Source organism: Salvia miltiorrhiza, chromosome 8 (assembly GCF_028751815.1).
Source record: "Salvia miltiorrhiza cultivar Shanhuang (shh) chromosome 8, IMPLAD_Smil_shh, whole genome shotgun sequence".
NCBI lineage: Eukaryota > Viridiplantae > Streptophyta > Magnoliopsida > Lamiales > Lamiaceae > Salvia > Salvia miltiorrhiza.
The window spans coordinates 46,177,600-46,249,688 of NC_080394.1; the positions used below are offsets into that span (position 1 = coordinate 46,177,600).

A 72,089-nucleotide genomic window follows, 5' to 3' on the forward strand; every position below is an offset into this window, starting at 1 on the left:
GCCCACTGCTCACTCTCATGGGATCTGAACCCTTGACATGAACGACACGGCTTATCTCGATTGCAACCTTCAAAATTTACCGAATAGCCGTGATTTGCTGAACTCACCCTCATACTCTGTTAAGAACAGAAAGACCCAAACAGAAAAGACCAAATCCTGGATAATTTCTACCCGTACGAAATCTGGAAACGCGGCCAACAAAACCCAACAGAACACCCTGAAAATTTTGAACAGAATCCAACAGAACACCCTAGAAAACGTCTACCCAAATTGATATTCGGAACATGACCCAACAGAACACCCTGAAATTAAGAACAGAACCCAACAAAACCAAAAGATAAAACCCTAGAAATTTCGCCCTTTCGAAACCTGGAAACTGATACCAACTGATATGAACTTGGCCGGTAATTATGGAGATTCACTGGAAAACACAAGCAATAACGTAAAAGATATGGAAATCACCGATCTATTCGATTTGTAAGTGGAAGACTGAAATTGATCGGACAAAATTAAAAAGACAGATAAAGGATGGAAAGTCCCAAAACCTCTGAATCTAACCTACGAAATGATTTAGGCGAACGAATCCCTAAACCCTAACGTGCAGTTGATGCAGCAACTCGGGGACGATGAATGACACACGACGAGGGATGATGAACCCGCCGATACGCCGATAGGTTGGATTTGCTTGAGCAAAATCCAGGAAGAACTCGAAGTTCTCACGAGAGAATAATCTCACAAATTTCATATATCATCAAAGTTAATTCTTTCGTTCCATACAGCCGCCATATAAATAGGCAAAATAAAACCCTAGTTTAAAGAAGGACATAATCGTAAAAACAAGGAAACTAATAAACTTGCTCAACAAGCTAAAATAACCCTAGCGAGAAAACCAGCTCCGTACGCTCTGCTCTTTACGTCCGCTTCCTCTACTCTGGGAATTCCGCTCTGCTCTGGTAATTCCGCTCCTCTGCTCTGGAAAGCCCGCTCTTTGATTTCTCTGCCATTTAGATTTCGCTGCTCTGGCATTTTGATTTCTCTGGCATTTGACTTCGCGGCTCTGGCATTTTGATTTCTCTGCTCGGGCAGACTCGACTTGATTTCTCTACTCGGGCAGACTCGACTCGATTTCTCTGTTCGGGCAGACTCGACTCGATTTCTCTGCTCGGGCAGACTCGACGTGATTTCTCTGCTCGGGTAGACTCGACGTGATTTCTCTGCTCAGTCGATTCCTCTGGCGGGACGAATTCCTCTGGCGGAAGGATTCCTCTGGCGGGACTCTGGCGCTTCGATTCCTCTGGCGCTTCGATTCCTCTGGCGTTTCGATTCCGCTGGCGTCCTTGGCTCTGATCTGGCGAGGGATTCAACTCTGCTTTGGCGCGAGCTTGGCTCTGTTCGGGCTGCATCACTCACCCAATAGTCACGGCCACAAAGCCGCGAATGAAAAATCCTAGGCACCAATCGCCGCCAATCGACCGCCACCGCAACGGCCCTCATTCCGACAAAGTCAAGGTCTGAACAGCGCCAGCCAAACGAGAATGAGACGGGAAGAGAGAGATATCTCCCCTCTTCTTCTTTTTGCACTAGATGAGATAGAAAGGGGATCTACCACTTTTCGTTTTCAAACGTGAAGTCAAATAAAATATTACAGCTGAAACAAAAGAAAGAATTCCATTTGAATAATATACCAGGCTGGACTTCACATTCACAATATACCAGCTTGGAAGACAAATTGTTTAAATATATATATATATATATATATATATATATATATATATATATAGTGTTAATATATAAGAGTAGCCACTTTTATATAGTAAAAATAAATTTTACCCACTCAAATAAAAACATAAAAAAATACCCATTTTTTGTGTTAAAGGACTAAATTACTCTTCTATATAAATGGGCAAACCCTAGCCTCCTCTCATTCTCTCATTTGTCTCTCTCTCTCTTCTCTCTCTCTACGTGCTCTCTCATCTCTCTCTCTCTCTCTTCTCTCTCTTTCTCTCTAACTCTCTCTTCTCTCTCCTTCTCTCTTCTCTCTCCTCCTCCAACCTCTCGCTCGCTCTTTCTCTCTCTCTTCTCTCTCCTCTCTCTCTTCTCTCTCTCCTCTTCCATCTGTCTTGTCGCCTTCGTCTCTTCGTCACGAATCCGAGCTCTTCACTCTGCCCTCTCCTCTCGGCCTCTCTTGGCTTGTCGCGCCGCCTTCTCCCATTCGATTCCGGCTTTGTGCAGCCCCACCGCTGGCGAAGATCTCTCCATTTCTCTATTTGGCGGACAGATCGGAGCTGTGTGGACAGATCTCTCTGTAAACATCAGATCGAAGCCCCTCACCTCTCCCCCTACTCTCTCACGGCTGTCCTCTCTCCCCGGCTCTCGGTCTTTTCCCACACCAAATTTCAACATGAACACGGTGGATCTGAGGGGGAGCGTGGCGTGCGGTGAGGGTACTGGCGGCGCGATCTGCAGAATTCAGATTTGAGATCTCTGTCATCGTCTACAACGATCTCAAATTATTTCTCCATCTTGGAATCATTGGGATGAGAATGAGAATGATTTAGAGATTCTAGATTTTGGGATTGTTCTTATTCAATTACTTTAAGAAAATATGCCATTTAGAAGAGAAATTTGAGGAAAAGTTGAATTCAATTTGAATTTAATCGAAAACAAATATAAGTAACGAAGAACTTGATGAAAATCGTGCAATTTTGTACAAATGCTCTTGAATTCACAACCAGGTTTATGAATTCACAACTGAATTATCGGCGTTGGTTGTGAATTCACAATTGAAATAGTGTTGATTGTGAATTCAAGTTTTATTGGTTGTGAATTCACAACTTGAAAAAGTGTTGTTTGTGAATCAAGTTTTATCGGTTGTGAATTCACAACTTGAAATAGTGTTGGTTGTGAATTCACAACTTGAAATAGTGCTGGTTGTGAATTCACGCGAATTCACAACCAACACTTGTTATTCACAACCAATACTTGAATTCAGTTGTGAATTCGAGTTGAATTCACAACCAGTGAACAGTGAGTATTTGTAAAAATTTTATATGTAAGGGTAAAATGGTAAATGTGGGTATTTTTTAAAGTTTTTATATTAGTGGCTAATTTTTAATTTTACTAAAGGAAAGTGGGTATTTTTAAAATCCACTCATATATATATATATATATATATATATATATACACACATATATACCAGCCTGACTTTAAAACATTTTTACAGGTTGTATCCCTATTTCAGTAATTCCATGCTGGCAACACTGCAAATTCCATACAGATTAATGAGTTCTCCTTGACTCACACATATACATGCTGGTATTAAGTTCTAAATCGCCTGAGTTATCAATTTGTGCGACAATTTTCAGGCTGACTGGTAGCCTTACTTTCAAAAATTCCAAGCAGCGAAACACCAAAACTCGTGTTGGCAAACGGATTCAACTTGGCTCACATTTCCATAAACAAGTCCAGCCTGACAGTAAAATTCGTATTGGTCCTGCCATCCACCATCGTAGTATTTTCCAAGCTGGCAAGTCAAGATATATACACGTATGTGTGTGTCAAGTCCATAAAAAAAAAAAAAAAAAAAAAAAAAAAAAAAAACATCTTGTGGACCTAACATCACTACAAAGTGTATTCAATCCTTCATTCTAAGCTGGCAAAATACCACGATCCATGTTGGCAAACGGTCATAAGCCGTATTATTTCTTTGAAATATCTCATGCTGGAAATGCACCAAACTCTAAAGTGACACACGGATTCAGCCTGACTCACATACACGGGCTGCCATTTAAGTCCATGTAAGATCACATCATCCATCGATTGACGTATGCTCAAACTGCAAGTATATTAGTTTCACGCAATACTAAAGAGAATTTGCCTCCGACTCGCAAGCTAATCTTGCAATCCGTTGCAGCTTGGCAAACATGATGGTTCGACATCCCAAAAAATCCACCTATACGGAATGGCTATAATCAATTAACTCTTCAATTAGAATTAAAATTCTAATTGTAGAGTGGGGGGCTAACTGTAGTGGGCAAAATTCGTCAACTTGGCTCAAGCTCAATTAACCTTCCAAGCTGGACCAATGAGCTAAACAGCCCGATCAGTCCAGCCCGACAAACTTCGAACCAACTTGGATCAATAACGAGACTGACCCATTTACTTAAGAAAACTTGTTCGCCCAGCCTGATAAGTGAAGTTATACTTATCTCGAGATGAACCTGGACCGACCCAGGATGACTATCCCACTTCAAGTCCAACTTGTCTCAACAGTCTGGTTGAATAATTCACACTTAGCCCAAACCCATCAAGTTAGTTCGTCAACCTGGCATGACCCTAAAAAGTCAAATTGGCCCAACAGTTTGGTCCATCTAGCCCGGAAAGCTATAGACCGACTTGAGTCCACAACCAAGCTAGATATATTGCATGCGGCCCAATGGTTATTGACAACCTAGAAAGACAAAGTTACAAGGCCCAGCTGTCAAACCCTAAAACACGTTTCTCACCAAGCTGACACGATCAGACGGGTAAATCTTTATGATCCCGCCCAAATCGCAACAACCCGGGAGATAAAGGCCTTGACGAGGCCAAACTGTAGAAACCCTAGTGGCTGGATGTCCACTATATAAACAGCTTGACTAGGCCATCAAAGACACACGAAATTCTACTTGCTCTCTACTTCTTGAACTCTCTCTACTCTGCCGCCAGGCTGATTACTTTTCCAAGTCAGATACAGCCAACTTGGCCACTTTCCATCTTTCATTATCACAACCGGCTGTCACCGTTTCCACCCTCCGACGCCGCCTACAGCCTGGAATAACCGCGCATTCCAGCCTGTCTTTCTCTCTTATTTCATCATGTTCTTTATTTCACTTCGCTATTCCGTTACTAACTTGAGCGTCGAAGGCTCTACGGTCGACACCCCTTCCCGGTGCTCAACCTAGGGCTCTTACATGTTCTTGTGTTGACAGGTTGCTAGTGCCCGATCGATCCGGACGTACAGACGTCATCCTCAATTGTAGATTTTAGCCTCTACAACTGGTACTAAACAATGACCACTGAAATTCACTTTTTTCTCGATTGAAAAGGGGTTTGAAATCTTCCAACTAAGACTACTGAGAACAGGCTCTCGATTGATCCATTCTAGGCTTATGATAAAACAAGAAGTGCCTAGTCTATTAAGAGAGTTTAGGTAATCAGCTAGACTGATTTTACAACAATGATTACTCTCTTCTTCGATTCGAAATCTATCTATCTATGGAAATGCTGGCTCTTTAATTCGACAGAGCTTCAGCGTATGTCTTCGAATCGGTGGTGATTGCAGTTGTTCCTCAAACTCTATTTATAGGTGAAGTCTTGAATAGATCTGTTGGAGAGATGGTCTTCGGGATTTCTGCCGTTGTGAGAGGATGTCGCTTCTTGGACTGAGGTGGCAATCTTCGGATACTCTTTTTGACAGATATTTGAATTGTCTTGTCCTCGAAGTATGGTGTTTCTGCATCTTTACACGCAAATGGAAGATCTGGTACTTGCAAGGACAATCTTTAAATCTTCGGCATTTAAAGTTATTGTACTTGAGCATTTAATGCGACGTGTCTGATACTCTTCACTTCAGTCAAATGCAAAATGTCGACTGGTACTTGACTTAGGCTTCAGTTCAAAGCTGATATTGTATTGTATGAACATCTTCGACTGATGACTGATGACTTCCAGTCATGGTGCGCCCTTCAGTTTGTTTAGCTAAATATGTTTTAGTTGTGATGTCTTCAACCTTCAATCTTTTGTTCTTTGACCTACTGATCTTCGGTCTTTACAGCTTCAGTCAAGGCAAATGAGGACCAACACACTTGGACCTGCAAGAGAAATAAAGACAAGCGAAGCAACCTGATGATTTTGGTATCATCAAAACTACGAGGTTGGATATCTTTTTGAGTCCCAACACTTTGGATCTGCAGCACATCTTTAAAACAAAAGCGATAACTCTGCAGGGGCTTATGCATTTTTAATATAACACATGATAGATTAGTTACACGATATAATACCTGACGATCATGCACAACACATTCAATAGATGATTGTTTCAGTCCATACTTGGTGCCATAGCGATGAATACATCTCACTTTTATCATTGACTTTGTGACAAAAGGATGCAAATCAACAATTTTCGTATATATAGGTGCCATTATGTCTTCCAATATCTGCAATCCTGCAAAAAACCATTCACTTAGTATTTGTAACCTTTGTTTGTAATAGTTAGCACTACAAATAGGATATTAATTAGATGTACAGGTTACAAATAGCAGTTTTTGTACTTAGAGCTGAAATGCAAAAAGTTTAAACAGGGGCTATAGCTTTCCAACGAATAGAACATGAGTAAAGGTATACAAACATGTGAACTTTAAATTCTTTTAAGTATTATATTTTCAGTGATAAAATTACTTGATTCAACAAACGGAAAGGTATAAACAAATAGTGATATTTATTTGGAACAGTACATGACAAACAAACAATGATCTATATTTCATTTTTGAATGATATACAAACTATGATCAAATTTATTCAATATTCATTGACAGATAACAATGATATACATAAAAACAGTAGTATCTATATAATGAAATCTAAAACAAGTGTATATAAACTTCTATCAAATATTGTTCAGAATCTTGTAATTTCAAAAACGAAAAACTTTTTCTGAAAGAGAAACAATTTGTTGAAAGGGAATAACAAAATTTGTCCAAAAAAATTACCAGCAAATATTTTTTGAAAACCCTTTTTGAAAATGAGCAGATGCCGCTTGTATTTATAGGCAAATTTCAGACACAATTTTGAAATTCAAATTTTTAATTTTAGCTCTATGTTTAGGCCCCAAGTTTACTACAAATTAGATATTTTTACCTCCCAAATCGTGATTATCAAGGCTATTAAGTGTAAACAAAAATGTGCCGAATATTTGCCACATTGCACTTGCACAATAGACAGAACAGAACTAAAAACATGTTGGTTAAAAAGATGCTGCAATTTCCCGTCAAAATATTCAAATTGGCTAAGGCTAAGCTTTTATATATATATATATATAGACTATGTAACTCATATAAAGATAATTGTTATCTTATAATAATATTATAATATTAATATAAACAATGCTATAATTCAATTATATTAAATTATATAAATTATATATTACATTTTGTTTATTTTTATATAATTTGATAATATTTATATTCTATCTCATACATGTATATTCATATACTACCTCCGTCCCACTTCAAGCGTCCTGTTTCTTTTCGACACGGTTATTTAGGAAAAAGTTAATTAGATTATTGAGTCGTGTAGTATAGAGTTGAAAAGGTGATGTGAGCCTAAAAAATTCTCACTTTTTAGACAATTTTTTTCATAAAGGGAAACAAGACATTTGAAGTGGGACAGCCAAAAAAATAAAATAAGACACTTGAAGTGGGAACGGAGGGAGTATTATATAATAAATAGATATATGCATATTCTCATACATGTATATTCATATATTATACTCTCTTCGTCCCATTACAAATGTCTCATTACTTTTGGACACATAGACTAAGAAATGTGTAATTAGTAGATAAAGTAGATTGGTGAAAATTATTTAAATATTAGGTATATAAAGAGAATATGTTGCCAAAAAAGGAAACCAGACATTTGTAATGGAACATCCCATTATGAAAAGTGGGACATTTGTAATGGGACGAAGGAAGTATTAAATGATACTCCCTTCGTCCACCAAAAATAGTCCTAAAGATGGACGACACGAGTTTTAATAAAAATGATTATTGTATTGTGAGTGGATAAAGGGTCTTACTTAAATAATAGTGTTTATAATGATAATTAATTGTATTGTGAGTGGAGAATAGGGCGCACCATGTGATAAATAGTTTCCAAAAATGAAAATTGACTAATTTTTGTGGACATCCCAAAATGCCAAAAATGGACTATTTTTTTTGGACAGAGTGAGTATAATAAACTACATATATTATATACATCATTCTACAATATTATTAATCAATACTTTTAAAAGTACATACATAAAAATATATAATATATATATTTTAAAAATATAGATTTTAATATGGTATATATCATAATTTTCGGTATACCAGACAAAGGTAACATACCGCATCAGACGGTATGTACCGGTATACCGGAAATAAGGTATCATACCTTGCTCCGGTATATACTTTTAATACGGTATTTATTGATTTTTTATATATATATCGCGGTATCGGTATACACCGGTATACTCCGGTATCTAGAAAATCCATATCTATACCTTACCAAAAATCTTCGATACGGTATCATACATCACCGAAAAAATTTGGTATACGTTAAGTTTGATATTTTACAGTATTTTTTGGTACGATATGGTCGGTATACTGAATACTTTTCAATATATTTCCCCAGCCGTAACTATGACAACATCCGGATAAAAAATTCTCATATATTTGAATGACACCACACTAAATTTTATTCTTTCTATTTTCTAACAATTTTTATTTATTACACGCACAAATCTCTTCACAAATAAAAAAGACTATATGCATTGATACATATATATACTTCATAAAATAAAGAGTTAAGATACAAATGTCTCCCTAAACAAGACGTCCCTAGAGCGTATCTCTCCATGTTCTCGATGTTGGCCCAAATAAACCCTCAGAGTCAATAAAAATGGTACATTTAAACCCAGGCTCTAAACGGCCGTCTAACGCCGTTCACTTAAATTTTTAAAATTTTTTTCTCAGGGTTCTCCTCTACGTTTTCCTCATCGGTAGCCTCCACTTCGACGACACCAATTTATCAAACATGTAACGGGCAATGCACCGCCGCGTCCTAGAGTTCCCCTATTGGGTCTCAGAATTGGCCAAAATTGTGATCTACAGATTACTCAATCCAAACCCTAGCACGAGGCTGAGCTTCAACGAATTAATCAAGCTCTCGTGGTTTAAGAAGTCGTTCTCGCAGGAGAATCTGAGGTCTCAAAGCGACAACAAGGTGGGATCGGAGTTTCTCGATCCTAAAGGGTTCAAATTCATAACTAGAGCGGATGTTTTCTACTTGATCTCGATGTCGTCGGGTTTGAATTTATCGGGGTTGTTCGAGGAGGAAGGGAGTAGTAAGGAGATGAGATTTACCAATGCAATGGCAGTGGTGGAGATTGAGGAGAAGGTGAGGAAGGCTGGGCTCGAATTTGGGTGCACAGTGGAGAGAAGGAAGGGCGGAGGTATCAGGCTGGTGAAGGGGATGGCGGTGGCGGTGGTGGTGGAGATATGGGAGGTCGCGGCAGAGCTGTGGTTGGTGGAGTTGAGATTGATCGACGGCGGCGCAGCGAAGTTCGGTGAAGAAGGTTCAACGCAACCTAGCAAGAACAACAACCAATTTCAAAATCAGATTTCCAATTTCATGATCTGGAAACGTCGATGGCAGTCGTAGTAATCGGCTTGGGTCGATGACAGTCGCAGTAACTGTCGATGGCAATCGCAGTAATCGGCGAGGAAGCGTGACGCCTGGAAACGTCACAATCCTTCTCCGGCGTGGCACCGAACGCGGTGGAGACGGGAATCGGAAGAAGGCGGCGGCTACTACTTAAAAGGTGGGCCCCATGAGAAAATAAAAATAAAAAAACAAAAATTTAAGTGAACGGCATTAGACGGTTGTTTAGAGCCTCGATTTAAATGTACCCTTTTTATTGACTCTGGGGGTTTATTTCGGCCAACATCGAGAATAGAGAGGGATACGCTCTAGAGGTGTCTTGTTTAGAGGGGCATTTGTACCTTAACCCTAAAATGAAATAAAAACTCTATTAGAAAATTCTAAGTAAAACTCGGGAAAGGATTTAGATTTTAGGACACGTAGGGCCGAATTCGATCAGATTTTCTGAGATTCGTTGTTGCAGGAAATCTTTAATATACCTATATTCTCACAGTTATTAAATTTAACAATAACAAAATCTTGTGTACACCCGGGTTGTACCCTGCCCAAATTCCCAAATCGTCTGACCCGGTTTGTTTTTATGGTGAGCGCAGATCTTGGGTCCGACCCAATCCGGATCCGGCTCCACCTTAAATATTAAAAAAAACAGAGTTAACGCATGCAATATAAATAAAAGCAGAATAGATTTTATGCCAAACAACCATCTAGTACAGTTGGTTGGGCGCATCATTATAAGTGAGTAAGGTCAATGGTTCGAAACCCATTAGTGTGTTTTAAAAAATAGTATCATTTGTTCCTATGTTAAAGGTTTTTAAAGTGTTTTTTACTAATAGAAATAGTGTCAATGTTTCATTCTTTTCCAAACCCACATTAAAGTGTGTTTAAAGTGTTTTTACTAACAAAAATAATGTCAATGTTATAGTGTCATTTTTTTACGACAAACAAATGACACTATAAATTTTCAAAAGACACTATAATATTTCAAAGGACACTACTCCAACAAACAAATGATATTATAAGATTTCAAATGACACTATTCCAACAAACAAATGACACTATAACATTTCAAATGACACTTGATTTATGCTTAATTGTTCTAATTTTAGGGGCTTGCATGAGCTTTATTTTAAGATAATCTTCTGGAAATTGGTGCGTTTTATGGTGTATTTTATGCTTTGTAGGAGATTTAGGTTTTCGAGATGAAGAGTGCAAATTTTGGAGAGTTTGGGCTAAGAATTACGTTTTTGTGCATACACTGGCACGTCAGAGAAATGCCAGAGCAGAGAAGAAATGCCAGAGCAGAGAAATGCCAGAGCAGAGAAATGCGCCAGAGCGGAATCCACTTCTCTGACGACATCCGTTCCTCTGGCGAGAGTTGCGAATTCGGCCAGAGTAGGTGTGTTTCCAGAGCGCGCGTCACAGCTGGAGAGTTGCCTTATCTTGCACGATTCTATTGCCTTTAGAATTCTACTTTGCATGGCAACTTCCATGGTGATCTAGAAGGGATTTGAAGTCTATAAATAGGGCCATACTTTTCATTGTAAAAATATACTTTGCCCTAGTTTTAGACGCCATCTTTGAGATCTGTTGGCATCCGAAGCTTAGGAATTTAATTGATTTCATAGTGTCGATTTTTAATTAGGTTTCAATTTAGTTTTGTTTAGTTTTAATTCTTGGATTGTGATTGCGTGACACAATTACACGTTCAAGACGTTTACGGTATTTCGTATTTCAATTCAATTTATTTTGTTTAATCATGTTTACGTTTTTCATTCATGTTCATGCTTCCTTTTTAATTATGCAATTTGAATTATGCACTTTAGTTTCACGCCTAGATTAGTTAGTTTTTAATTTACAAGTCTTTAAATTATTAAGTTGCTTTACTTTAATCGTTTGAATCATGCCTAGGGTTTATAGTTTCTTTATGCTTACGTTTTCAGCCTTGTTCTTTGCATGCCTAGTTAATTTTCTAGTTTAAACTCAAGTTAAGTTTAATTTCGAGTTCAAGTTTACTTTGCACGTTTAAGTTTAAGTTACGTTTTTAAATCAAACTCTTTATTGCTTTCTTTTATTGTTTTTTCCTACGATACTACTAAAAGCCCTTAAAGACTTTCCTTGAGAGATGACACTGGGTCAACTTACCATCACTAGGATGTCCTTGTTCTATTGCAAGTCAACTTAGAGGTGTTTCTAGTTGAGTCAAATTTTGGCGCCGTTGCCGGGGAAAGTTTTAGGCGTTTTAGTTGTGTCGTTTTTACTTGCTTTATTTAATTTCCAGTGTTTCTAGTTTTTGTTTTTACGTTTCTTCCACTCGGTGCGTTTAATCCGTTTGTTTAGTGTTGTGCATGCAGGGACGCCGTAGTCTTAAAGGCAAACTTGTGTTCCCGTTGCATAGTACGAGCGAAGGGATTTTCATGAAGTATAGCTGCAAAGGAGTGTTCGCTGAAGACAGCGCTTGCCAGCTCCGCCAATTCCAGCTCTGACTCTGAACCTGAAGTTCCAGAGCAGACCGTAGAAGAGGAGGAAGCCAGCTCTGCCAAGTCCAACTCTGATTCTGAACTACCAGAGCAGAGCGCAGGAGAGGAGGAACAAGATTCGCCAGCCAGCTCTGACTCTGAGCCTTCAGAGCAGCCAATGAAGGAGGACGCCAGCTCTGCCGATACAGAGCAGAATACAGACACGGCAGAGCACGAAGTAGAAAAGAAGGAAGAAGCCACTGGCTCTGAATCTGACCAAGCAGAGCAGAATACATACGAGGAGAAAGAAGTCATGGCGCAGAACATGGAATACATGGGAGACTTCACCAGGCCGGTGATTGGATATACCAACACGCCGGCAATCGTGCTCCCCACTGCTGTGAGAAACTACAATCTCAAACCCAATGACTCGAATTTGTTGCCGGTGTTCCACGGGATGCCAAGCGAGGATGCTCTGCAATTCATCCGAGATTTTTGCACACAAGTGCAAACAATTCCTTTGCTTACTCTCACGGAGGACCAACTCAAGCTCAAGTGCTTCCCCTATGCACTTAAAGACCGGGCAAGGACGTGGGTGCTTTCTCTGCCGCCCAACTCTATCACTACGTGGGGAGATGCTTGTGAAAAATTCATACTGAAATACTACCCAAGTCACAAGACACAGGAGCTGAGAACGAAAATAATGGAGTTCACCCAAGGAGCGGACGAGCCTTTGCATGAAGCCTGGGAGAGATATGAAGAACTCATCCGTCAATGCCCTCAACATCAATTCACTAATGTTATGTTGATGCAGTTCTTCTACAATGGGTTAGTGCAAACTGCTGCCCAATTTATGGTGGATAGCACGGCAGGAGGTAACATAGCTCGGAAAACTGTGGTAGATCTGAAAGAGATTTTCAAGACCTTGGTCGAGAGCTCCCAACAAAAGTCAGTCCGAGGACGGAGAGTAGAGGCTAGTGTCGTGACAAATCAGTTTGAGATGCAGCAAAAATTGGCCTCGATCATGCGAGAAGTCCAACAGCTCAAGATGGAAAATTCTCCAGTTCAGAGCTCAGCGCCGCCGATGACAACTCAGCCAAATCCAGCTCTGCCGATGTCAGCCCCACCGAACCCAGCCCTACAGTACGTTGAGCCCTGTGTTATTTGTGGAGATTTCAGCCATGGAGCTAATGAGTGCCATAGAATGGGAGAGTTTACTCTGGAATGACAAGCTGAGGTCTATGCGGCACAAGGATTTCAAGGCTACAATCAAGGGCCAAGCAGACCTTATGGGCAGAACATGAATCAAGGCCAACAAAATGTTATTGGAGGATGGAGAAATCAGCCGAACGCTGGATGGGGAAATCAAAACTTTGGGGGAGTCAATTCCTGCCGACCATCCCATATGGGATATCAACAGCAGCAACAATACTTCCCACCGCAGCCGAGCGTTCCACAACAATACCCACAGCAGTATCAACCGTCCCCAATGCAGCAAGGGAACTTTCAACCTCAACAATTGCAGAACGCGCAGCAGTTTCAAAAGCAAGTTCCACAGCAGAGGCCGTCTTTGGAGGAGACTATGCAGTCCTTCATGGAGATCAGCAAGCAGAACATGGAGATGACTAAGCAAAATTTTGAGTCTCAATCCGCCACAATAAAAAGACTTGAGACTACAGTGGGGCAATTATCGGGCATTTCAATAGCAGCAACAGCCCGGGAAATTTCATGGCCAACCCCTGCAAACTCACCAGGCTCAAGCTTGTCACTGTTCTTCGCAATGGTAAGATGGTGGATAACAAAGTGGATGTGCCAGCGCAGACCAATTCAGCTCTGGACAGCTCAGTTCAGTTCAGTCCGTACAGGAGGAGGGAACCGAGTTCAGCGCTGCCTGACCCAGCTATGCAGACTTCAGCTCTTCCACATTCTGCTACACAAATTCCAGCTCTGCCGACTTCCATTATGCCGAGCTCTGCCTTCACCAGACCAGAGCTGCCGAGTTCTGCCCAGTCCAAACCAGCTCTGTCAAGCTCAGCTCTGACCGGCCCGACTGATGGAGAGAAGGCAGACCAACAAAAAGATGGAGAGATGGAGGAAGGAAATGAGAATAAACTTCATAAGTCTTCCACACCTTATCGACCTCCGATCCCTTTTCCGAACAGATTGAAGAATGAAAAGCTTGATAAATAGTTCGCCGACTTCTACAACATGCTCGCCAAGGTGAACGTGAATCTTCCTCTCCTTGATGTGATCAGAAAAGTCCCGGCGTATGTGAAGTTTTTCAAGGATTTAGTCTCCAACAAGCGGAAGTTCGGGGACAATGAGAAGATTCTAGTCTCGAAAATTGCAAACTCTATCATTCAGCAACCCTTGCCACCAAAGCAACGCGATCCAGGTAGCTTTGTGATTAAAATTGCTTTAGGAAATGGTAAGGAAGCCTCTGGTATGTTAGATTTGGGTGCCGGAATTAACTTGATGCCTTACTTTATTTTTAAACAATTAGAGTTAGGTGATTTGAAACCCACCCGCATGTGTTTGCAGCTAGCCGATAGGTCCGTTAGATACCCCCGTGGGATAGTAGAGGATGTGTTGGTGAATGTTGGGGGCTTGATTATTCCCGTTGATTTTGTGGTTCTTGAAATTGGGGAGGTGCATGAAAATGGTGTAGAGCACACACTACTGTTAGGAAGACCGTTTATGGCAACCACTAACACCTTGATTGACGTTAAGGATGGAAATATTAAAATGACCGTGTTAGGGGAGTCAGTGTCTTTCTCTGTGCATGATAGTCGTGCAATGCCGTCTGCAAATTCGATCAACGAATGCTCATTTATAGATCCTATTGATGGCTTGGTCGAGACGGTATTTGTGTAGGAACAAGAGTGTGTGGATGTTTTTGCAGGATCGGCAGACATGGAAGAACTAGCTTGGAAAGCTGAAGAGTTCAGCGCTGCACTTGCCGGTTCTGCACCCCTCAGCCCTGCACTGCCCTGCAGCCCTGCACTTCTTTTCCCAGCTCGGACGCGCCCAGCGCTGCCCATCCAGCCTGTTATGATGAGCACTTGCCAAAATTTTACTAAGGAGAAATTGATGAGTAGATGCCCGGAAGAAGGAAAGGAAAAGTCGGTGTTTAGATCGGCAGAGCTGTCTCGAGAGCAAGAAGGTGCGGTGCTAACGGATGTGTTTGACCCTGGTGCAGTTGAGTTGTACATGGAGAATGCGAAGGAGAGTTTCAAAGTCAAAGGTCATCGCATGAAATCCTACTATGGGCGGAGTACTCCGATGGAGGTGGAGTCTCAAGCCCTGCACGATCCTCATTGATGAATCAAAACTGAAGTCGGGCTGGCGACTCTAAATCTAGCGCTTGGTGGGAGACAACCCACCGTTGGTTTGTTTATGTTTTTCTTGTTTTGTTTTTCTTGTTCTTTCCTTGTTTTTCGTTGTTTGTTTTAGTGTTTTTCCTAAGTTTCGGTTGCTTTGCGGATACTATGATTCTGGAGGTTTTCATGTTTTCAGCGCTGTCGTCTCTACTCTGCACAGACCGCAAACTCCACTTTTCACCGCCTCTCACGATGGTTCAGCTTCTTAATGCCGATAATCAGGGATGTTTTCTAACTCCTTTTCTTTTGCCCTGAGGACATGGCATGCTTTAAGTGTGGGGGTGTCTTGTTGTGCTTATGCTTTCAATTGGGCGAAATTGATCTTTCTATGCTTAGCTCATTCGTTGAAACTTGCGAATTTTTATGAATTTGTGGAAGAGAACATGGTTTTCGATGCGAATTTCGGGTTTGTGAATGAATGGTGGTTATTCTTGTTTTACTCTTGATATATGTTTCTTGTTTATGCAAAGAATTTGAGTTTTGTTGCAACATGATTGTAAGTTAGTAAAACGTGATTTGTCCGGTAGATGCTAGAAGGAGTGTTGTCATTGTGATTGCCTATGATCGTATCTTATCTGTGAAATGTGAAAAATGTTGGACGAATTGCCAACCCTGAAAATGCCAGCTCTGAAACATCTGGCCTGTTGTGAAAATGTGACAGCTCTGAGTCTCTGCTCCTCTAGTCTAACTATGAGCATGGGAAACCACGTGAAAAGACTTTGGAGTACATCCAAATGGTTTTTATTTCACGAATTATGGCTCAACTGTCGAAATCTCAAGCACACAAAGTGTGAAAAATGGTGATATTGATTATAAAGGCGATCACATTAGGAAATTCACTTCTAGCGGAGAATTGGGTCTGATCGAATTACTTGCATTACTCTTTTGTTGCTTCATAAACTTTGAGTTACTTGCATGATCGAGAGATGTGTGTTGATTGTAAAAATTTTGAATTGACTTTGTGAATGTTTGGATGGAAATTAGCATTGTTGAAATCAATCTCTTCCTAGGATTCATACGGATTTTGCTTGAGGACAAGCAAAAGGCTAAGTGTGGGGGGGTTGATTTATGCTTAATTGTTCTAATTTTAGGGGCTTGCATGAGCTTTATTTTAAGATAATCTTCTGGAAATTGGTGTGTTTTATGGTGTATTTTATGCTTTGCAGGAGATTTAGGTTTTCGAGATGAAGAGTGCAAATTTTGGAGAGTTTGGGCTAAGAATTACGTTTTTGTGCATACTCTGGCACGTCAGAGAAGTCAGACAGAGCAGAGAAATGCCAGAGCAGAGAAGAAATGCCAGAGCAGAGAAATGCCAGAGCAGAGAAGTCAGACAGAGCAGAGAAATGCCAGAGCAGAGAAATGCGCCAGAGCGGAATCCATTTCTCTGACGACATCCGTTCCTCTGGCGAGAGTTGCGAATTCGGCCAGAGTAGGAGTGTTTCCAGAGCGCGCGTCACAGCTGGAGAGTTGCCTTATCTTGCACGATTCTATTGCCTTTAGAATTCTACTTTGCATGGCAACTTCCATGGTGATCTAGAAGGGATTTGAAGTCTATAAATAGGGCCATACTTTTCATTGTAAAAATATACTTTGCCCTAGTTTTAGACGCCATCTTTGAGATCTGTTGGCATCCGAAGCTTAGGAATTTAATTGATTTCATAGTGTCGATTTTTAATTAGGTTTCAATTTAGTTTTGTTTAGTTTTAATTCTTGGATTGTGATTGCGTGACACAATTACACGTTCAAGACGTTTACGGTATTTCGTATTTCAATTCAATTTATTTTGTTTAATCATGTTTACGTTTTTCATTCATGTTCATGCTTCCTTTTTAATTATGCAATTTAAATTATGCACTTTAGTTTCACGCCTAGATTAGTTAGTTTTTAATTTACAAGTCTTTAAATTATTAAGTTGCTTTACTTTAATCGTTTGAATCATGCCTAGGGTTTATAGTTTCTTTATGCTTACGTTTTTAGCCTTGTTCTTTGCATGCCTAGTTAATTTTCTAGTTTAAATTCAAGTTAAGTTTAATTTCGAGTTCAAGTTTACTTTGCACGTTTAAGTTTAAGTTACGTTTTTAAATCAAACTCTTTACTGCTTTCTTTTATTGCTTTTTCCTACGATACTACTAAAAGCCCTTAAAGACTTTCCTTGAGAGATGACACTGGGTCAACTTACCATCACTAGGATGTCCTTGTTCTATTGCAAGTCAACTTAGAGGTGTTTCTAGTTGAGTCAACACTACTCCGACAAATAAATGACACTACAAGATTTCAAATGACACTTTAACATTTCAAATGACACTATTCTGACATACAAACGACACTATAAGATTTCAAATGGCACTACAAGATTTCGGATGACACTTTGACATTTCAAATGACACTATAAGATTTTAAATGACACTATAAGTTTTTAAAGTGTTTTTTACTACTCCGACAAACAAATGATATTACAAGATTTCAAATGACACTATAACATTTGAAATGACATTACAATATTTGAAATAACACTATAACATTTGAAATGACATTTTAACATTTCAAAAGAAACTATAAAATATCAAATGACATTATAACATTTCGAATGACACTTTAACATTTCAAAAGACACTTTAACATTTCAAAAGACACTATAACATTTGACATGACACTTGAAGATTTAAAATGACACTTAGACATTTTGAATGGCACTATTAGATTTCAAATTACATTATAACATTTGAAATGATACTTGGTATAATCGACATTATAAGATTAAAATTGACACTATTCGGCTATATACAAATGATACTATAAGATTGTAATTGACATTATAATATTTTAAACCACAATATAACATTTTAAATGACACTTTTAGATTGTAAATAGCACTATAATAAATTGCAGTGTCATTTATAATATAAATATAGTATCATTTATTAATGTCTATGGTGTTATTTATCAATAAAAATAGTGTCATTTATAAAGAGAAATAGAGTCATTTATAAAAAAAGACAAGAAAAATCAAAATAAAAATACAACTAAAAAGAAAAAGGGAAAACAAAAAAAAGACAAAAACGAAAAAAAGAAAAAGAAAAACAAAAAAAGAAGAAAATGCAAAAAGAAAAGGAAAAAACGAAAAGAATACAAAATGGAATTTAAGTAAAAAGGAAAACAAAAACAAAAAAGACAAAAATGAGAAAAAAGGGGGGGGGGGAACAAAAAAAGAAGAAAATGCAAAAAGAAAAGGAAAAAACGCAAAAAAAAAAAGAAAAAAAATGAAAAAGAACATAAAATGGAATTTAAGTAGCTATGCACTCCACTGGAAATTGGAACAAAATTTGTACATAAAGGGGTATTCAAACCCGCGACCTTCAATAGTGAGGCGCATGTCCAATCCAATTGCATCAGATTACTCAAATGCTCTAAATTATATACTTTAAATCGGGTCAAATCTGACCCGAGTGCATCGTGCACTTGGGTGCACACAAGAATGCCTCTTTAACAATTTAGCTGTTCAATCACAATTTCGACAATTGCGAGAAACTATAATCAACAAGAAAAATGTTGTGTCCGACAAATGGAAAATCCGAAGATCCGAACAATGTCGTGGCAGGAGATAAATAATTACATAATTAAAATCATAATAATTAATTAAAAAAACCAAGTACAGAAATTAGGATGCTTATATGTCAGTTTCTAATGCGAGATCCCAAATCCGGCTAATTATTTAAATTAAATCACTCAATATGTTCAACCTCTACAAATGGAGTTAAACCTGGTTTTACGTCAAACCGCACAAGTCAACCCAATTAAGTCAGTCTTACTAATTAAATTATGAAAGCCGCACGTTTCTGCGTATGAATAGAAAAAAGTAACTCGGATTTATTATTTATCAATAGAGTTAAACCTAATTTTACGTTAACAGCGTAAACCAATTAAGTTGATCTCGCTAATTAAATTATTTATCAAAAATTGATATTCAATTTCTTACGATAAACGGGATTTTTAAGTAATACTTCCCTCCGTCCCACGAATTTTGACACGTTTGGTTTTGACACGGAAATTATCGAGTTGTAGATTAGTGTTTTAAATGTGTCGGTAATAAATTATAAAAGTGATAAAGTATGAGAGAGAAGATAATAAAGTTATAAAGTACGAGAGAAAATGTAATTAAGACCCCTTATTTTTGGATTAATTATTACCTTATTTGAAAATGTGTCAAGATTCATCGAACGACACAAAAAGAAATATGTGTCAAGAATTGTGGGACAGAGGGAGTATTTTAAGATCAGTGTTAAATATTGTGATCAGTATAACTTCCAAATTATACTAAACCATTTTATTAGTCAATTTTGGAAAAGGGAAAATAACGCATATCATCATTTGGTTTTACTAACTGTACATACCTTTACTCAATATGTTAATATTATATTACTTCTTCAACCCAAATCATAAGTTCTATTGTTCTAAGTTGAAATATGAGTTAATCGTCTATAAATTATTGAACTTTTATAACATTATGATTTATATACTATGAAATTTAAGTGTAGCATAATAAGTATCCAATTATTAATTTAATTTGATTTTTTTATCAAATAATCTAATAAAAATCAAATAATTTATAATAAACAATTGATGATTAAAATAATAATAGTATAAAGTTTTTGTAATATAATTTCCGACATCCAATGAAATATAAAAGGATATGGATTTGTTAGCAAAGATTGGTGGCCGTGGCCCAGCAGTATCCAGCTGCACAAAATATTCTGTCCGTGTTGAAAAAATCAAAATAGAAAAATTAGTTAATCAAACTTGGGTCCTCACCGACTTGCAGTGAGCCAATGATGGTGCGGCGCGACGCGTGTCGTTATTGGGATTTAGGTGGCCGTAAATCTACAGCTCCGCACGCGCTTTTTAGCCCACTATTCCAACTAGGCATACATCCTCTCTCACCGATTTTGTTAGCCAAATGTAATAAAAATATAGATTTATATATATAGGGGGCCGCTCCTAATTTTAGTGAGATCTAAGGCACGATCTGATGCGTTTATTTTGTCAATCCTATGGCTGATATTGTATCTGGAAGGTGATTTTTTTTTGCAGGGTTCGAATCCTGGAGGGAGCAGAATATTTTAAATTTTGTTATTCATCGGTATATACTGCATTGTTCATCAGTATATACGACACTGTTCATCAGTATATATGTCTTATTCATTACGAATTTTTTAAATTTTATTTTTCATCAGTATATACATCTTGTTCATTAGATATACATTTTGTTCATTAGTATTATATGTCTTATTCATTGTACTCATGTTACACGAAAAATAGGGGGTCTCACTGGAGCGCGCCCCTATATATATATATATATATAGGGAGATGTTCAAATAAGAACCAATAAATAAAATTAGAACGGAGAACCATTTTAAGCCATTCGATCATCAAGATCTACGGTGGATGCATCATCTTGGTGAATGAATGCAGATCCTGGGTTCGAATCCTGAAGGGAGCAAAATTTTTATTATTTTCGGATGCATTAAATTTAATAGCGAATGCATTAATTTATATAGCAGATGCATTGATTTTAGTGGTTCTTATGTTCTCACGATAAGTGTGGTTCTCATTATAACCACACCCTATATATATATATATATATATATATATATATATATATATATATATATTACACAAAAGAGAAGTTCATCATATTCTTTTTTATAGATGAATAATATTATCTCTCTATTTTTGATGTGATAATATTATTCATCCTTGAATTAAAAATAAGAAAGAAAAAATAATGAACTTCTCTTTTATATAAAATTAGCATGCACTCCTGTGCGATGCACGGATCATAATAAATTTAAAATTTAGAAAAATAAATTTTATAAAATATCAAAATATAGTCAATTCGTCATTAATGAAAATTACATATATTGAAATATAAAATTTACATACATACTTCGTAATGATAGTGCAAAAATATATTATAAAAAATTACTGCCAAAATAAATATTCGCGCAATATCAATATAAAATTATACATATATGTAAATTAATGTTGGCTTTCTTAAGATAACAATGAAGCAAAACATTTGAACTTCGAAATTGTTGTAAGACAATTTTGAATTATAGATATATATATATAGAGTTAATATATAAAACTATCCACTTTCATATTGTAAAGATAAAAATTGTCCACTAAGATAAAAATAATAAAAACTGTCCACTTTTTGATTGAAAAGACAAAAATACCCTTCTATAAATATATCTACTCTCTCTTTCTCTCGGTCGTCTTTCGCCTCTCTCGTTCTCTTCTCTCTCTCTCTCCACTCTCTTTCTCTCTCTTCTCCACGGTACTCCCTTCCCCCTTCTCTCTCTCTCTCCCTCCCTCCATTCGAGCTCAGATCGCCGCGGTCAGATTGGAATCGACGACGACAGCGCGGCTCTCTGCCAGCCAATCTAAATCGCAGGAGATCGGTGAAACATCCGCGACGATGTCGGAGCGCCGAGGAAAATTACCGGATGCAGATCCGCTGAAATCGAGCGGCGGCGAGGAGGCTCTGTCGCCGAGGGCATCGCTGAAGTAGCAGATTGGAATCGATGATGACGGCGCGGCTCTCTGCCAGCCAATCTAAATCGCAGGAGATCGTGGAAACATCCGCGACGATGTCGGAGCGCGGAGGAAAATTACCGGATGCAGATCCGCTGAAATCGAGCGGCGGCGGTGGCGGCGAGGAGGCTCTGTCGCCGAGGGAATCGCTGAAGTAGCAGATTGGAATCGACGGCACGTTGAAGCAGATTTCATCAGGCGGTGGTTCGAGTCTCGACGGCGATGTTGTGACGAACGGCGCTGCTATAGGCGGCGGAACGAAGTGCAATCGAACGCGCTACAGCTGATGAACGAGAGAAACCGAGAGAGGGGAGAAATAGGGCGGCAGAGAGGCAGCGGCAATGGCGATGGCGCGACGCCGGCGATGGTGTGGCAACTACGACAAGGGGTGTAGTTGCTCTGTTATTTCTTCAGCGATGGTTTTCTAAACGTTTTCAGGCATTGCTTCATCTTCATTTTGGAGTAAATAGAAACATTGAATGAATTGATTGTAAGGACATGAGCATGTCCAGAATTCATTTAAATTTAGGACTTCCCTTTTTTTTGTGAAGATCGAAATGGGTTTTTGGCCATGATATCAAATTTTATGGAATAAGTAATATAATGGGTCTTATTCCTGCCATCTTACATGTGAATGATTTTCGTTTTAAGTTCTGTTGAGATTGTTGATTTGGAGATTGAATGTTGAGATTGTTGATTCGAAGGAATTGTTGTATTTTGATTGTAGGTTGAATTGATTCGGATAATATTTTGTTGTATTTTGATTGTTAATTTAGAGGAATTGATGTATTTTGATGGTAGATTGAATTGTTGTATTTTGGTGTTGTACAGCAATTTGATTGAGCTGAATAATTATTGTTTTAATGTTCTTAAATTCACAACCAAATTTATGAATTCACAGCAGCTTAATGTTTTTGAATTCACGATCACATTTATGAATTCACAACTTAATATTCTTGAATTCACAATCAGATCTATTAATTCACAACTAAAAATCGAATTCACAATCAAAATAAATTCTAGTTTTAGTTGTGAGATCAAACTTTAAAAACTCAAATTCACAACTACTTGAATTCACAACCAAAATAAATTCTAGTTGTGAATTAAATTCAGGTTGTGAATTCACACTGGGTGTAAATTCACAACCAACATAAATCTGGTTGTGAATTAAATTTTGGTTGTGAATTCGTTTGTTGTGAATTCACAACCAAAAAATTCTAGTTGTGAATTAAATTTTGGTCGTGAATTCGACTGATTGTGAATTAAATTTGGCTGTGAATTCGACTAGTTGTGAATTCACAAACAAAAAATTCTGGTTGTGAATTCGACTGGTTGTGAATTCTCAATTCACAACCAGTGTGAATTCACTACCAAAAAATTTTGGTTGTGAATTCACACTGGTTGTGAATTGCGGGATTTTTTAAAGGGGTGATGTAAAGTGGACATTTTTTTAATTTTTAATGTGAAGGGTATTTTGGTAACAGTGGACATTTTTTAAGTTTTTTATTTTAGTGGACATTTTTTATCTTTACAATATGAAAGTGGCCATTTTAAAAATCCACTCTATATATATATATATATATATATATATATATCTTCCTCATTTGCTGATTTTTGCCTTGATTATGTTGTCTCTTTGTTGGTTTCTTGGTCATAGAAAATTTTGAATGTTCTTCTTATTCAAATTTCAATAAAATTAGTGAAAGCAAAAGAAAGTTTGAATCGACTCCTTTATTGTCTAATGCATTCCGTCCTCTATAGCAAGATTAAAATTTAATTATACTCCCTCCGTCCATGAACGAACTTCCAAGGAGGGAGTGACACAGGTTTTAAGAAAAAATATTATTGAGTGTATTGAGAGTGGATAAAAGGTAGTTGAGTGTATTGAGAGTGGTGAAAATGTGTTATATAATTAATATTGAGAGTTGTGAAAAGTGAAAAGTAAGAGGATTATAAGTGGTGGGGTATAGTCTAAAAATAGGTAGGAAGTTCTTTTGTGGATGTCCCAAAAAGGAAAGATAGAAAGTTCTTTCGTGGACGGATGGGGTATTAACTAATGATGTTATGAGGAAAGTTTTAATTTAACATATTGATATAGCTTGTTTATGTTCGTTTTTCTCTAAAAATGAGAAGAACTTAAAAATAAAAAAGTCGCAGATTAAGAAATATCCAGACTAAAAAATTTATGAAGGTTGGTAAATTTTAAATAAAAATATCCTTGTTTTTTTATGCATAATCTTGTAGTACACACTCCTCATAAAGTAGGGGATTAAAATATTATATGAAATTTATTTACATGCCTAATTTATAGTATATGAGTTTGTTACTGTGAGAACTACATTATTCATGAGAATGTGAGAATATTGTATGGAATTTATAAAGTTAATGCATTTGGAAAAATAAAATATTACACACAAAAAATTTATTATTAGATTAAATAAATATAAATCAGATGTTCAACTCTACTTTTCATATGAAAAAATAAATTACAGATCCACAAATTTATATTAAGATTAATTTAAGTCTCACTTTTTTCAGTTAGATTAAAGAATTATAAAATGAACCAATATAATTTCCTATATCTAGTTGATTTTTCTAAAAAATATATTATAATTAATAATCATGTAAATCTCAATTGTACATCATTTAATTCCATATTTTCAAATACAACTATTATGAAATAAACTAATAGAGCAATCCAAACATACGACAAAACATATGAAAATAATTAAAAGCGCTATAATTTGTATATATCTCTACAATAAAAAAATTATAAATAATATAACTCAAAAAGAAACTATAAATACATCATGAAAAATTAAAAGATGAAAATAGTGAGAGAAAAAAATGTTTGCAAGAAATAATAATAATAATAATAATAATAATAATAATAATAATAATAATAATAATAATAATAATAATAATAATAATAATAATAATAATAATAATAATAATAATAATAATAATAATAATAATAATAACAATTTTGCATAATAAAATGTACATAATTTTCATGATCTCACAAAAACATTATATGCAAAAAAAAAAAAAAAACTAACTTCCTTTAAAAAGTGAGAGAGAGAGAGAGAGAGAGAGAGAAATTAATTTTGAAACTTTTAATTTATATATCTTTATTAGTTTAATATATTTTTTATATATAAATTAAATTAAAGTTATTGGCGTGATCTTGAATTTGATATGATCTTTAATTTTATATGTTTATTGAATTTTTGTCATTAATCAAAGTGCACAAATTTTAGAAAAATGAATAAATCAAAAGCGAAAATAATTTTGAAGAAAAAGAGAAACAAAATTGAAAAATCGAAAAGGAAAAAAAACTAAAATAGAGTTTATGAATAAATAGTATATATTTATTTACTTTTACTAATTATATATATATATAGTTGTATATATATTTGTGTGTGTAGATATATATATTTAATTAAAGTATATAATAAATAAGCAAATTTTTAAATCTTCAATCCCCAATAAATATATTACTTAATTTGAAAAAGTATTTTCTGCAATGAATATCATAAAGAACTGGCTATATGGTCGGATGAGAGATAAATAAATGAATGATAATTAATTTGATTGTATATATATAGAAAGAGATTTTTGATAGTTGATCATGCAAATATTTCTATCAATAAAAACTCGTAGATTTTAATTCTAATAGACTTGAATTATTATACAGTAATGTTTTTAACGTATTTCATATTTATAATATGTTTATATTTTGTGTCCCACATTAAAAAATTCTGAATCCGTTCCTGTTTTTTCATGATAAATTTATCTATCAAAATAAACGCACCTTTAAAAAATTATGAATTTATTATTATTATTATTATTATTATTATTATTATTATTATTATTATTATTAGTATAACTTGTACAATACTTTTTTGATATTATATACAATCGAAATTTACTTATAGGAGTTAACAGTACTCTTACAATCTATTTATTATTATATGAAAACACAGTTTGTGGCAAAATGGCAATTAAATAATCATGTTAAGGGTATTTAAAAAATTCAATAAATTCCATAAAATAGGGATACTCAATTAATCCCATATATTTTCTCTCTCCTCTCTCATTTTTCATCACACGATTTCTTTCACTTTTCCATATATACTCTCTCTCATATTCTCTTTTTCATATTTTTGTGATTTTTTTAAAAAAATTAAAATTTTATTTAAAAAAAATATTCAATATATATAACTTAAATTAAAGATAAATGCAAGATCTTTAATTTGGTATAAAAATTATCGAATATGAATTTAAAATAAATAAATTATTATACTTTAAAATTTTAAGATGTTTATTTTTTCTCTCTCCTCTTTTTTTTAATCAATTTTTCATATTTTTTGTCTTTTCTTATTTATATGGTTGTTTTAAGGTTGTTGTTATTATTAATATTTTTTCTCTCGCCTTCTCTACTACAAAATTTTATTTCTACTCTCTTCTCTTTTGATAAAAAAATAAATAAATATCATTGAAACATTATATTTATATGTTGAATTATTTTATTAAGCTTAACATAAAGATACCTTTAATTCTTTTGTGGAAATATCACATCTCCTTAATACTAAACAAACATTTACTTTTTCTCTTTGGTTTACTACTGTATATAAATTTAGTGGCCTGTGCACATCAATTTTGAAATATATATTAAAATTATCCAATTATTATACATTTTTTATTTTGCATACTCGTTTATTTTTTGGTCAAATTTTGTGCTGAAATACTATATGAAATCCTATGTACCATATTTGTTGATTACTGATACAATGTTAATTTGGGCATATTAAAACAATGTCATTTACGTTTAAAATTAGCATCTAACTAAATAAATTAAGAATCGAAGTACTCCCTCCGTCCCACGAATCTTGACACGTTTTTCTTTTTGGGCCGTCCCACGAATCTTGATGACACATTTCTAAATAAGGTAATAATTATTCTCTTATCTCTTCTACTTTATCACTTTTATTACATTCTCTCTCATACTTTATCATTTTTATACTTTATTAATTACACACTTAAAACACTAATCTACAATTCCTTAATTCTCGTGCTGAAACCAAACGTGGTAAGATTCGTGGGACAAAGGGAGTATTAAATTGAGAGAAAGTGAGATGAATGAAGCTGATGAGAGAAAAATGACAAGAAGTAATCCAAGAAATCAAAGTAATAGATAGAAACTCTTTTTGCTGCAACAAATTTGATTAGATATAAGGATTAAGAGAAAACGAAAATAGGAATGAAAATAATTTTAGGATTTTTAATTGTCTAACAGCCTGAAACGACGTTGTTTCCATCCAACTGACGTTATATCTATTTTACCACACGATCATATTTATGTCAAGCTGAGATTGTATGAAAAATATAATTTCAAAAATAATTTTTTTTATGATTTTGAATGAAGGTATTTAATTACTATATATAATAATAATGTGTGATGTCAATTGCCATTATAAGAAATTTAAATGGTTTACAAATAATTATAAATATACGTTTATATACCATCTTCAAAATTATAATCAATAAAATTTTATAAACTTTGAAATTATACCTTTTTAGCAAAAAAATGATTTTAGAAATGTATTTAAATAAGTATGTTTAAAGGAGAAAGCTAAAGCAAAATGATATATTTCATTTTTATTGGGATTTGTTTTTTGGCATCAAATAATTATTCAATTCTTTTATTAGTATTCTAAAAAATTCTAATAATATAATTTATTTTCCTACTGATCAATTGAAGTTTTTCTAATAAGATGACATAGGTAATGAGCTAACTTAGAAAAAATAATTTTATGCATGATTAGCTCATGTTTTAAAAATAGATATTCTGATGTGAATACTTTTTTTTCTTATTATTTCTTCATTTCTTTTAATTTGAATGATGTGTTTATTCTATAATTTTAGGGAAGAAAACAAAGTTTTCCATCAAATAGGTGGAAGATTAAAAATGATACTTTTGAAAATTATAAAATAAAATTAAGGATCTTTACTGAGTAATTGATGTAGATTATTTTATTTTTAAAAAAATAATAATTTACATTTACTTATATTCTAACTATATTTAATATTTATTTTTTTATTTATTTGATTCATCATTTAATTTTTTTTATAATTTAACATGATTAAATAAAGAAATTTAAAGGCCGCGCCCCAAGACCTTCGGTTTTAGACATTAACCTCTAATCGCTTTGCCGATACACACACTACATCGTTTAATTTTGATGCAAAGCTATGTATATTCGCTGTGCATCGAGCGAGTGTACTAGTATTATATGAAAAATGAGTTTCTAACGGAACTATTTTTCCGCCAATTTTTTCTACATAATTTAAATAACGCCAATTCTCCTGTGCGACGGTCGCACAGGAGTGCGACGGGTTGACCCGGCCCAAACCCGCCCTCCTGACCCGAAAACCCGACCCGCGTGGGTTTGACCCATACTCCTAATTATTACATTTGTGTATAACAATTGTTACTTTTAATAAACATAATATATACATTTGTTCATATAAATGTATATTGATATGTATAATGTTTTATATTGAATGAAGGTAAATATTTATATTAATATAAGTATACATTTGTGCGAACAAATGTATATTTCACCTATTAGGGTTTAGTGTGCACGCTTAGGGTTTAGTTTTCACCTATTAGGGTTTAGTGTTCACGCTTAGGGTTTAGTTTTCACCTATTAGGGTTTAGAAAATATAATACTGTATATTAAATGAAGGAAAATACCTATATTTATATAAGTATACATTTGTGCGAACAAATGTATATGTCATGCTTATTAAAAGTAACAATTGTTATACACAAATGTAATAATTAGGAGTATGGGTCAAACCCACGCGGGTCGGGTTTTCGGGTCAGGAGGGCGGGTTTGGGCCGGGTCAACCCGTCGCACTCCTGTGCGACCGTCGCACAGGAGACCAACCCTTTAAATAAACGTGATTAATTGAGATAAACATGATTAGAGTCATTTTTTTTTCCTACAAAATCTCGACTAATTAATAGTTATCAAATAACCCATTATTCCACAATTTTTGGGTAAGGCAACCACTTACCCATTATCTCTCTCACAAAATGTAGTTATTTCTCACTCATCAAGCATAATCACTGCCATTTTTCTCACCCGTTGTCTCATGTCTGTCATCCACAGAAGGAACGTCGCCGCTGAGCCGTTTTTCCATCGAAACTTATTGAATTGATAATATTGTTATTCAACATTACTTCCAATAAAATAATATTTAACCTAACACAAATGATAAATTTTTTTTATATATAATTTGACTAATTTAAATTTTTTAAAAATATATATATAATAATACTCCCTCCGTTCCACTTATCTTGACACATTTATTTTGAGCACAAAAATTAAGAATAAGGTGTTACGAATGTAAAGTAGTCGAGTCCACTTATTTAATTTTGTGTAGAGAAAATAGAGACCATATAATATTTTTGAAAAATATCATTATAAATGAGACAAATTAAAAAGAAAAGTTTATTAAAATACGATTTTATTGAAAGAAGAAAAAACCTAAAAAAAAAAAAACCCTTGAGAGCACAAGAAACGCAGACTAAGGGCCGAGCCTCGTTAAAACCTTTTTACGGAAAACCCAGAGGGAAAAACCGTAGAAAGGAAAAAGAGTACCCGTCTAGAAAACGAAAAGAGAAGGAGGAGAGAGTGGAGGGGTGAGTTTCCGGAACTCCGGCCTAACCATCGTCCCCAAACCCACCCGGCTCTCACCCCGCAAAGAAGACCGAACAGGGACAAATGGCCGGTGATACGCCGTCGCCAAGTATCCCAGAAAGAAAAGCTAAACGGCCGGTTAGACGCCGTCGCCGTTAGCTCGAACGAAAGAAACAAGCAAAAGTAAGGAAAGCTATACAGCCGGTTAGACTCCGTCGCCGTAAGCTTGAACGAAAAAAACAAGCAAAAGTAAGCACCACAGCCGGTAAGATGCCGTCGCCGTGAACTTACCACAAAGCCAAGAACAGAGCCAAAAAGGTAAAACACAACGTGAGAAAGCCTAAGAAAACTCCAGCCCTCTTGATGCAGCCAATCTTCCACGCCAAGAACCCCCTCCAACTGTTCGATCGAAAGCCCAGAAGGCTGCCAGTTCCTTCCACCCGCGGTGCTGCCAGAGACCAAGAAGATGAACTTCCTCCTGCCCAAAAACGTCACAAACCCCGGCCCAAAAACGACCGAGCACCACGCAGCCATAGTAGCGAAACCACTTCCATCCCAGCCAGAGAAATAACAGCGGAGACGCTCAAAAAGCCGAGCATCAACGAGCCCACTCCAGCATCTTCCCTCGCCCAGAACACTGACCACGCCAACCCTGCACTCAGCGCCGAAATTCCCCTCACAAATCTCACCCAGCGAGCTAGCACTGCAGCAGCCGCCAAGTACCCTCCAGGTGTTCGTAGAAAAGCCTGAGTCAGAACTAACCAGCCAAAAGAGCCCAACCCGGCCCAAATCATTCCAGTAACCCAAACGAAGCAACCCGGAACGTGAGAAACAGCCAAACTCGAACAGAATTTTATCTTTGACGCACATGGCTATCAACAGATAAATCGCGTATGACTGCATCCTTAATTAAATCAATATTGTGATTCCAATAACCAATCGGAGTATGTGGACTAGCCATGATGTCCGCAGGGGTGTTTCCTTCTATAAAAATATGCGTGATCCTAAACTCCATCATGTTCAGCAGCTCAAGAGCACGTCCCCAAATAGCCGCAAAGCGCCAAGGAATGCAGCTCGATTTGGTGGATAACATATGAACCACATAAGAAGAATCCGCCTCAAACCAGACTTTTTTCCAACCGTTCTTAAAAGCATATTCAATAGCTGAGATAATGCCTAGGAGCTCGGCTTCAAAAGCGAAACCAATCCCTCCATCGACATGAAAGCAACCACGCACAAAACCCTTCCAATCCCTGAAAACCCCACCAGCGAAAATACGTCCCGGGGCACCAACCGCAGAGCCATCCGTGTTCGCTTTCAACCATCCAAAAGCCGGTGGAGACCAATAAACCGAATCAAACTTAGGAGGTGGCCTCTCTCTGACCCGAATCCCAAGCCGTCGAACAACCAGATAGTCAGCCCATTGGTTGTTAATAAAACCCATCTTCCCAAACGAAGTATCAACCTCTAAGAAGGAAGAACGTAGGAAAGCAAGCACTGCATTATGCTGCATAGAAGTCCCCTCAAAGTGGCTCTTATTGCGAGCCGTCCAGAGTGTCCAAATAAGAGTAATCACTCCAAGTTTCCAGAAGTTGTTCAGCTGAGAACTCATATCAACAGACCAAGAGAAAATTAAGAAACTCTGAATATCATGACATTCTATGCCCCTGCCAAGATCGAACCAGCTGAGAAAGTCCGCCCAAATAGGACGAACCTTGACGCAGGACCAAAGTATGTGATCCATATCTTCCGCCGCACCTAAACAGAACGCGCAATAATTAGGTATGATGAGCCCTCTAGGAATGAGCTTGTCAAGCGTGGGCAGACGTCTATGAATAAACTTCTCCCAAAGCCAAAGCCCCCAAGAAACCCGTGGAAAACGATGACAGCGAGAAACAAAAGCAAGTTTCGCAGTAACATCCCCCTGAACCGAAGGTTTCCAAAAGCGAGTATCCTCATTGCTGCCAATAGGCAAGAGAAGGATGTCACAAATAATATGCGGATATTCATCCACAAAATCCTGAGTGAAATGCCAGACACCGTCATAAAAATAATCCTCCACCGTTTGGTTCAACCTTGAGCGAATGAAAGCAGGAATATTAATCTTATCTGCAATCACATATCCCAACCAATCGTCATTCCATAAATAAATAGAGGCTCCTTTCCCGAGTAAACAAAACGAATCATCAACCAAATCCGGAATGAGCTCTTTAACGCCAAAGTAGGTGAGCGCGGCCTGCTAAACACATCCAAATATCTCTCATGCATCAGGTCAAAGCCAAAATCTCTCCCCTTAATAAATTTCCATGCAAGTTTCATAAGGAAAGCCTCATTCATCATATCAAACGAGCGAATTCCCAAGCCACCTTCCTCCTTAATCCCACAAACACGCTCCCAACTGACCGAACAGTTAGGGCGCTTATTGATGTGACCTGACCAAATAAAATTCCTACACGCAGTATCCAGGGCCTTTAAAAGCGAACGAGGCCACTTATAAACCATCATTGTATGAACTAAAGAACTTTGAATGACGGATTGCACCAAACAAATTCGTCCTACCATAGACAGCTGCAGCCCTTTCCAACGAGCAAACTTATTGATAATACGATCTTTGATAGCCGCTAGATGAGTTGCTCTTGGACGCCCAACAAAGAGAGGGGCCCCTAAGTAAACCATAGGCAACTTGGCAGTCGAGAAACAAAGGATACGAGTGATATGCCGCTGATAGCAAAGAGAAACCCCTTTGCCAAAGTAAACATGCGATTTTTCACTACTGCAAATCTGGCCAGAAAACTCACCATAGCGCTTGAAAATGTCCCTCAGAGTCCGAGCATTCTGTGTAGATGCTTTGCAAAAAATAAGAATATCGTCCGCGTAAAGCAGATGAGTAGGGAAAAGAGAATTCTGGCTCATACGCATAGGGATAAGATTGCCCGAATCCACCGCCTTCAGTAATAAGTTGCTAAGCACATCCTCAGCAATACCAAAGATGATTGGGGAAAGAGGATCCCCCTGCCTGACACCGCGTGAGCAAGCAAAATATCCACAAAGCTTTCCATTGAAAAGAATAGAGAGCATGGCTGAGGAGAAAATGATCATAAGCCATCGAAGGAAGGACTGATCAAACCCCATAGCACTCATGGCGCACATGATGAACTTCCAAATCATGGTGTCAAAAGCTTTTTTAATATCTACTTTGCAAGCCATATTTTTGCCCTGACAAGACCTTTTCATACAGTTAACTCCTTCCGATCCCAACATAATGCAATCATGAATAAGCCTGCCCCTGATGAAACCAAATTGATTGTGCGAAACACAATCAGCTGCCACCGAACTGAGCCTTGTTGCAAGAATTTTTGAAATGATCTTAAAGAAAAAATTCGAAAGAATTGTAGGTCGCACATCAGCAACCGTCTCCACCGGATCCTTCTTTGGAATTAAAATGAGAGTGTTCGAATTCATACCATGAGGCAGATAGCTCTTAGTAAAAAAGGTGCGAACCGCCTTAATAATATCGCTCTGAATAGTGTCCCAACATCGTTGAAAGAAAATACCAATAAAGCCATCCGGGCCAGCCGCACTGTCACCCGACAAATCCAACACCGCTGCTTTAATTTCCTCGTCAGCCGGAATACTAGTCAGCTGGGAATTATGCTGCTGCGTGACACAATTTTGCACCACCGTCTGGATCTCTTGAGTAGTCACTTGTGAAACCATATTCTCAGAGAATAAATTTGAGAAATAGTCCACAATATGACTAGCGATAACCTCCTGATCAAAAACAATCGTGCCATCAATCATAAGCTGAGGCAGCATGAGCTGCTTACGCCACATCTTGAAAGAGTTATGAAAGAAACTTGTGTTTCTGTCCCCATCATTCAGCCAATTAATACGACTTTTCTGCTTAAGCAGAGCACTTTTTCTAGAAAGAATCGTTCCAACGCGAGCCTGCACCTCCACTTCTTCTTCAAACAGAGACTCTGAATATCCTTCATTGGCAATCCGCCGTTGGATCCCTTCTAAAGAACTCTGCAGCTGTCTCAATTGATCATCAACATTACCGAACACTTGCCTGTTCCAATTTTTCAGCGCTAACCGTAGCCGCTTCAGCTTCATCATAACTAAACGTATCGGACAGTTCACGTTAGTAGGAGCGTTCCAGGAAGCCTGCAAAAAACCTTGAAAATTCGGGTGCATCAACCACATAGAGAAGAATTTAAAATTCCGGTGATTAGTATTACCCCCTCCATGCATTGCAGAATCAGTGGGGAATGATCAGAAGACAAACGAGGAAGAATGTGTGTGTTGAGCGAATCCCACATGGCAACGAAACCGGCAGAAAACAAGCAACGATCAAGTATCGATTCAACATGAGAGGGTAGATGGCGTCTACCGCACCAGGTGAAAGAAAGCCCAGTGGTGTTGGACTCAAAGAAACCCGAAGCATCAATAAAATCACGAAACTCCCTACAAGAAGCGGCACTTGGTAAACAGTTACTAATACGTTCATGAGCACCTTTAACAGCGTTGAAATCACCAAAAAAGAACATGTTATCAACAACGTGATTCAACAGATCAATCCAAAGATGTCGGCGTTCCCCCGGAGAGGAATCACCGTGAATAAACGCCGCCCGGAACCTGCGAGTATGCCAAGAGCAATCAAGAATAACAGCCTGGCTGGAAGAAAAAACCATAGAAGTTGTGACTTGAGGAGCTGCAAAAACCCAAATGTTCGAACTCATACCCAGACGCACATTTTGATGGATTGGAATGACATTAATAGAATGCCAGTAAGCCAAAGGAATATTAGCAAAAGCAGACTTTGGCTCCACAATACCCATGAGCAAGGGTTTAAAAATCTGGCAATGATCCGAGAGGACCCTCCGAGTATCCTCGTTGAGCCCTCTCACATTCCAGAACAGCACATTCATTGGAGAATAGTATCGTCCAACGAGGAAAATTCCTCGTTTTCAACATCAGCAGCCCAGTCCTGTTTCGCCACATTAGACATAGTCTTCAAGTTTGGGCTAGTATCCGGCACAACCACAAAATCCCGTGGTTGCCTACCTGCCACATGCGCAGCACCCAGCTGCTCTTTCACCACTTCAATGCCCGGCTTCTTTAACCGACCTTTTCCAGTGTCAGGCGCTGCTCGCGCTCTCCCTTTAGCCTTGATTTCCTTAGAAATAGCACTCCCGCTCGCAGCTTTATCACTCACACTAGCAGCCTTCGCATTTGACCTTAGAATTCTTGGTGCCGCCTGCTGGATAACAGCATCCATTTGAGTTTGAAACTTCTTAGCTTCCACCTGTTTAGCAGCAGATTGTTTTTCTTTTTCCGACACCCAAACAAGCTCTTCCTTAACTAGTGTCGAAACAGCAGCGGCAAATTGAGTTTCAGTCATAGGATTATTGTTGCTCACGTCATTCCGAAGCGAAGCTTCCCCCGAAGTATGGTCCTCACCCACATTTACGTTGACCTTCTCATCCCCTGACCCCCGATCACCAGGTGTGGTTTGTTCATCCACAACCATAATTTCCACATTTCGGTTGTCCGTTATGGGGCAATCCGCACCCTCCGGCTCTTCCTCCATAGGGATTAACCCCAACTCTTTCCCACCAGATTGTGTTTTCTCATCCTTATCCATCTATGTTTCGGAACCTTGACCATCCGATTTCGATTTCTCCTCCTCCGCAAGGACATCTAAAACTGCAAATGAATTTTTCGTATCTATCTTCCTTGTGTTGACCTTCTTCCAGTCCTTATTCTGATAAGGTTTTTTCTTCATTAAACCCCCAGGATCGTTAGTTGCCGTATCAATTTTCTGTTTCTCAGGCTTGTTTCCCTGATCCTCCTTTAAAACGTCCTCCGTTTTGCGCCGACATTTATCCAAAGAGTGCCCAATTTTCCTGCAAATTCCACAGTAGAAGGGTAGGTTTTCATATACGAATTCAATGTCAAAAGAAGCAGAACCTCTGGTAATGTTCAGGTTATAGAGAATATCTTTAGTAACATCCATTTCAACGAGCACTCTAGCAAAATGACCTACGGCACCCTGAAAAGTGGTGCCATCCATTTTTATAGGATTACCCACCACGCGCGAAATCCCTGTGACTACCTCCGGATGCCACAATTCGTGTGGGAGATAATAAATACGCATCCAGACCTGTGCTAGAGTGGATGTTTCCTTGTAAGGATTAAAGAGCGGTGTCCATTCCCGAATTTTCATGATGCCCGTTTTCAATTTCTAGAAAGCTTTGGATTTCGCTTGCATCATGTCGGATTCACCAGAAAAACGAAGCGTGAAGAATCCCTTTCCAAGAGGTATGACTTGCCAAGGCGCCGAGATCTTCCACGTCTCCTGTAATTCCCTTTTGATGTCCTCTGCAAATCTAGGCGAATCGCCTTTTTGTAATAAAAGACGGCCATGCAAGGCAAACTTAAAGTGTTGCAGTTGTTGCTTGTAAAGCTCATCAGGTATGTCAAAACTTAGTTGATTATTCTTCATCACCGGGTGCAAAGAACAGAAATCCTGAGCCAACACATCCTGGGGTTTCGAACTAGTCCTATTAAGTTTTTCAGCATATGAAACCCTAGTATGGCTAGGGTTTTCAGATTCTAAAACCTCTTTATCCTTAACTATTGAAGTGGTGGTATCATTGATAAGATTTCCCATGCCCTTTTGATCCATACCTCGATCCTGTTTATCATCCGTAGACGGCTCATGAAAACGCGGTCCTTGAAAAGCATGGAGTGGAGGAAATTCACGAAGAGAGTTATGATTGTGAGAAGAGGAAGAGGCTGCCATAGCCACCGGCTGAAGGAATATTAAACTGAATTAACGTTCCGCTTTGCCCGATGATCGTTTCTTGGATTATTATTAATTTATCATACAACGATTAATCCTAACATGCACCTATGAATTTAACAGCTGCATGTTGGAGTTCAGAAATACCTGAAGAATTCAGAAGAATTCGTCAATCTGAAATCATATATTGAGCTCCTTAAGGGGATGTCATTATCCTATATCGGATACGAGTACTAATACAGATAATCAGATATCATATATTAACCGCTATCACCCAAGATACAGAGTACTCAAGTTACTATATAACTCTCGCTCATAGTAAGTCAAAGTGATAAACGAATCAACATATATATCTGAAATCTTATTAGTATTAAGATCTTATAAGTCACCGAGATCTCTAATTCTTCACTTAAGTCAGATAGAAGAATATATCTCACTGTGGTCCTATCAATACGTAAAGACGTACCAGTATAGATAAGTAGTCAAGACAAACTACTTCCATCTATACCGCAGCCTAAACCAATAACTTGTCCCAGAGTTATTTCGGCTGTGATTATATTATATCTCTTAAGGTTATTCCAATTATATGGTCTTCTGTGATCTACAACACACCATATAATCTACTTATATAGAGATAAAGAACATACATATGCAATCATGAACACAATCAGATAGGAGATTAGATGGTGAACTTAGGAAACATTGTATACAAGCATAAAACGTTCTTGCTTTCAGTATACAAATCCAACACCGGCAGCAAGCGAGAACCGACGGCAAACCACGACGATCAAAGACCAAAAAAGAACTGAGTCCAAACCCTAGCAGTGGCGGCGTTCATCTTGGCCTTGAGAGATATATATTTATACCTTGGAAATTTGACAAATTAAAAAGAAAAGTGTGTCAAGATAAATGGAATGAAGGAAGTCCTAATCCATGCATTGCACATGAGGACGAACTAGTTTACAAAGAATGACCACTACGCACAAAGATACACTGTCACTCACCACATAATCATATACATAATTGAGAAATAAACCAAACGATCCCAAAATAAGCTTCAATTGTAATGTGAAAAAAATGAGAACAAATATCAATATTGGAGAAACGTCGGCAAGCTAAGAAATCAAACATAACAAAAATCTCAGATAATTAATTATATAATAAAACAACTTATACACGCAAGAATTTGTGACATTCAGTCCTGATCACTCCCGTATACACCACCAATTTAGATGATTTGTATTTCATATTTTGAACTGTCAATGAGAAAAAAGATACTCCTATATTTTTAAAAAAGCCAAAGATGATGATGTTGTTGTCCCAAAAACTTGTCGTACACCAAGAAGCTTTGAGACGTGGATTGTGTAACTGACACCAAGCCGACGCGAACAATCTTAATTTTGGAGATCATAACATCCCTCGCTTTTATGAGAACAATGATATATTACATGGTACACCTGAAATTAAAGTATTTTAATTGTTATTGCCTAAGGTTAAAGGCTTTGAATTTATGCCACATCATTTAAATTTTATTATTTAATACTGTTATTTATCTATATATATATATATATATATATATATATATATATATATATTAGAATTGTGAAAAGTAATTGGAGTACAATAACTTGTGAGTTTGATGCAGATTTTTTATAATTTTTATAATCACAAATTCTTTTATATTAACTTTTGAGTTTTCTAAATACATCGTCTAATATTTAGGTGATGTAAAAATATGAAAGTTTACTAACTTTTAGTTTAAATATAAGCAATTTAGTTTGATGAAGAGAAGGGTTTAAAGTAGAGGTGTCGCGCGCGGTGGGAGGGTGGGGGTGTGAAGCAATGCATTATATCCGTGAAAGAAGAATTCTATATTCCGACTCACCTTTTGTTGATTAATTTTGGTTTCATTAGTCAAATTAATATTGACTAGCTAAAACTAACATTTGCCTATATAATATAACTTGTGCTCTAAATCTCTTTAATATAGAACTAGTGCTTAACCCGTCGAACTTCGACGAAAAATTATTTTAAATTATTATTTAAATTATATGATATTTTCTCCATCCTCCAACATTATGCATACCTTTCTTTTTTGATACGGCCCCCAAAATTATACATACCCTATTTTTAGACATTATCGCAAATATAATTCTAACAATTTTATCCTTTTAACTTACACTATTTACTTATAATCTATTTAACACTACCCTCACTGTGAGACCCTTTCTCCACTATCATTACTACAAACTTCCATGCATAATTTTGGGGGACGGAGGAGTATTATTTTTGTATAAATAATTATTTATATATAAATTATTTTTAAATTTATTTAATTTAAGATAATATAGTTGAAATTATATTAATCTGAATCATATTCCTCAATTAAATGTTAACCTTTTGTTAGAATAATATTTTTTTATATAAATTTTTATTTAATACTCTCTCAGTCCCACTCCAATCGGCTCACTTCTTTTGGGCACGGAGATTAAGAAAACTTACTTTTTAGTAGGAAAGTGGTAGTAAAGTGGTGTGATCCACACCAATTAAGTACAACTTTTTTACCCAAAAAGAAAAATGAACCTATTGGAGTGGGACATCCCAAAAAGGAAAATGAGCCGATTGGAGTGGACGGAGGGAGTAATATTGTGGAAAAAGGTCAATATTGAAGATTTTATTTCATCTGAGCATCATCTCGTCTGAACCACCCTGTAGGATCATATCCTCATTTAAAGCCCGGAAGACGACATCTAATGTTTGAACACAGGCCAGACTTTTGAGCATCATCTCGTCTAGACCTTAAAATACAAAAAATGAACTTTTATGCGTCAATTTTTTTAACATCACTATCTGGAGGTTTAAAAATCAAATTTGACTTGTGAGATTGTATGATTTGGAGCTTCTAATATCATAACTAACTTGTAAACATCATTTTGTATGGAACTTGAAAAAATCTTGACAAATTTTTATACATTATTAGCTTCAAATATTATAATTGGGATCCAAGAATCATTCTCGTTTGGAGTTTGAAAGAACAAATTTAACTTGTGAGTATCATCATTTAATTGGGTTCCGAGAATCTTCTCACTTGGAGCAATTCAAATTGTATTAGTCTCAATCATTCCGCCAATTAAATATAGATTTTTAATTTGGAGAGCATGAGCTTCTTCTTGTATAAGTTTTATTTTAGTGAAACCTTATATATAAAAAAAATCAATGTGAAATGAGGTGATTTATATGAATTGTTCACTCGATTGAGATTATTATAAATTTAATACATAATTAAAGATTTCTAATGTATTTTAACACCATATCCTCTATTGTTCTTTATCTAAATTCTTCATTTATGTATTACTAATTTCATAATTTATCTATTATTATTATTATTATTATTATTATTATTATTATTATTATTATTATTATTATTATTATTGACGAAATTGAAACAAATAAAGTTTTTAGATATGAAAATATATTTTTCTACCCTATACAAATAAAATGTACGGATATATTTTATGAAAAATAAAAATAAAATTTTAATTATTTTGATAGACTTAAAATAAGATTTTGTTTTAAAGTAATCAGGTTATAGAATTTGTGCCTTATTATTCAAACATGTAAATCAATGACCGAACCTGTTTATAATTTACATACACGTGCATGTCTCAATTCAAACTCAATTTAAAATTGATTTTATTAAAAATTAAGAAGATAAATATTATATATATATATATTCAGGTGAGGGCTAAAATAAAAACACTTCTTAAAATATAAAATATAAACAATTTTCAGCCCTTAGATCATCAAGATCTACGACTGATTCGTAACCATGTTGGATGAATTCGTGGTCCTGAGTTCGAATTTCAAAGATAGCAAAAATTTACTTTTCACAATTCGTAACCCTGTTGGATGAATTCATACGTGTTCTATATAAAATTCGTATATTGAAAAATGTTTTGATTTTTATTTTAAGAAGTATTTTCACGGTAGCTCTTCCCTATAAATTCATACAGTATAATATATTGCAACATATACATATAATATATACGCTTTTGAGAAATATAAAATAAATAACAATTATACATCTAATTACTAACATTCAATTAAAATCATTTATTGAATATAAAATATAATTTTTCTCTTTCAGACATGTAAATCTAATTTTTATCGAGATAAAATAAATAATAAAATTTATTAATTTAGATTATATGTAAGTTAATATTAATATATATATATATATATATATTATATCAATTTATTATTAATTATATTTATTAAGATTAATTTTTATCAAGATAAAATAAATAATAAAACTTATTAATTTAGATTATATGTAAGTGAATATTATTATTATTATTATTATTATTATTATTATTATTATTATATATACATTTATTATTAATTATATATTTTTTCTATCAGATTATTATTAATTATATTTATTAAGATTAATGCTTTATATGGAATGTAATAGTTAATTAATTTATAAATAATGAAGATTATATATAATAAATTATTGAAATGAAACAATTATAAGCATGCTGTATATGTTAAGATTTTGGATTTTTTGTTATGCTAAAATTGAAATTGATATGATTGTTTTGCCTTTGCAATAAGTATTTAATTGTTTAGTTATGTCTTATTATACCTTCAAAAGTGTAAAGGTCTGACTTCACTCGATCACCACCCATCATCTTTGCATGAAGAACAAAATGCAATTAGCAAAAATTCTAAGGTTAGCTTAGCAAATTCTGCATAAAGTGCCCATTACTTAATTTGGAAGTTGATCTTAAAAGTTCATTTCAACGGTTGAGATTAGCTGATAAGAGTAGATTTAATTATTGTGTTGTATGAGAATTGAGAGAGAGCTAGAACTTCTTGAAATCTCTAGTTTGAGAGATTTAGTGGTTCCCAATCTGGTAATTCATTTCATCACCATTGATAGTGAAGATTCGCAGTCAACTTTTTTTCGCAGTAAACTTTTTTTGATAAATTAACAGTATTAAATAAAGAAATTTAAAGTTCGCGCCACCGAAAATTCGAACTCAAGACCTTTAGCCCTAGACATTAACTCCTTACTATTTGACCAACACACATACAGATTCGAAGTCAACTTTAATTCTATGGATGTAGGTTCACTTGAGCCGAACTACGTAAACTTTTATTTCGTTTCTATTCTGCGGTAGAATAAGTTTTGTTTGTTGTGTTCTTGACTTGGATATTGAAGATGGATTGTGTTCTGCATTGTTTTGTTAACATTGAACGAAGCAATTAACATTTGGCGCCATATGTAAGGTCCAACATATCTAGGGAGAAACAACAACAACAAAGGTAGAAACAACAACAAAGTACGAGAGAAATAAATTGACGGACAATAATGATTTTGGATTATGGCAGATAAAAATGAAGGTAATTATCATGTAGCAAGGATTAGCAAATGAATTTAAAGGCGATAAAGGTGATGAAAGAAGGTAAAGGTGGTTGAAATGATGGAGAATGCACATAGCACAATAATCTTGTGTTTGGGAGACAAACTCCTAAGAGAAGTTGCGAGAGAGATAAGTGCAGCAGCTACGTGGAGCAAGCTAGAGAATCTAGGGATGGACCGGTATGGTATGTCGAATTTTTTTCGCCATACTGTATACCCGTACCATAAATTGCGGTATGAGATTTTTCATACCGTTACCGTACCAAACTCTTCGGCATATTGAAGATCGGTAAATAAAAAAAATCGGTATGAAATTCTTCATGCCAATGTCGTACCTAGTGCGGTATATCATACCAAAATTCGGTATATCATATTTTATGGTATACCGAAATTATTGGCATATCGTTCTATGTTTAAATTACAAAAATTTTACGGTATACCATATATTTGTACACACCTAAATTACATCAAACAAATATAATTATGAAAAAAATATATAATTTATGACTAATTATGTATAATTTATTTCAATTAATACGGTATATCGGTATTCGATATGTATCGGTACCGCGGTATACACCGAAATATCGGTATATACCGCGGTATCGGTATATATCGGTATACCGCGGTATAAAGAAAATTGATACCATTATCGTACCAAAATTTATCAGTACGGTACCATGTCGTACCGAAATTTGCGGTATACCGAAAATTCAGTATTTTTGGTATTTTTCCGATACGATAAGTGCGGTACACCGATCTTTCGGTATTTTGATCCACCCCTAAGAGAATCTATATATGACCAAGTCGCTCACAAATCACCTCTATATCAAATAAAGGTTATACTCTTTCAAAATTCTTGGTGATAAGGGAATCTCAGATCAAGTGCACGAGTTTAACAAAATTATAGATGATTTGGAGGAATATTGAGGTGACATGTGAAGATGAGGATAAAGTGGTTATATTGCTTAATGCATTGCCTAAATAATATGAGCATATTAAAGATGCCATGTTATATGGAAAAAAGGTCACTTTAACGCTTGATGAGGTTCAGTGTGCCTTAAGATCTAAAGAGATGCAGAAGGCATTAGAAGATAAACATGAAGCTATTGTAGAAAGCTTGAATGTAAAATCAAAATTCAAGAAAAAGTTCAAGAAGTCAGGAGCCAATGCAAAAGGAAATCCAGAGAATAAAGAAACACAGAAAATAATAAATTTTAAAAAAAGACAAAATAAGAAAGTGCCTCTACTTCAAGAAGTCATGACACATGGGGGGAAATGAGAAACCATTATTGATCATCTTTTCTTGAAATTAAAAAAAAGGTCAAGACACTTGAAGAAATATTGTTTTGCTTGGAAAAGAAAGCAATCTCAAAAGGAGAAAGCTCAAGATTTTGCAGATGTTGCAGAACATTGTGAATGAATAGAAATGTTGAATGTGGTTAATCATCCACCGGAAAATCAATGGATCTTGGGCTCTGGATGCACTTTTCACATTTTCCCTCATAAAAATTAGTTCATTGATTTACATTATGAAGATTAAGGATTTGTAATATTGGAAAATGACCAAGTTTGTCCAATTAAAAGAGTAGGATGCATCAAGATGAGAATGCATGATTGAGCAATCAAGATTATTCAAGAAGTTGGGTACATTCCTAATCTAAAAAAGAATTTGATTTCATTAGGAATGTTATAGTCAAATGGACTCCATTTAAAGTATGAAAATGGTGAATTGCACGTTGCTAAAAAATATGTTTATGTCATGAGGGGTATAAAGCATAAGAGTATATACTATCATATTGATGCTTAAACTATTGTTGGTGAGTTTGAGGTTAATCTTGTGGATGAGTCTATGATATGACATTGCTAGATTAGGCCATGTTAGTGAAAAAGATCTGAATGAACTATTAAAACAAGGTTTGCTTAGAGACCATATAAATTCTTTGTGAATTCATGTGATGAATGCATTTTGGCAAAGAGTAAGAAACTCTCTTATCCCACAAGCAGAATGGTGGTCGGATTCCATTTGGTTAAAAAAATATGAGAAGAAGTTGTTGTTGTTATTTGATTAACAAGTGTTCATCATCAGTTCATTTTTAAAACACTAGATGAGATGTGGAATGGAAGAGTTGATGACTACTCACATCTGAGAACATTTAATTGTTTAGCTTATGCCCACATAAGGCGTGACAAGTTGGATCCTAGGGCATTAAAATGCATATTTATTGGTTATCCAAAATGTGAGAAATGTTATAAACTATAGTGTGTACGTAGTTACTAGTAAGCAAAATGTTACTATTAGTAGGGATGTGGTGTTTAAAGAGATTACTATGTCATATCTTGAAGCTAACAGAACATCACAGAAGCAAACAGGTAGTGATCAAGTGCATGTAAAGCTTAGTGGATCTGATTAACAATTGAACTCTAACACTCGAGTTACTGAAGATGTTTTAGACGATGATGAAGAAACATCGACAACAACAAATGAATTAGATTACTAACTTTTAGCCATACATAGAATAAGAAGAACCATTAGATCACTTGATCGATTTGGGCATACTAGTCTCATTTCATATGCTTTAAATATTGCAAAGGACATTGAATACAATGCGGCAAAGAATTATAGACAAGTTGCTAGTGCAAAAGAAAAAGAATAGTGGATAAAGGCAATGGAAGAAGACTTAGATTTGTTCATTAAGAATGCTACTTGGATCCTAGTTGAAAAGCCCAGAGATTAGAAATGTATTGGTTGCAAGTGGATCTTCAAAACGAAGATTGAAATTGCTGGAACGATCGGATATAAAGCAAGATTTATAGAAAAAGCGTTTACACAGAAAGAAAACATAGATTTCAATAAGTTAGTTTCGCCAACAGTATAACATTGCTCCATCAGGATATTATTGGCCATTGTTGTTCAACAAAGTTTAGAACTGCGGCAACTAGATATCATAACGATATTTCTACATGGTGATCTGGAGAAAATATCTACATGGTGCAACCAGAAAGTTTAATTCTGCCTAAGAATATGTTTATTTAAGAAATCTACATGGTTGAGGTTGTCCGGTGGCAACCTCAACCGCCGACCGACAACCTGTATTGTGTTGTAGCATATTTAATTTTCACTTGAATCATGTATTTTATTTTATTTTTTACATAAATAATGGATTAGTTAGAGATTTTAAACTATATTTTAATAATAAAAATAATTAAGAAAACCCTATAATTTTAAATTACCACTGCCGACATAAACATTAAAATAAAAAAAATTCAAATAGTATGTTACTTTTTCAGCAATTGATCGTGACTTGATACATAGTAATTGCCAACATTTTTTACATTTTTCTTATGCAAAAGTGTGAGACTTTTAGTTAAAAGCAAAGGCTTATTAGGAAGTTTACTCAAATTTGAGCATAAGATCAAGTTTTTTATAAGAGAGGACATTTTTAATTTAAACTTAGAAATGTGAAACAAAGGCTTATTAGGAAGTTCACTCAAATTTGAGCATAAGATCAAGTTTTTTATAAGACAAGACATTTTTAATTTAAACTTAACAATATGGGCATTTTTATATATTAACATTTATGTTTATTATGTTCTTGATTTAGATATCACGACTCGATTGTGTTTTGCATTGTTTCACTAACATTGAGCGAAGCAAATTAACAAAAACATTGTTTAAGTATCTTCAAAATTTCTGTCCTCAAGGGGACACCAAGCGGTGTGACCTCCTGTGTCTGAACAGTGAGGTTCCGAGTTCAAACCCCACTGTTCCCCCTCCCCAACTCCCCCAAGTCAAAAAATGAAAATATCTTCAAAATTTATCCGCGATACCCTAAAAAAAACAAAAAAAAGTCACCGCCATAGTATAATATGCTTAATATGTGATATAGTGAAGTCCAGGAGAATGACTAATGGAGTTAAATTAAAATCTTGACGGCTTAGTAAAACATTATTCACAAGTCAATTATTTTGTGAGCGCAAATGAAAAATATAAGTAATTAAATATACAAGGTACACTCAAATCTACTCAAAGAATAATGCGTAGGGTTGAACGTGAAAAATATTGGTTGGGGTCTCTTTTCATACTGAAAACTAACCTTGAAAATCTTCTCTATTCTTTTGTTTTGTTTTCCATGACACATAATTTTCAACTAGGAAATTGGGCTTAGTCCTACAATAATAAGTTAACGGATGTAATCAAAAGTAGTTTAAATTAATTAATTATCCAAGACACCATGATGATCTTGAATAATTTAACATAAATTGTGCCCTTAGTCTTACCCCACCAATTGGTGCTACAACAACATTCCCACCGCTATAAAGAAACATTTTTTTCCTTCTTATTTGTGTGTGAATCTATAAATAATGATAAAAAAAAATTGGATCGTGCTTATTGTATAGTAATTCTGAGTATAATATTTATCACACGAATTACATCTACTTCATGAGTGGTTATATCCCATTATAATATATAAACGGGGAGAAGACCGAATCAAAATGATTTTTTTTTATTAAAATACGATTTTATTAAAGAAGAAAAAAGGAAAAAAGAATCTAGAAGAAACCTTAAATACACAGAAACACATACTAAGGGCCGAGGCTTGTTAAAACCTTGTTATAAAAAACTCCGTGGAAAAACCCATAACAAGGAAAAAGAGTACTTGTGAGCGGAAGGAAAAGTAAAAGAAGCCAAAAAATAAAAGGACCACACGGCAACGGAGAGATGAAGAATTTCAAGAGCTCCAGCAACCGAATCAAAATGGATAAATATGATGAAAAATGAGAATGAATAAGTAATACTCCCTCTGTCTCACCCAAAGTGGTGCACTTCTTTTGGGCACGAGATTTATGAAAAATAAGCTTGTAGTGTAAATGTGTGTAAATGTGTGTGGGGCCACATTATTTGTAGTGTAAAATTATTACCAAAAAATGAAATGCATCACTTTCGGTGAGACAGTCCAAAAAGGAATACGCACCACTTTCGATGGGACGGAGGGAGTATTAAATTTTTAAATTTTATGACTGATATTTATTTAAAAAAAATAAATTTATATTTGAGTTTGAATTCTGAAGTGAACGAAAATTTTATCAATTAACTGAATTTCGTTATACAATCATTATAAACCAACTTATGCAACTCTATATACATATATGTTGAGTACGGTTAATTTTGCTATGTCTTGTTGGCTGATATTTTATTTATAATAAAAAAACTGATAACTACAAATTGTATACTAATAAGCCTTTAAAAATCATCGAGTTAAAACTAATATTTTTGCAGTTGAATTAAAAACTAATATTTCAATAGTTAAAAAGAGACCAAGCGATGCGAACTTCTGTCTATGAATAATGAGGTCCAGAGTTAAAACCCCACCGCTCCACCTTTCCCAAAGTAAACAAAAAAAAAAGGTTGATAACTCATAGCTAATTAAAATCAACGTTTAAAAATACATATCTTAACTCTGGAGTAGAAAAACCATACTCAATACTATTAAATAAAAATTGAAAAGTGAATAAAATAAAGTTCATCATCTTTATCACCCATGGATAAATATAATACGGCATGAATCTCTCCGTTATCCATCCAAAAATGTTGTCGAGTTTTCCTATGAAGGTCATAGTAATCTCAATTGTATATTATATCTTAATTTTCCTGGTTTAATTTTTACCTATTTCACCTTTCTTTGTTTTTTCAATACGTCATTTGTGAGACAATATTTATGATTTTTATTTATTTTCTTTGGGCTAACTATCTTGCCATTTGCCAATATGTTGATTGTTGAAAATGATTGTACTTTAACCCCTCAATCAATTTTAGTATTTAACACTCACAAATATTTTCAGTCATATATTAACAGGAATGAACTAGACTAGAAAAAATAGTGATAATGGACTGGAAAGTGTGTATTGATCAATCAGTACTGATTTGGATTGGAAATAAACAAATATTACATCAACGTTTTCTTTTACGTAAGATAGTTAGACTGAAATACATAGTTTTTTTTTAGTATCCGGTTTAGCTTATATAATCCACACATTTTAAAAGATCGATATATTCCACCTTGCCAAATACAGAAATAATTTATTCGGGGCGAAATAATTAAACCACATTACAACACTAGTTGGGTTCATCAACTTCCTAATATTTGCGTATCTGACTATATAACTTTTGATATTTGACGGATTCCCCATCATTATCCAACTAGGAAAATACATTTCTAATATTCACAATTATATTAATTATTCCCAACAAGTAAACTTTCTCTCACTATACATACTATACATAAGCGGCTAAAATAAAAACACATTTTAAAATATACAATAGAAACTATTTTAAGTTCTTATATCAACAAGATCTACGATTACTAAATTGATATTTTTTCTAGAAAAAAAGAAAAATAAAAAACTAAGAACTCATTGATAACAGAAGGACGCTAACTAAGGGTTGAGTCTCACCAAAATCTTTCCAGTGAAAACTCAGTAGCAAAAACACCGCTAAAGAAAAAAGAGTGTCCGTATATTACAAGAAAAAACGAAAGAATAAACCTTGAACAAAAATAAAGAGAAACTCGAGAGAATGATACCACATTCAACATGAAAGAGAGAATTCAACCAAAGGAACCAGACTAAACCGAAACAAAAACCTGGCCCACCGAGAATTAAAAAAAGAATCCCGGTCTAGCCACCACAACCCACACCCCTAATAGAAACGAAACTTCGGACGGAAACAGAGCAGCACAAAACTCATCTCTCATGGTAAATGACTGTGGGGCCGAAACGTAACACCTCCAAAACAACAACCGAGAATAGGAGAGAGAAACTCCTAAGAACATGCATCATACTGCCCGTCAGACAGGTGTTCTATGAAATATCTAGGCAAGAAGTCAAGGAATCAAGCCACAACAACCACAACTGAAAGCAGGAAAGCAGAAGGCATTCGAGAGGGGTTAGGCGGGGCATGCCAAAGAAGAGCAGAAAATCCGAAAGCTTACCAAACTACTCTAGCGAAAGCTTACCAAACCACTCTAGTGAAAGCACATCTGCATAAACGAGATTAATGATTTTCGAATTGGCATAAATCCACCATCTTTCTATATTCATGCGCGAAGCTAAGCAATCTACAATACAGTTACGTTCCTGAAAAATATGAGACACATTGATGTCCATATTAATGGTGAAGCTGAGAGTCTTATTTCACCTACTTTTGAAACGCCAAGGAACACCTCGAGAACAAGTGGAGAAAAGTCGGACCATGTATGTCAAATTTGACTTAATCCATATTCGGGGCCAACTCGAAACAAAAGCTCGTTCCATCGCAATATAATAACAGCAAAGAGCTCAGTCTCAAAGGCGACACCGCGTCCTCCCCCCCTCCCCAGAAGTGGAAGCAGCCAAGGACCTCGTTAAAAGCATTATCGACACACCCCTCCGCCATGAATATGCTTAGGAGATCCCCAGACTGACCCGTCGATATTAATCTTGAGCCAATTGGGAGAAGAAAGCCGCCAGTGCCATGTGTGCCCAAAGTATGTAGAATATGCAAATATGAGACCGTGTTGCTCATGAACCCAAGTTTGGAGAAGGAAGCTTCTTTAAGAGAAATCTTGATAAACGATAATAACTTTAAGTGACAGGGAGTAGCATCTTCAAATATGACTTTTTTTACACAAATCTTAAATACCCCAAATGCCCGAAATGATACCAGCTTTCCAGAAATTCGTCACCTGCGATCCAACTGAGATGTCTATTGCAAAAAGAATTTAAGATACACGAATCTGAAATACCAAAATAGTCTTGCTGGAACCAGTTAAAAAGATAATTCCAAAAATGTTGTGAAAAATCACAAATCCAGAAAACGTGATCAATATTCTTAGCTTCCTTCATACAAAGCATACAAATATTAGGACCAATAGTGCCATGACATTGCAATGAGTCTTAAGTGGGGAGATGAACAAGGATCATCCGCCACGCAACAACAGATGTGACGTGTGGGAATGAAGGGGGCCCAAATCCATTTACCTCAACTCACATCCGGTAGCGATGGAGCTAAAAATCTATAGGCGGAAGTTGGGGAAACTTCCCCGAACCCATCATGGATCTAGAAACTCTCATCATTAACATCGGAGATGGCGATAGAAATAAATATCGAAGACCACATCGAGATAAGCATGGATGAAGTCCTCCGTAAAATTCCACGTGTTATCATAAAAATAGTCCAATATAGGTTAGCGGAGAAAGTTATGAATGGCCGAAGGGATATGGAGATGGACCACCGACCGGTAACCAATTCAATTATCAAGCCAAAAACTGATGGATTGTCCATCACCCACCGAGCAAAAAGAATCAAGATTTACGATTGATTCATTAGTTTGTTTGATGAATTCATGGTCCTGAATTCGAATTCCATATGGGTAGATCAATGATGTAGATTTATTCCTATTTTATAATACTCCCTCCGTCCACGAAATGAGTACCCATTTGTGGATGGCACGGGTTTTAAGAAATGTATGGAGTGTAGTGTGAATAGTTTAAAGGTCCCACTTTTTGAGAGTATTAATTAAAGGGTTATGTGGGGTACACTTGCCAAAAAGGGAAATGGGTACTCATTTCGTGGACGGACGAAAAAGGAAATATGGGTACTCATTTCGTGGACGGAGGGAGTATTATAATAGTTGTTTTTAGACTAGGACTCCCATGTGTGTGTGTGTGTGTGTGTGTGTATGTATATATATAGGGGTGGGCTACCATGAAAATACTTTTAAGTGTATAAAATAAGAACAAATCATGTCCATTAGATCATAGTGAATTAATGACACAGATAAAATTATATGGTGATCCGAAATTCGTAACTGTTTCCCTTGCAATTCATACGTTTTTCTTATTACGAATTAAAAGTATTTTTGTTACGAAGTACTCCCTCCGTCCCAGCTTTTTGTATCCACTTTTAGTAGTAAATATTACTAAAAGTGGATACAAAAAGCTGGGACGGAGGGAGTATATTCTATGCATGAATCTAATGTTCTTTTGTTACGAATTATGTTCTGATTAGGCAAATTTCAAGCCACAAGATCAACTAAGATCTAATGGACAAGATTTGTTCCTATTTTATACACTTAAAAGTATTACTCTCTCCGTCCCATTAAAGTTGATCACATTCTTTTCTGCACGGAGATTAAGAAAGAAATTATTATGTATTAATTAAGTGTGGTCCAATAAAATTAAAAAGTTAATTAGATATGGTCCACATTTTACTTCTCACTGCACCTTCTGGCTGCCGGCAACTGCGGCGCCTGCGACGGCGACACCGGTGGTCGTCCAAGAAACCCCTTGTCGCTGAGAATCGCATAGCCAACAATCAAAAACCAAAAAATCAATCCAATTTTCCTCAACCAAACCAGAAAATCAATTTACCTCGATCAAACCAGAAAATCAATCCAATCAAAAACCAGAAAATCAAACCACTTGTCATTGAGAATCGCATGACCGGCGGCCTCCCATCGCCGGCAGAGATGAGAGACCGAGAGAGAGAGGGGTGAGCCGACGGCTGGTTGCTGTGAGAGAAGAGCGGCACCGTGGCTAGGAAAAGGGCGCTGCCGTGGCTGGGGAAAGGGAATCAGGTGATTCGACGTCCCCAATCACCACCGTCCCAAAATCGTGCCACCTCAGATCTGGGCGAACCACCCCCAAATCGCGCGATCCCGTACCTTAAGGTAAGCGATTGTTGCCTTGCTCACTGGAGACGAAGGTAGATTCAGATGGGGAAGCTGGCGGTCAGACGAGAGAGAAGAGAGAAGGCGTTCGATGGAGATAGCAGAGGCGACGTTTTCAGTGTGCACGCGCGCGCACAACGAGAGAGATAGAGGGAGAGAACACAGGCGAGGGAGGTCGAGGGCGGGGCGGCGGCCGGCGGCGGTGTCATCCACCGGAGAAGAAGAAAGAAGGAGAGCTTAGAGAGTGGGCGGCTAGGTTAGGTGCAAATGATGGAAAAATAGATTTAAGTAGGTTAAATTCGGGTTTACTTAATAATTTAATTAGTGGCCTTAATTAAGTTAATTTTTTGCCATTTTTAGAAAGTGGCCAACTTTAGTGGGACAAATCAAAATGAAAATGTGGCCAACTTTAATGGGACAGAGGGAGTACTATTTTAGCCCACCCCCTATATATATATATATATATATATATATATATATATATATATATGTATATGTATATATATATATATAATGCGTTAAAATAAAAATACATCTTAAAATTTGTCATTAGTATTTATAATTTTCATTGTGTAATGTTTGAACTTTGATCTTTAAATTTAGGTAAATAGATACCATTAGAAAATATATACGCTATTATCTTTTAATTATTTGGGTTAGCTAGTAAAATCAACTTAGATCTTGAAACGCAACGTGATGAAAATGATAGATCCAAGTTTCTTTTTATAAGCTTCTTAAAAAAAAAGTTTATTTTCGTAAGTTAATGAGGCCTAGTTCAAGTGACAAAGCTAAGTGATCCAAAGATTATCCTTTATGAGAGATCTTGGTTTCGTTATTTTTTCACCTTTGTGGGGTGTAAATGGTATGTTATTTGGTAGTGTAGAAAATAGAATGACGATAAATGTAAGGATGCAGAACCGAGGCTAGAATAAATTCTCTCTCCGTAAGGCAAAATTACTTCCGCTTTGTGCTCGCGGATCTACAGTAATTGCCCCCAAGATACAACGGTTTCGGGATGATAGACGAGTCCTTAGCACTAGGAGTTCGCTATCTGGTCGAACGGCTTGATACTCGGGACTGAGTATGTAAACTTAACTAATATGACAAATTGATTATCTGAATTCGTTGGTGTGTTTAATCTCATTCTGGAGGGCCCTATTTATAGTAGTCCAGGGGTTTCCTTGAACTGACGTGACTGTTTGGCCAAACAGGAGGTCCGAACAGGCGTGTCTCTTCGGTCTTGAACCGTCGCCACATGCCCTGTTTGGACAAACAGATCCGAACCATCGTGTCTCTTCGGTCCTCAACCGCTGCCACGTCGGTTTGGGCAAACAGGTGGTCCGAACCGTCGTGTCTCTTCGGTCCTTAACCGTCGCCACGTGCACTGTTTGGGCAAACAGGTGGTCCGAACCATGGATATGTTTGGGCATTAATTACTCATTCAATTCTTTACAGATTTGAACAAGTAAATATACCATATTAATCTACTCAACATGTAGATTCCAAAAATATCATTTAAGTCCATCAATTACCAAAGTAATTATGGTATTAAATAAACTATTTATTCCAACAATCCCCCACATGAATGATGATTAATGCAAATGCAAAAAACTAAGTCCCGACGACCCATTATTGCATCAGGATAGGTAGTTGTTAGCTTTGAACCTTCCTTAGTGTAATGCCATCGGATTTACTCGTTGCTCGGTGAACGCGATATCTTGAACCGGTCAACTTTTGTGTAAACCAAGTCCACAACATACACACAATAATAGATCTGGTATCTTTCGTTCTTACGTTGTGTCCATTTCTGGCCTTGGACCATTTCTTGGATTCATAAGTGTTATCGATAATTGAAGCGGCCCCACTTCTTCACTTATATAGGTGATCTCCTAAAAAGAGTATCTTGCCATACTCCACCTATTAAGGCTATAGGAATCATTAAAAGCTTTTAAAAAGCTTACCCTTTACCACAAGCTGCAGGCTTTGCACTTGAGCAGCTATGAGAATGGATTTTGAAAGTTTCAGGTTCTCAACCTGAACTTCCATAATTTAGTTGTCTCATTGAACCATGTTCTTGGGATCTCCAGTCATCATGGTTGAGTTACCACTATGAAAGTTCTTAACGTGTGGATTTTAATCTCATTCCCCTTATTGCGTTATACAATTGATCACGATTAATACCTTTAGTAAACGGATCCGCAATATTGTCTTTTGACTTTACATAGTCAATGCACATTATTCCTGTAGTGATCAATTGTCTAACGGTATTATGTCTTCGACGAATATGTCGAGATTTACCGTTATACAAACTATTCTTTGCTCTCCCTATGGCAGCCATGCTATCGCAATGTATCATAACAGGAGGCAAAGGTTTTTCCCAACAGGGAATATTTTCTAAGAAGTTTCTTAACCATTCGGCTTCTTCGCCGGCTTTGTCTAAAGCAATAAATTTCGATTCCATTGTAGATTGGGCTATACATGTTTGCTTAGAAGATTTCCATGATATTGCTCCTCCACCAATGGTAAATACAAACCCACTTGTGGATTTAGAGTCTTTAGTGTCGGATATCCAATTGACATCACAATACCCTTCCAAAACAGCGGGATATCTCGAATAGTGTATACTATGAGATATTGTGTGTTTTAAGTATCTCAACACTCTTATCAATGCGGTCCAATGATCCTTTCCAGGATTACTTGTAAACCGACTCAATTTGCTAATAGAATATGCTATGTCCGGCCTTGTACAATTTGATAAGTACATTAGGCTTCCAATAATTCTAGCATAGTCCGATTGTGATACGGGTTCTCCTCGATTTTTGGCTACGTGTATACTTAAGTCAACAGCTGTTTTAGCCGGAGGTAGATCGAAAGCTTTGAATTTCTTAAGCACATTCTCAACATAGTGAGATTGTGATAAGACTATTCCTTCGGGTGTTCTAAGGATCTTAATTCCTAGAATCACATCCGCTAATCCCATATTAGGGGTGAGCAGAAACCGAACCGAAATGCAAAACCGAACCGAACCGAACCGTTTTGGTGTGGTTCGGTCCCGAATTTATTGGTTCGGTTATCGGTTCGGTTCCAAAAATTAAAAACCGATAAGTTTCAGTTCGGTTTCGGTTTTCAGTTTTTGGTTCGATTTTAAACCGAACCGAACTGATAAATATTAATATTTTATTATATATTTATATTTTATAATATATATTCAATTTTCTAATTTTTAATTGGTTTATATATTTATATTTTATAATATTTTATTATATATTTATATTTTATAATATATTATTTGGTTTTTCATAAATTATATATTTATATTTTTACATCATTTTACAGGTTTTTAATTGTTTTTTTTTCAAAAAAAGAAAGATTTTTTTTTGCATTGGTTCGGTAAACCGAACCGAAACCGACGGTTTCATCGGTTCGGTTTCGGTTCGGTTTGGCACCCCCAATTGGTGCGGTTCGGTTTCAATTTTAACCATCGGTTCGATTTTCGGTTTTGGATTTTTGGTTCGGTTTCGCACCGAACCGAACCGATGCTAACCCCTATCCCATATCTTTCATGTCAAAGTTCTTCTTTAACATTTCCTTAGTTTCTACGATGATTTTATTATTGCTACCCATAATTAGCATATCATCAACGTAGAGACAGACAATGACAAAGTTGTCGGATGTTCCTTTGATGTACACACATTTATCACATTCATTGATTTTGAATCCATTTGACATCATTGCTTGGTCAAATTTCTCATGCCATTGTTTGGGAGCTTGTTTAAGTCCATATAAAGACTTGACAAGTTTACAAACTTTGTTTTCTTGGCCGGGAATTACAAACCCTTCGGGTTGTTCCATATATATCTCATCTTCTAAATCTTAGAAATACCGTTTTTACATCCATTTGGTGTATCTCAAGATTATACAATGCGGCTATAGCAAGTAGCATTCTAATGGATGTAATTCGAGTGACTGGAGAGTATGTATCAAAGTAATCATACCCTTCCTTTTGTTTGTAGCCTTTAACTACCAAACGTGCTTTATACTTATCAATAGATCCATCGGCTTTATATTTCTTCTTAAGAATCCACTTGCAACCCAAAGGTTTATTTCCCGGAGGAAGATCAACAATATGCCAAGTGTGATTGGATAAGATTAACTCGATTTCACTATTGATAGCTTCACGCCATAGATCGGCATCAGGACCAGACAATGCTTCCTTGATTGTCTTTGGTTCGTCTTCTAAAGTATAAACTACGAAATCCGGACCAAAGGTTTTCGCAGTTTTTGTTCGCTTTCCGCGTTTTGGTTGCGGTGTAGGTTCACGTGTTGGTCCGTTATCCTTAAGCGAAATTTCATCATAAGTTCTCTTTTTCGAACTTGTATCATTCTTCTCTTTCTTAGGGAATATAGTTTCAAAAAATATGGCGTTTCTTGATTCTATAATTATTCCCTCATTTATATCGGGTACTTACGATTTGTGTACCAAGAATCGGTACGCACTACTATTGTTTGCATATCCTATGAAGATGCAATCAACAGTTTTTGGTCCCATTTTTACTTGTTTGGGTTTTGGTACTTCAACTTTTGCTAAGCACCCCCACACTTTTGTATATTTATAGGACGGCTTCCTTCCTTTACATAATTCATATGGAGTTTTATCTTGTTTCTTTTGGGGTAATTTATTCAAAATTTTATTAGCCGAAAGAATAGCTTCCCCCCACATGTTATGTGATAGGCCTGAGCTTATCAACATAGCATTCATCATTTCTTTCAATGTTCTATTCTTTCGTTCTGCAACACCATTTGATTGTGGAGAATAAGGTGCAGTCGTTTGATGAATAATGCCATTTTCACGATAAAATTCCTCAAAAGGTGCAACATACTCGCCACCTCGATCACTTCGAATCATTTTGATCTTGGTGTTAAGTTGATTCTCAACTTCATTTTTGTATGTTTTGAAAGCTTCGAATGCTTCGTCTTTGCTTCTCAAAAGATACACATAGCAAAATCTTGTGCAATCGTCTATAAATGTTATAAAATAATTCTTTCCACCTCTTGTTTGCACAAGTTTTAAATCACATAGATCGGTGTGAATCAATTCAAGAGGTTTCGTTGATCGTTCCACTGAATGGAAATGAGATTTTGCCATTTTAGCTTCAACACAAATTTCACATTTTTTGTGTTGGTCGAAAGTCAATTTTGGCAATAAATCTAAATTCACTAAACGACGTAGTGTGTTTAGATTAGCATGTCCTAATCTATCATGCCATAATTTAGGAGACTCAACCAAGTAGGTAACTTTGTCCTTTATTTCATTATTACAAAGTACATGGATAGCATTAAGCTTGAAAAGGCCATTATCTAAGTAGGATTTTCCTATATAGCGACCATTCTTGGTCATTACAACTTTGCCTGCTTCAAATACTAGTCTAAATTCGGCGTTGCTCAAAGCAGATCCTGAGATCAGGTTTTTTCGGATGTCGGGAACATGCAACACTTTTTGCAGGGTTATCTTGAGTCCCGACGTCATCTTGAGCACAATGGTTCCAGATCCGACGATCTTGGATGCGGCCGAATTGCCCATATACAATTTCTTGTCTCCGGAAAGGACTTCATAGGAGGAGAACATTGATTTATCTGCACAGATGTGCCTAGTAGCACCGGTGTCGATCCACCAACCTACTGGGCTGCCGATCATGTTGACCTCGTCTACGACAGCACATAAGTCGAGTTCGGCTAAGTCGAGGGGCACATGTTTCTCCTCCGTCATGTTGGCTTGATGGTGACTATTTTTCTTGTCATTTTTCGGTTTGCGACAATCTTTCGCCATGTGTCCGGCTTTGCCGCAGTTGAAGCAATCGCCTTTGATCCTCTTTTGATTCTTCGAGTCTGGCTTTTTGCTTTTAAACTTGCGTTTCTTCTTGTTGCTAGACTCGGCCAGGTTTGCTTTTGCCTCCATAGAGGTTTTGTTCATTTTGTTGTCGGAGAGTCTATTGTCCTCTTCGATTCGCAAACGAACAATCAAGTCTTCAAGTCCCATCTCCTTGCGTTTGTGCTTGAGATAGTTCTTAAAGTCCTTCCAGAGTGGTGGTAATTTCTCTATCATTGCAGCCACCTGAAAGGATTCAGACAAAACCATACCTTCGGCAAGAATGTCGTGCATGATTAGTTAAATCTCTTGCACTTGTTCAACAACAGTCTTGCTATCCACCATTTTATAGTCCAGAAAACGACCGACTATAAATTTCTTCAAGCCGGCATCTTCTGCTTTGTACTTCGTCTCCAATGAGTCCCATAACTCCTTGGACGTCTTGGTGCTAGAATAAACACTATAGAAAGTGTTGTCTAGCCCATTCAGAATGTAGTTGCGACACAGAAAGTCGCTGTGATGCCATGCATCATATGCGATACGCACTTGCGGATCAGTTTCGTCTTCCCCCACAGTTGGAAGAGACTCATTCAGAAAACGAGCCATATTCAAAGTAGTAAGATAGAAAAGCATCTTTGATTGCCAACGTTTAAATTCAGAACCTGAGAATTTTTCCGGCTTTTCGGCAGGTGCTGGAGCATTTGGAACGTTGATCGGAACAGTTGGAACACTGTTGTTGTTGGTGTTGCTTCCTGTCGCCATCTTTCCACACTAATTTTGCCTTACGATTGTTATTTGGTAGTGTTGAAAATAGAATGATGATAAATGTAAGGATGCAGAACCGAGGCGAGAATAAATTCTCTCTCCGTAAGGCAAAATTACTTCCGCTCTGTGCTCGCGGATCTACAGTAATTGCCCCCAAGATACAACGGTTTCGGGATGATAGACGAGTCCTTAGCACTAGGAGTTCGCTATCCGGTCGAACGACTTGATACTCGGGACTGAGTATGTAAACTAAACTAATATGACAAATTGATTATCTGAATTCGTTGGTGTGTTTAATCTCATTCTGGAGGGCCCTATTTATAGTAGTCCAGGGGTTTCCTTGAACTGACGTGACTGTTTGGCCAAACAGGAGGTCCGAACAGGCGTGTCTCTTCGGTCTTGAACCGTCGCCACGTGCCCTGTTTGGACAAACAGATCCGAACCATCGTGTCTCTTCGGTCCTCAACCGCTGCCACGTCGGTTTGGGCAAACAGGTGGTCCGAACCGTCGTGTCTCTTCGGTCCTTAACCGTCGCCACGTGCACTGTTTGGGCAAACAGGTGGTCCGAACCATGAATATCTTTGGGCATTAATTACTCATTCAATTCTTTACAGATTTGAACAAGTAAATATACCAAATTAATCTACTCAACATGTAGATTCCAAAAATATCATTTAAGTCCATCAATTACCAAAGTAATTATGGTATTAAATAAACTATTTATTCCAACATGGTAGAGATCTTATCTGTGTGTAATTATTTTTCCACGTTTGTGTTGTGCATGTGGATTGCTTATTTGATCATATATTAGATGCCTTTTATAAGTTTTAAAAAATAAAAAAATTCTTTTACCTGTCGGGGGATTTAAAATTTGGATATTAAAAAAATTTAATAATAAATGATACAATCGATATAGTATTATAATACTTCTTCCGTCTCATTATAAATATCCCACTTTTCATAATGGGACATGTTATTATAAATGTCTCATTCTTTTTCTGACAATATATTATCTTTATATTTAATATTTAAATATTTTCATCAACCCACTTTATCTACTTTATACACATTTTTAATCTCCGCGTCCAAAGTAATGGGACAGAGAGAGTGTATTAATTAGATGGAAAATAGTACTTTTAATAAAATTAATATCTACAATAAATATATATATATATTTATCATTATAATATTATAATAATATGTTCTGTACACATTTTTACATACATGATTTACAAAATGTTATGAACTGATTTATGAATATTTACAAAATGATTTTAGAACACAAACTAAAAAAAATCACGTACAATCAATAATTTTTTTAAAAAATGTTAGATTTTTAAAAGAGTGGATTTTGAAAATAGCCACTTTCATATTGTAAAATTAAAAATTGTCCACTAAAATAAAAACATAAAAAAATGGCCACTGTTACCAAAATACCCTTCCACATTAAAAATTAAAAAATGGCCACTTTACATCACCCCTTTAAAAAATCCCGCAATTCACAACCAGTGTGAATTCACAACCAAAATTTTTTGGTTGTGAATTCACACTGGTTGTGAATTGAGAATTCACAATCAGTCGAATTCACAACCAGAATTTTTTGTTTGTGAATTCACAACTAGTCGAATTCACAGCCAAAATTTAATTCACAACCAGTCGAATTCACAACCAAACGAATTCACAACCAAAATTTAATTCACAACCAGATTTATGTTGGTTGTGAATTCACAATCAGTCGAATTCACACCTGAATTTAATTCACAACTATAATTTATTTTGGTTGTGAATTCAAGTAGTTGTGAATTTGAGTTTTTAAAGTTTGAATTCACAATTAAAACTGTAATTTATTTTGATTGTGAATTTATAGATTTGTTTATAAATTTTAGAATATTAAGTTGTGAATTCATCGAGCTAGTTGTGAATTCAAGAACATTAAGTTGTGAATTCATCGACTTGGTTGTGAATTCTTAAATCTAGTTGTGAATTCATAAATGTATTCTTAAATCTAGTTGTGAATTCATAAATGTGGTCGTGAATTCAAGAACATTAAATTGTGAATTCATAAATTTGGTTGTGAATTTAAGAACATGAAAAAAATTGTTGTACAACACCAAAATACAACAACTCAATCTACCATCAAAATACATCAATTCCTCTAAATCAACAATAAAAATATAACAAAATATTATTCGAATCAATTCAATCTACAATTAAAATACAATCAAAATTATTCAAAATACAACAATTCCCCAAAATCAAAATACAACAATTCCCCAAAATTATTCAAAATACAACAATTCCCCAACAATTCCCCAAAATTCAACCTGACGACCACCCACAACCACTGCCGGATTTGAAAAAAATGTTAAGGATGAAAAAAATCAAGTAGTCGACATGGAGAGCAGAGGATAGAACTTGAAAAAAATGTTAAGGATGAAAGAGTTTACACAGAAACTGCAATCAATTCACTGAAAAAAATTCTATCCAGCTCCACCAAATCAGAGCGGTACAGTACACAAGAATCCGATGAATGGTATCAACATCAAACAAGGAATCCCCTGTTTGAAGAAAAAGAAGCCGAAGGAGCGCCGCCCTTACCTGACGTCGGAGATGGCGGAGGCGACGAGGCCGGGGCAGAGACGACGAGGCCTAGGCGGTGGCGCTTCGCGGCGGGGAGTGAAGCAGAAGATGGCAGAGGCGACGAGGCCGAGGGCGGCGGCGCTTCGCGGCAGGGGGTGAAGAGAGAGACCAAGGCGGAGGAGCTAGATCTAGCTTCGCCAGCGGTGGTGCTGCGGCCACCACGCCGAGATCTGCAATAAGGAGGCCGAGATCTGGTCGCCGGAGTCTAGGCGGTGGAGTCGCCAGACCACGGAGAAAGGGAGAATAGGCGGTGGTTCGCTGTGCGGCGCTGCTGCTGTGCGTTGTTGTGGTGGTGGTTCGCTGTGCGTCGCGGTGGTGGTGGTTGTGCGGCGCTGCGATGCGATTGTCGGTGGTGGCGGCGCGGTGGATGGGCGGCGGCGAGAGGGAGAGGGTGTGCCGGAGAGGGAGGGAGAGAGAAAGAGGATCGAAGGTGTTGTTGACTTTTGACCGGCTATTTTTTAAAATTTTAAAGTAAGGGGTAATTTTGTACTTTTACACAAAAACTGGCCATATTTTAATGTTTTTATTTCATAGGCTAGATTTTAATTTTACAATATGAAATAGGCTAGATTCATATATTGACACTTTTTAAAATTTACCTACCCATCATGATCAAAAATAATATTGCCATATTTAACACCTATGTTTGGACTAAACGAAAACAAACACCGACTTAATATATATTCATACATCAGGGACGGAGCCGGGGGGGGGGGGGGGCTAGGGGGGCTAGAGCCCCCTCCCAAATTTTGAGTTTTTTTTTTTTTTTTTTTTTTTTTTTTAATTTTAAAATATATATAGATATATGTTTATACCTATTATAAAATAATCTATATATTATATAAAAGAGCAGTTCAACGGCTATATTTTCCAACCAATTTTTAAAAATTGTAACTGACCGCATTATATAAAAAACCAGTTTCACATCATCTAATTTACCGTTATTTTTCTAACGGAATATTCTTAATATTTAACGGTAGTTTTATATGAAACCACATTTTATAGCAGTTACTATCTCTCTCACACGATGAACAACAGTTTTCTCTCCCTCTTCTACACGGTTATCTCAGCATAACAGTTACTAACCGCCTCAACATTCCCGCCACTTCCCTTATAATTCCCCAACTTTCAATTCCATTTCTCCTTTTTTCCGACCCCATCAATTCCATTCCGATCAACAGAAAAAAACTACTCCACTGTAACACAAACGCCAACAAAGCCCGCCGCCGCGGCGCTTGGTTAACGCCAAGCGTCGCCACCACCGCGGCCGCCGCCGGCCGCCCACACAAAAATGGCGGACCAAATTTCCGTTCCTCCACAACACAATCACCAACACGCCACCGGCGCGATTTCCAGCGTAGAACAGTTACTGTTTCTCGACGACGATGATGGCGGCCGCGGCAACCCTTTGCTCGACGACGTCGTAAATGGAATGATCGAGGAGATGAGCGGCGACGCAAATTACGGCACTAATTCTCCTCAATTTTGCTCTGTTCATGAAAACGCCGTCAGCAACCAATAGAGCAACGAAATTTCAGGCATTATCTAATTAAACGTGATTTCAATAACAATTTCAAAATTTTCAGGTATGATTTCACCAACAGTTTTACTCATAAACATGGATTTCAGCAATCAAACCAACAAACTTCACTCAATGTCTTCACCATAAAAGAAATATAAAGAAAATTGTCTTACATAAATGCCTTTTCTTAATCGAAGATAAAATGAATTCACACCCCAATTTTAGTAAAAACAACTTGAATTGATGTGTGGCCCGAAGAAAACGGAAAGGAGAGCATGCAAGGTGTCGAAATCAGTGGGGAGAAACAGAGCCGGCGGCGCCGCCATGCTGTTGCAACAGCAGAACCGCGGAGCGCGACGATAAATGGCGGATCTCGCCGGAATTCGTGAATGAGGGTTTCTGGTTGGTGCGTGGGTGTTCTGTAGTATGGAAAGAGATATAGAGGGCGAGAGTCTAGGGAGTTGATGGTGTGTGCGGTCGAGAGAGACAGAGCAGTGCAACTGAGAGGTTTGTGCGAGAGTCCGAGAGAGAGAGCGGTTTCAATATGTGATGTGCGTGAGTGAAGAAAAGAAGAGAGAGAGAAGGGTTTGGGCTAATAATTCATGGGTATCAAATGAAATTTTAAATATAATTTATCGTGCATCGCACGAGTGGGCGTGCTAATTTTCTTTTATAAAAGAGTATTTGGTTATTATATTCTCTCATATATACTTAATTTAAGGATAATTTTGTTTTTTAAAACTATATGATCTATGAAATATTGTTTGTTATTATTACTATTATACTTGTCTTTTAATAAAAAAATGCCTAATATGTATGAAATGCTAAAAAAATTATAATGTATATATAAATGTATAATATGTATGATACATGGCAACTAAAAAAAAAAATTACGTGTATATATAAATGTATACCCGTAGTAATATAATCTTCATGCAAAGTATTATTAACGTAGATCTTTCTTTTAAAGAAATAATATGTAATAATTAAAATCCATTTAATCTGAACATTTATAAATTCGTTCTCTAAATCCATCTTTCAACCAAGTGGGATCATAAATTATCAAATACATGAATTCAGGTATTCAAACAAACGTACACACAAAAATAGGAAAAAATCACAAATGCACAAGAAAACAAGTTACATCATAAATTGCCCCGTCTATTACATCACACCTCCAACTCCAAGCCACCCGCCCAACAAATTTACCCCAAACACGATCCTATATCCGTTTAAAGACTAATTGTTTAAAAAATTATATTTAAATAGCAGCCATATTGATTCATCATAACGAACATACAATTCATAAATTAAAATTTAAAATAAATAATTTTAGCTTATATAAATTCTTCAACATCACATAAATAATATAGAGCTAATATATAAAACTATCCATTTTCATATTGTAAAATTAAAATTTAGCCTATCATATAAAAATATTAAAAAGTGGCCAGTTTTTGAACAAAAAGTCGAAAATACCCCTCTCCCAAAAATCTAAAATTCTCGCTCTCTCTATCACGTACTCTCTCTCTCACTAAACCCTCTTTCTCTCTCGCCACCCCCCGCCGCCCCAGCCTCGCCGCCTCCGCCATCTCCTGCTTCACCCCCGCCGCGACTTTAGCCTCCGCCCGCCACCAATTCCTTCGAATTAGAGTAGGATGAGTGCGGCAGCGCTTCGAGTTCCGCGGCAGCTGCGGAGGATCTCACCGACACGCCGTTGTTTCTAGGGTTTCTGACGAGCTGGTCGGCGATCAACATAGGAGATGGCGAGAAATTTCTCTCTCTCGACAGATCTCCCCCAAATCTGTTGTGAATTTGAGTTTTTCTAGTTTCTCTCCCACAGAAATTGAAGGCGGCGGCGGCTACCTTTCCTCTCCAGCGACGGCGACAACGTTCCTTTCTCCATCGGCGGTACTCCAGCAGCGCAGCGTTCTCCAGCGGGCGGTCCTCCAGCGTCTGTGATTCTTAGGGATCCAGCGGCGGTGCGACGTTCTCCGGCATTTTTCGGCGCTTCTGCCATCTCCTCTCTTTGTTGCGACGACATTCTCTGGTGTTTTTCATTTCACGTTCGGCATTGTTGAATTTTTATAGAGGGGATATATACAAGAAGGAGGTTGGTGATCAGAACTATCTCCAGCATTACTCTGCTCATGTAAATTCTAAATATCTTGGTGGCTTTCTTGTATGCATTTACAAACTTCTATTTGAAACTTATAATAATGAATTTATTATTTGAACTTTTTCATTTCATTTCACTAGGATGGTGTGAGAGTATGGATTCGTGTAAATTCTGCAATTGCAGGATTAATTAATTAAATATTGAGAGTGTGTGTGATCAGATCAGATGTTTGTGTGTGTGCTTGGGAATTTATGTTACAATGTTATTATTGTATAGGTGGGGGCGATGGTGTGTGCTGCTGTGAGTATGCGTGTGTGTGTGTGTGAGAGAGAGAGGACAAGGATGAAGAGACATTAGACATCGCATTGGGCTGTGAGAAAAGAAAAAATAATTATATTATTTGTTCATGAATTCACATCTTAATGTTTATGAATTCACAATTAGATCTATGAACTCACGATCACATTTATGAATTCACAACTTAATATTCTCGAATTCACTACTTAATATTCTCAAATTCACAACCAGCTCGATAAATTCACAACTTAATATTCTTGAATTCACAACCGGATTTATGAATTCACAACTAAAACTCGAATTCACAATCAAAATAAATTCTAGTTTTAGTTGTGAATTCAAACTTTAAAAACTCAAATTTACAACTACTTGAATTCACAACCAAAATAAATTCTGGTTGTTAATTAAATTTTGGTTGTGAATTTGACTGGTTGTGAATTCATAACCAAAAAATTATGGTTGTGAATTCACAACAAAAAAATTCTGGTTGTGAATTAAATTTTGGTTGTAAATTTAACTGGTTGTGAATTCACAAACAAAAAATTTTGGTTGTGAATTCGACTGATTGTGAATTGTGAATTCACAACCAAAAATTTTTGGTTGTGAATTCACACTGGTTGTAAATTGCGGAAATTTTTAAAGGTGTGATGTTTAAAGGGTAAAATGAAGTGGACATTTTTTTAATTTTTAATGAGAAGGGTATTTTGGTAACATTGGTCATTTTTTAATATTTTTATCTTATTGGACAATTTTTAATTTTACAATATGAAAGTGGCCATTTTAAAAATCACTCAATAATATAATAGCCTATATTAAATTTATAATTTATCAAAACATGAATCTATATTTTATCAAAAAAAGAAATATGAATCTATACCCTCATACTGGATCCGAATCAAATACGAGTATGAAATAGTATAAACTTGTACTCGACCTTGTCCCTAATATTTTGCCCCGTTCCTATTAGAGCTGGGTATCCGCGGGTAAAACTGCCATATTAGTTATTAGTCATAGTTTAGCAAGATTTAGCATTAACATACTTTCAGTTCACAAATTTAATTTCGTGAACTTTGACCAGCTATTTAATTAAAAATGGATATTAAATTGTTTTTTTTTTTTTTTAGATTCAGTGGATATTAAAGTGTTTTGTTTTTAGATTCAATGGATATTAAAGTGTTAATACATAACAATTCGGTAAACCCAAAATAATGTTTTGGAAGTTTAATGTAGGGATGAAATTGCCTTGACTATTAAAATATGAAACGAAATTAGTTTAATTGCAGAAATAATTAACATCATAATGACCAGAACGTGAAGGGCCTCTTCCTTTTTGGGATTTTCGGTTACTTGTTAGGGGAAGAATATTGTCACAAGAATGCATTAATTTATATCTGGATCACATGCATGGAATTTGGAACTCTTCTTTTCGATTTTTATTTATTTATTTATTTATTTATTTTTATTTGTTAAGCAAATGGAAATACTTGTGTTAAATAGTTTGGATGCATAGTGTGCATACGGGACTGATCCGATATTGCTTTCTCACCCCCAATTCCTACATTATATCAAGGCTAATTTATCCTCCAAATTAAAAAAAAAAATAATCGGCCTTTTATTTTTATTAACTTTAGGAAGCAAAAGTACAAAAATGCCGTTTATACTAAATTACCTTAATAAATATAAATATAAATAACACAAAAGACAAGAACCATTGGACAACCAACATAGATTTACCGAATTCAGAAACGCTAAAACGGTAAATACCGATTTACCGCAAATATATTTCTTCAACTTATTAACCGTACAGGAATGGAAAATCTTCTTTGCTTTTAAAATTGTATAATAACAAAATGGCCAATCACATTCTCTCTCTCTCAGTTCTTCCAATGTAAGTGAAAAAAATATAAAAATAGTACAAAACATAAGCGAAACAAAACATTATTTTTATTTTTGGGTTCACACAGTAGAATGAACATATAAATACTTATACTATAAGAAAACAAAGCAACGGTTCTGCGTTCATGGCCACTGCCCTCCCCTACTTTCTCTCTCTAATCCAATAACTCAATTTTCCATTCCTTTTCTCCGAATTTTGTTCACTAGATTTCATCCTATGTGTATCTTCCGAGCAATGTCAAGCGGCGGAGCCACCACCAATCCACCCACCGCCACCACCCCCACCGTCACCCACCACCGCCGCCGCGTCGCCGACACCGATCAGGAGAAGGAGAAGCCCGCCGCCGATCCGGCGCCAACCTCCGCCGCTTCGGATCGCTCGAAGAGAGACGCGGACGAAGAGGCAATGTTCAGCAACAGCAACGGCAGCGGCAGCGCCCACGGCGGCGGAGGGGGAGGCGGGGGATTGTACCACCACCACCATCACCACCACCCGACAATACGGTATCTGCTGTCACGGAAGAGAGTGCCGGAGAGTTGGATTTTGCGCGGCGAGGAATGTGTGTTGAGTGCGTGTGCAGTTTTCAATTCTTTGACCTCAAGGAAGAACATGGGGCGCACGGTTTTCGTGTTCCTTTTGGTGTTGATGATGGTCTCGGCCTTCATGAAGTTCTCCTTCGGCGGCGCTGTCTCCGGCGCCGGCAATATTATCAGGACGGAGAAGGAGATTTTGTTTATTCACAATTTTAAGAACGATTTGTCGTCTAATGCGCATATGGCCGTTTTTGATTCCGAAGCATCGAACGGCGCCGCTTTGCAGAAGCGGCAGATGAAGGAATTTCCGGTGAGTAGTTTCTCTCTCTCCTCCCTCTCAACTTGTCTGTTTCCATTTTTAGCTTAACTTTGGATTTCGTGAAATTAATTTTGATTTTATCTTAGATTCTGTGTTTTTGTGATTCTAAATTTCGCATTTTCCAACTCGAATTGTGAAAATATTGAATGAAAGTCCGAGAATCATCTGCACTGCACATTCCATGTTTTTCCCATCAGTAGCGTAGCGTTTGTACTCTGTCTAAGCAAAAGCAATCATCAATTATTAAAGGATGGGAGTTTCTTTTCCCTGGGATTATCATCTCATTAATGCTGCTCTCATTTATTTATTTAATTATTGCTGTTAATAAAATTAAGGAAAGGTATTTTTGGTTGTTTGTTTACAACAAGAACTTTGTGGGCGGCAACAAATTGAGCGTTGAAGTTTCCCTTAGTTTGCCTTTGACCCGTTTCGTCTATTATTATTATCCATGTGGAATTCTGCTGATTATTTGACCGTTGCGCTGCCAAAAGCTAACCCCCACCGAAAATAAATAAAAAATAAAATCAACAATAAATGAAATAAAACAAAATTATAGTATCATGCTATATTATCAATATCAATTTGCCTTCACATTTCACATGTTTGCATTGAAGAAACAGTACAATTTATTCTGTTCTTGAATTTTCTGGATTCCCGTCGTTTTCTGTATTCCAATCTCGTGTCTGATTTCACACTTGAAGATCCAATGAAAATCTTGTTTGCTTTTGAGGAACTCCTTTTTTAATAACTGCAGACAGCTAAAAGTCATAAATCTTTTCATATTTTTCTGGCTTGAGTATTTTTTGACGAAACTCCATCATTTGACTAGTAAACAATGAATTTGAGTAGAGCTAATTATTGGATTATTTCACACAGGTCCCAGAAATATGGATGAAACCCAATAGTGACAACTACTACAGATGCATAAATCGACCAAGAAATTGGATAAGTACGTCACATTTCTCAGCTGCTTCTCTCTGTTACAAGCCCTCAACATTTTTTTTTCCTGATATAATAAGGTTGCAAAAAATTGTTCAGGGACAAGCAACAAGACGAACGGATACATTTTAGTTCATGCAAACGGAGGATTGAATCAAATGAGAACAGGCGTAAGTAGTTGATCTAGTTGCAGTTCTTAGCTAGCCGGCCGAATGCTGTAGTAAATCTCATAATGCACATGAAATCTTTGAATGCAGATATGTGATATGGTTGCAGTAGCAAAGATTATGAATGCCACTCTTGTGCTTCCTTCCCTTGATCATCAGAGCTTTTGGACAGATCCGAGGTGTGAATTGTTTGTTTTTAATGTCATCCATCACTTGCCATAATATTCTTCCATTCTTAGCTTTGTAATAATCTGTGTTTAATTTCCTTTTTCTTGGTTTTTGCAGTGACTTCAAGGATATCTTTGATTGGAAGCATTTTATCGAGGCTTTGAAAGAGGATATCGACATAGTTGAGACGCTGCCGCGACGGTATGCATCAGTGCATCCCCTGATCAAGGCGCCCGTGTCATGGTCCAAGGTACAACAACACTCTTGCTGCAACGTAAAACCTGTTAGTGCAGTTGGTGGATCGAAATTGAAGTTACTGAACGTTGTTTACCGTTGAATTACAGGCTAGTTACTACAGAGGAGAAATCCTTCATCTGCTGAAGAAGCATAAGGTCATCAAGTTTACGCATACAGACTCGCGCCTCGCCAACAATGGCCTGCCCTCCTCCATACAGAAGCTGAGGTGCCGTGCTAACTATGAGGCCCTTCGCTACACGCCTGAGGTTGAAGAGCTCGGTAAGAAACTGGTTGAGCGGCTCAGAGATGAAGACGAGCCTTACATTGCTCTTCACTTGAGGTAAAAACAACATATTACTGATCTTTCTACCTTCTTGGTTGAAGTTGGTCTAACTCTAATCTGATTCGTTTTGATCAGGTACGAGAAAGACATGCTCGCGTTCACCGGTTGCAACCACAATCTGAGCGCGTCGGAGGCCGAGGAGCTTCGCGAGATGAGGTACAGCGTGAAGCATTGGAAGGAGAAGGAGATAGACAGCAGAGAGAGGCGGCTGCAGGGGGGCTGCCCCATGTCTCCGAGAGAGGCGGCATTCTTGCTCAAGGCCATGGGGTATCCTTCCTCCACAAAAATCTACATCGTTGCAGGAGAAATCTACGGCAACAACAGCATGGACGCGCTACAGAGAGAGTATCCGAATGTCTTCTCTCACTCAACCCTCGCCACAGCACAGGAGCTGGAGCCATTCAAGCCATACCAGAACCGCCTTGCTGCCTTGGACTACATCATAGCCTTGGAGAGCGATGTGTTCGTCTACACCTACGATGGGAACATGGCGAAGGCCGTGCAGGGCCACCGAAGGTTCGAGGGGTTTAGAAGGACTATAAATCCTGATAGGTAAGGAAGGATACATTCAGCACTTTTGTTGTTCAACTCTAGATTTCAATACTAAGACGCGCTTTCTCTTTCTCGCCACAGGTTGAATTTTGTGAGACTCATTGATTCTTGGGACGAGGGGGTGATTTCTTGGGAGAGCTTCGCCTCTGAGGTGAAGCGTGTGCACAGTGAGAGAATCGGGGCGCCTTACCCGAGGCAGGCAGGGGAGATACCGAGACTAGAGGAGAACTTCTACGCGAATCCTTTCCCCGGTTGCGTATGCAACAGAACAGTGGTGGAACAAAAGAAGCAGGCGGACAGTAGTAGTAGTAGTGCAGGAGTTGCTTCACAATGACAAGGTTATTATTGGGTTTGGTTGATACTGTATAGCACACCATGGCATTTGAGTTTGGTTGGTTCAAATCAAGAGGAAAAGAGGTGTTTGGAGAGAGCAGTGCAAAGACATGACACCCTTCCAGGAACGCGCGTCGCAGCAGATACGCATTGCCATGTTTGTACAGTTGGTCGAATTTTGGTGGCACGGCACAAATATATACATGCATTCAATTTATTGTTTCATAATTTTATTCCACAGAGAGAGCACAGAATGTAACTATTGGCAACAAATGTGATAGGAAAATATTCTCAAAGAATCATTCGTATACTTGCCTTGCTGTGTTTATACCCATTCGAGTTCCTGCACTTTATTTCATACACAATTGAGATGTGGTCCATGCATGTCCGTGCCTAGGCTAGGCAATTATTCTTCCACATATTACCAAAAATAAATAAATATAAATTCTCTTTAAGAATCAATAAAATTAAAAAGTTAAATTCTGGATCAAAATAATTATGTGCGACGAATTATTGTTCGGCAATAGAAGGATTCTTCTTGCACTTTGGAAAAATTACTTTCCCCGTAAGTTGTCTTCTGAACAAATGTCCCATTGGTAAAATGATGCTAAACTTTTTCTTACATGTGTATTTTTATTAGGGAGAGCGTATTTGTTAAGGAATCGTAGAAGGTGGAGTATATTAAGGCTAGAGCTTATAAGTTATTGGAGTTTATAAGCTGTTTCAAGAGCTTATAAGATGTAGTTTTTTAAGAGCTTATAAGTTGCCAAAGTGTTAGGGTAATTTAGCTTATAAGCTAAAGTGAGAAGTTTTAGTTAATGAGAGAAAATTTTAGCTAGAGAGAGAAAATTGAAGAAAATGAAATTTAGAATGATATATGATGAAAACACAAAATTATACTTGAGTTATTTTGGTTAAATGAGTGTTGCTTATAAGAAAATAAGTTGGAGTAGAGAAACTTATTTTTTGAGGAACTTATAAACTCTTGGAGCTTATTTTTACAGCTTATAAACTGTTTGAGAGCTTATTTTATCAAACACTTTGAAAGAGCTTATAAGCTCCTAAACAACTTATAAGCTGTTTTATAGAGGTTATAAGCTCCGTAGAACAACCTCTAAGTGTTGTATTTGGCAATTCTGAAATGTGAGATTTGAAAATCAGATTTAGTATATATAGTTTCATTAATTGATTCTGTTAGACTTCCCCGTCTTGAAAGTTGTGGATGAAAACGAAAACTTAAATAATTGGGCAATATGATGGCGTGAAGGGCAGGGAAGAAGAGCCATGAATACGAATCACATTTGGAACGTGAAGTTGGGGAATGACAGGTGGACATCAAACACATACAAAAGCCGACCTCCGACAATGCGCAAACAAACTGGCATGACACCCAAACTGGAATCCTCCAACGCCACCTTTTTTATGTAATCTAATCACAAATTATACAATCGTTAACGACCACTATTATGGACACCATCACATACTTCATTTCCACAAATTCTCTCCTCCGAACAACACAGCTTGGACAGGAATTTATTTATTTATTTTTTCCCGTGAAAAGGGGGGGTTTTGGGGGTAATTTTATCTTTTTAAAATTTATTGTTATTTAATGTTTGGTAGAATGGTATCTCAATGTATAAATGATGTCGTAATCCGATAAATTTACGTGATTTAGTACATGAGCAATCGAATTAAATGAGATCAGGTGAATTGAACTCGTTATTCATTCTGTACAGGTAAAGAGTTTGATTGTGTCTAAATTTTATTACATGATATTAGTGCGTAGCCCGTCGAAGAAAATTATTTTAAATTATTATTTAAATTATATGATACTCTCTCTA

At 36.5% G+C, this 72,089-nt stretch overlaps 3 protein-coding genes across 3 annotated transcripts; 2 read left to right on the forward strand and 1 right to left on the reverse strand.

Annotated features, from left to right (window-relative positions):
* The first annotated feature begins 8,848 nt into the window (after nt 1-8,848).
* Nucleotides 8,849-9,463, forward strand: LOC130998548 (CBL-interacting serine/threonine-protein kinase 7-like). The gene has a single exon (XM_057923963.1). It carries the CDS (start codon nt 8,849-8,851, stop codon nt 9,461-9,463), a length of 615 nt encoding a protein of 204 aa, XP_057779946.1.
* A 20,995-nt stretch (nt 9,464-30,458) lies between these two features.
* On the reverse strand, nt 30,459-34,536 carry LOC130998549 (uncharacterized). The gene is made up of 3 exons (XM_057923964.1): nt 33,847-34,536; nt 32,165-33,772; nt 30,459-31,841 (listed from the first exon to the last, which is right to left on the reverse strand). The coding sequence occupies exons 1-3, from the start codon at nt 34,534-34,536 to the stop codon at nt 30,459-30,461; spliced, it is 3,681 nt and encodes a 1,226-aa protein (XP_057779947.1).
* Nucleotides 34,537-66,632: 32,096 nt separating this feature from the next.
* Nucleotides 66,633-70,558, forward strand: LOC130996818 (O-fucosyltransferase 19-like). Its single transcript, XM_057922097.1, has 8 exons — nt 66,633-67,500; nt 68,386-68,458; nt 68,548-68,618; nt 68,706-68,794; nt 68,901-69,033; nt 69,128-69,360; nt 69,439-69,915; nt 69,997-70,558. Exons 1-8 carry the CDS (start codon nt 66,874-66,876, stop codon nt 70,247-70,249), a joined length of 1,956 nt encoding a protein of 651 aa, XP_057778080.1. The 5' UTR covers nt 66,633-66,873; the 3' UTR covers nt 70,250-70,558.
* Nucleotides 70,559-72,089: the final 1,531 nt, after the last annotated feature.

Bases quoted from the DNA above. Each gene is read 5' to 3' on its own strand.
- LOC130998549 (XM_057923964.1), bottom strand. From the start codon at position 34,536: ATGAATGTGCTGTTCTGGAATGTGAGAGGGCTCAACGAGGATACTCGG. The intron at 33,773-33,846 runs GTAATACTAATC...GGTTTTTTGCAG, and splicing joins TTCTGCAATGCATGGAGGGG to GCTTCCTGGAACGCTCCTAC. The intron at 31,842-32,164 runs GTAGGACGAATT...TGTGTTTAGCAG, and splicing joins AAGGGCTGCAGCTGTCTATG to GCCGCGCTCACCTACTTTGG.
- LOC130996818 (XM_057922097.1), top strand. From the start codon at position 66,874: ATGTGTATCTTCCGAGCAATGTCAAGCGGCGGAGCCACCACCAATCCA. The intron at 68,459-68,547 runs GTACGTCACATT...AAAATTGTTCAG, and splicing joins TCGACCAAGAAATTGGATAA to GGACAAGCAACAAGACGAAC. The intron at 69,916-69,996 runs GTAAGGAAGGAT...TTCTCGCCACAG, and splicing joins AGGACTATAAATCCTGATAG to GTTGAATTTTGTGAGACTCA.
- LOC130998548 (XM_057923963.1), top strand. From the start codon at position 8,849: ATGCACCGCCGCGTCCTAGAGTTCCCCTATTGGGTCTCAGAATTGGCC.